General features: G+C 37.7%; 3 protein-coding genes across 11 annotated transcripts; 2 read left to right on the top strand and 1 right to left on the bottom strand.

The window, feature by feature from the left end:
• Positions 1-27,884: 27,884 nt before the first annotated feature.
• Positions 27,885-29,733, bottom strand: LOC149948282 (pleckstrin homology domain-containing family A member 3-like). Its single transcript, XM_090171666.1, has 6 exons — positions 29,473-29,733; positions 29,279-29,395; positions 29,047-29,202; positions 28,853-28,980; positions 28,585-28,788; positions 27,885-28,511 (listed from the first exon to the last, which is right to left on the bottom strand). Exons 1-6 carry the CDS (start codon positions 29,510-29,512, stop codon positions 28,461-28,463), a joined length of 696 nt encoding a protein of 231 aa, XP_090027792.1. The 5' UTR covers positions 29,513-29,733; the 3' UTR covers positions 27,885-28,460.
• A 4,205-nt stretch (positions 29,734-33,938) lies between these two features.
• LOC149948281 (pleckstrin homology domain-containing family A member 8) lies at positions 33,939-37,206 on the top strand. 4 transcript variants are annotated; one of them, XM_090171660.1, is made up of 8 exons: positions 33,939-34,076; positions 34,588-34,688; positions 34,990-35,116; positions 35,318-35,403; positions 35,511-35,569; positions 35,634-35,764; positions 35,824-35,956; positions 36,009-37,206. In XM_090171660.1, exons 3-8 carry the CDS (start codon positions 34,992-34,994, stop codon positions 36,201-36,203), a joined length of 729 nt encoding a protein of 242 aa, XP_090027786.1. In that variant the 5' UTR covers positions 33,939-34,076; positions 34,588-34,688; positions 34,990-34,991; the 3' UTR covers positions 36,204-37,206. The 4 variants fall into 4 exon arrangements, with proteins under 4 accessions (XP_090027786.1, XP_090027788.1, XP_090027787.1 ...); XM_090171661.1 differs by lacking the exon at positions 33,939-34,076 and adding an exon at positions 34,488-34,505; XM_090171662.1 differs by lacking the exon at positions 34,588-34,688 and having other exon boundaries at positions 33,950-34,076.
• A 6,027-nt stretch (positions 37,207-43,233) lies between these two features.
• On the top strand, positions 43,234-48,636 carry LOC149948280 (2',3'-cyclic-nucleotide 3'-phosphodiesterase-like). 6 transcript variants are annotated; one of them, XM_090173269.1, is made up of 7 exons: positions 43,234-43,354; positions 45,964-46,113; positions 46,179-46,307; positions 46,674-46,898; positions 46,980-47,346; positions 47,417-47,673; positions 47,731-48,636. In XM_090173269.1, the coding sequence occupies exons 1-7, from the start codon at positions 43,247-43,249 to the stop codon at positions 48,133-48,135; spliced, it is 1,641 nt and encodes a 546-aa protein (XP_090029395.1). In that variant the 5' UTR covers positions 43,234-43,246; the 3' UTR covers positions 48,136-48,636. The 6 variants fall into 6 exon arrangements, with proteins under 6 accessions (XP_090029395.1, XP_090029394.1, XP_090029398.1 ...); XM_090173268.1 differs by having other exon boundaries at positions 43,250-43,354; positions 45,961-46,113; XM_090173272.1 differs by lacking the exon at positions 43,234-43,354 and adding an exon at positions 43,583-43,687 and having other exon boundaries at positions 45,961-46,113; positions 47,731-48,635.
• The last annotated feature ends 23,453 nt before the right edge of the window (positions 48,637-72,089 follow it).

The raw sequence follows: 72,089 nt of genomic DNA, 5'->3' as shown, positions 1-72,089 counted from the left end.
ATTCAAGGGTTCACTTAAAGCCCTAATTCATAAAGCAGTAGTTTATTTAGTCAAATTGTAACTACAAAAGTAAGTTTTGAGGTGGTCTCCTTGAAAAGTAGCGGAACAATCACTGTTTTCAAAGTAAATTTTGGCCATAACTTTTTATTATTTTGCTTTTAGGTTATATTATTGTTCAATCTCATTCAAGGGTTTACATTAAGTCCTAATTCATAAAGCAGTAGTTTATTTAGTCAAATTGTAACTCCAAAAGTAAGTTTTGGGGTGGTTCACTTTGGCCCATTACATTTTATTATTTTTCACTCTCAGTCAAGGGTTCACTTAAAGCTCAAATTTATAAAGCTCAAATTTATAAAGCTCAAATTTATTGAAATGTATTAATGAATATATAGCTTTCAAAGTTAAAATAGCAGAAAATATGTATGGTTTGCAATATTTTTTGTAATTCACAATTGTATGTATTTCCTATTTTAAATTATTAAATAAAGTTTCACTGAAAATTTTAAATTTACTGTGAATAAAATATTTTTAACATTAAATAGTAATTAACGTCCCTAAGACGTCGTTGCTGGCGCAAAATTAATCCAAAATAAAACCCCAGATGAACTATTAAAAATCCAGCTGACATCCCTAGGATCGTCCATAGGCTCTAGACAAACCATGGACAAACCGGACATTTGGCGTCTGTACCATAGATATAGGAAACGTATATAAAGGTCTAGATAAAATATTTCAAAGGGAGTGAATACGGAGCAGCCTTGGAAATAACGGTGGTCAGGTGGTCAAAGACCAGTTAATTAATTGCTCAGACCAGTTTATTTTTCAAAATTTGGGGGGTCACTGGTCACCGTGTCCAGTTTATTAATTTGAAATAATAACAAAAAAACAGAAGGTGACCAGTTTAATAATAGGCGCTTAAATAAAACATCTTCCCAGAAATTGCCAAGAAGTAATATTTCCGACAGGCAGGACTCATAAGTTATTATTAATATAGTGCTTGTTGAAATATTAGAAAGCTGGAAACTTTCTCGAACGTAACATCGGTTTTTTGCTAAGCCTTAACATGCCAAAAACGTTACCTGGTTAAAAGGAAACACTTTTTGCATACCGTACTGCAAAAGTAATATGTTTAGTTCTAAATGAATGAGTTTTCATCTTTTTCCAAAAGATAATTTTAAACGAAATGAATTAACTCTGCCTACACGAGAAGCTTTAAAATTGCCCTGTATTATAAAAATATGACATATAGTTTTAATTATTTATACCATAAGAGGATGATAATAATAACAATATTATCTTCTTATACTTAGTTTTAGTAACATTATATATTTTACCTTAAAATATATTATTGAAAATTAACATTAGTATGTTCCTTATACACGTGAGCCGACGCGTTTCTTATCTGACGCAAAATTCTCATGAGGGCAAAAACGCGGCTCCCATTGGCTTAAATATGACTTTTTGGCTAGCCATTCTAACCGTTTAACCGACCGACCGGAAATAGCTTCTTCCCAGATAAATTTGGAGAGGGGAGTAGAAACCAAGTATCTTTTATTGAAGCGTCCATTCCAAATAATGGGAGATGACCTATTAATCCAAGGTTTATATCAATTTTGATTTCCCTATTGACTGGATTTCTATGTATAGCGACTCCGCTTACTACCGCCGCGGCCGCACGTCGAGGTTTTATGTAGATTCAAGGATCCTATATGTTAGAGTCCCTTCGCTCGCATCCCTCGAACGAGTCGAACTGTCTAACCCCCCTCTGGCCTCAAACCCTCAATCATGGACTCTAAATTTAATGCCTCAATCCTCTAGTCTCGCTTTCCCCCGAGTACGGTAGGCTACCTGGCTACGCGGTAACGGACCGGGGACTCTGGAGTTACGGGGCCTAGAGAAAGAGAGATAATACGATAAATTACGAGGGTCTTCTAGGCTATGGTAGTAGTCTTAGGTGAGATAGTACTATATTGTACTATTCTTGTGGTACTCATAAAATAAAGTTAACTATTTTGAATACGTGTAAAGTTAATGTTACCAACATAATCTAACTTCTAAACATGTAGTATAGGTTTTTTTACGCTTATAAATGACATTGGAACATTTTATATAAGACCAGTTTAATAATTCATAAGCTAGGGGGTCACTGGTCATAAGGACTAGTTTAATAATTCATATGCTAGGGGGTCACTGGTCATAAGGACCAGTTTAAAAAAAATCCTTATTTCCAAGGCTGATACGGAGATGACAGCTAGCAGAAACGCGTAATTTCTGCAGGCTATCCTTATAAGACGCTATCTATCGGTAAGAAAGCTCGTGCTATCGTCGCGAGAGCCATTGTCTCCTGCTTAAAAATGATACTAAAAGTCACCAACAGATGGTGTCTAAAGACTACCGCCTGCGGAAAGGTCAAGCACTTAGTACTAAAATGCTAAGAGAGCTCGCGCTCTTGGTCACGTGCCTTCCTCGGTGTCTGCTAGGTGTCAATTCCGTATTTTATGTTAGGCTTAGACGCCCCGAAATTTATCTAGACCTTTATATACATTTCTTATATCTATGGTCTGTACGGTCTGTTAACGTCCGACCATAGACATAATAAAGAAATAGACACCTTACGCGGAGTTTGATTTGCCAAAAATATACGGGAGCGATAACTAGCAGACAACCGGTATTTGTTCCGTATTCCTGTGGTACCACGTTTAAGCGACGCCTGTCGATTAGGCGAGAAAATACAAAATCATCACGTGACACGTCACACATGTTCGTGTTTGTAATCTTTTAGGTACTCTGACGTGATTCGCGAATATTTTGGCCGTGAGAATTTAAAATAAGGTAAATTTTTATTATAATTTTTAAATAAGTCAATTAATTCTTTCAAAACCCAAATAAAAAGCAGCAGATGATCTTATAATTAAAAACAAAAACATTCTAATTGCGAAATGATATTTTGTCAAAGGCTTAAGTATCTATCCGGTTTGTTGTGGTTATGGCTTGTTATGGGAATATTCTGAGATTCTAAATTGTAAACAAAAGTAAATGGAATTTTGATGAAAAGGATGATTCTACCTTGGATTAATAATGATTCTACTAAAGGTATGTAGCTATTGTCCTTGAAATAAAATTAGCTTTGACAATTTAAGTTTGATGGCTTGACCCTTCATTTCTAGATTTTTGTCCTTCGCTAATTTGTGGAGTCTGAGCTTGCAATATAAATTAATAACTTTCTTAATGATGATGTTCGATGGAAACCAAACCAGAGTTGGAATGGCTTTTGGTGTGACCCACCTTTTGCCATTTACAATTTGTATATCCCGTTCTAAAAAGTGATCATTACAAATTAAATCATGATTTGAATGTGTCGCGATTTACAGCAATTGTCCATTGAGAAAGTATTGTAGGTTTCGTTATAAAAAGATTTTAAATAAGAATGAATATTCATAAAAATAATATGATAATTTAATCCTACTTATGGAATGAAACCTTTTCCGGTATTGTTTTACTTGTTATTGCAATGCATAAAAACACTAAATTAACCTTTTTTACCAAATAAAAACAAGATTTTTAGTAGAAAACACTTTTTCTATAACTTTTTAATAAAAAAATCACCAAAACGAATTATGAAACATGTTAGCTAACATAAAAGTACTACCCGTTTATCAAATTCACCCCTAAAGTTTTTGCGTCTGATTTTAAACCGGATAAATATTCCTAAGCGTTAGGTACTACATGGCCTAGGCCAAGCGCTCACTACTCCTCGTAACGTCTCTGTCCTGGCTTCCACAAGCCTTTGCTTCGTAACGGAGACAATGCCTTTTGGAAGGCAGGACGGATACGAAACAGAGAGCCAGTGGGCGCCTAGTCCAAAGCGCCACTTAAGTTTAGTGGCGCTTTATAAGTAGGATTAAACTATCATATTATTTCAATGAATATTCATTCTTATTTAAAATCTTTTTATAACTATAGGTTTCCCTTATCTAAACCTACAATACTTTCTCAATGGACAATTGCTGTAAATCGCGACACATTCAAATCATGATTTAATTTGTAATGATCACTTTTTAGAACGGGATATACAAATTGTAAATGGCAAAAGGTGGGTCACACCAAAAGCCTTTCCAACTCTGGTTTGGTTTCCATAGAATTAAAACAAGTAAAAATAGTCAAAATAATTTTTTTATTTAATTTAAAGAAATTACATCCAGTTGAAAGTGAAATAGAAAAAACCGGTGATGCTAACTTCTCACCTTTAAATTTTGACCAAGGATCATTTCGTGTAGGTTTAATTATGTTATCAAAATTTGAGTAAGATCTCCTTGGTTTTTAGCCAATTTTGTTTAGTTGTTATGAAGAGATATTCCTCTCTCTATAAAAGAAATGTAGTCTAAGAACTAGAACTTGCTGTATTACGAAATATTGTTGGCATGGACATCTTACCAGATCACCACGAACATGTTTGATGCTGAAGATGGAATCGAACATCATCATTAAGACAGTTATTAATTTATATTGCAAGCTCAGACTCCACAAATTAGCGAAGGACAAAAATCTAGAAATGAAGGGTCAAGCCATCAGACTTAAATTGTCAAAGCTAATTTTATTTCAAGGACAATAGCTACATACCTTTAGTAGAATCATTATTAATCCAAGGTAGAATCATCCTTTTCATCAAAATTCCATTTACTTTTGTTTACAATTTAGAATCTCAGAATATTCCCATAACAAGACAACCACAACAAACCGGATAGATACTTAAGCCTTTGATCATCTGCTGCTTTTTATTTGGGTTTTGAAAGAATTAATTGACTTATTTAAAAATTATAATAAAAATTTACCTTATTTTAAATTCTCACAGCCAAAATATTCGCGAATCACGTCAGAGTACCTAAAAGATTACAAACACGAACATGTGTGACGTGTCACGTGATGATTTTGTATTTTCTCGCCTAATCGACAGGCGTCGCTTAAACGTGGTACCACAGGAATACGGAACAAATACCGGTTGTCTGCTAGTTATCGCTCCCGTATTTACCCCCCGTAGAATCTTGGGTCTATTTCTTTATTATGTCTATGCGTCCGACCGACAGTGATGTCAAGTCGCCAAATCGAAATTTCCCTCACAGGGACTTAAAACTTCCCTTTTTGACAAAAATTTTCCCTAGTTTCTTTGTTAGCCTTCATAAAGTGATATTTAATACATAGCGCCTTCTAGGTAACCAATATTAAACTTTAATTTATATATTTATAATTTTCTATTTATCTTAATACATTTCATGGCTTTATATGTAATAGAATAATTAGCCGAAAAACAGTACGAAAAAAGTAAAAAAATCGTTATTTCGTGTAATAAATTACACGAAATAACGATTTTTTTACTTTTTCCATTAGTTTAATCAACAGAGTTAGATGACTAGAAACTAGAAATTATTAGATTAATTATAATTGGTTATATCATTTATCACACTGCACGCGACCACAGTCACCATTCCGAGGAGCAGACGAGTCCTCGATAATAAAACGAAAAAGTGGAAAGCAAAATTGCAGGGGTGCCAGGTTAATAGAAAACATTAAGCTTTCTTGCTAAATTATTACTCTTTTAATATTTTCATAAAAGGACATCGCACTTCTTCTATGGGATTTGGCTTTCGACCGAATTTTTTCAAACTGTAACATGTTAAGCTTGCTCAAAGGAGCAAAATTGTCCATTGTCATTTTTCCCTAGCTTCTATAGTTTGTCCAGTATCAGCGGTCAAAAGTGGACGAAACGTAGTGTAGTCTATTTGTTAAAAGAATTCACGGCCCATCGGTTAGCGTTCTACGTTCGCGCGTCGCTAGTCCGGTCTCACTATGAAATGAGTTTTCTTGCCAAGATTCGGGATGCTTCCCAAAACAGAGCGTCGGATTTGGTTTCGTTCTGATCGCACGATGAACGAACTCAGTAAAAAAATAGTGAAATATTGAGTTTTAACAGTTGTGTGACCGTGACTTTAACCGACTGTGTGTTAGTGTCTAAGGCTCTAGCCGACACCGTACCGTGTAACTCTAATATCCGTCCAGTTCTCGTAACGAATTAAGAAAGCTTTGCAATGGAGAAACAATATTTCAAGTGCAGATGAGTACGCAAAATGCTTTATATTTTCGACTAGACTAACATAACTGTATACCAAATTATATCTAAAATCAACAATTTAATAAAAACAATCGTGAGTCCTACTCTACAACAGAAGCGATTAACTGACCATAAAGAAAAAAAAACACATTTAATAATATTTCTTATAATAATATAGAGTCACAATATTGTAAAAATAATTTTGGATAATGCCCCCCCCTAAGAAAATGGTCTGTGGGCGCCCATGGTTAATCATATATATTCTGATTTCTTAAGTATATCTTTTATGGTATGTTTTATTTTATTATTGCTCATAAAATATTGTGTAATCAATAATTCCACGTACGAAAATTCATCGAATAATTATTTGCGAGAAAAGAAATAATGAAGTAGAGGTGTAAAAATCTTGGCCAGAAAACTTTATTGATAGTGAGCCCGGCCTAGCGACGCGCGAACGTAGAACGCTAACCGATGGGCCGTGAATCCTTTTAACAAATAGACAACACTAAGTTTTGTCCACTTTTGACCAGTGATACTGGACAAGCTATAAGAGCTAGAGAAATATGGCAATGGACAATTTCGCTCCTTTGATCAAGCTTAACCACATGTTTCAATTTGAAAAACATCTGTCGAAAGCCAAATCCCATAGAAGAAGTGCGATGTCCTTAAATCAATTATTTTAAATATTGTGATTATTTAGATTAGTAACTTCACATTAAAATAAACCTACGTGGAATTTCCCTAGATTTCGCAAATTTTTAGCCTGATTTCCCTTTTCCCTTTTTGGATTTTTAGGGGTAAAAATTTCCCTAGATCTGGGAAATTTCCCTCGACTAACCATCAACTGCGGTTTTGGGGCGTCCTACGGACGAAGTAAAGATCCGAGTGTGATGTCAATCGGATGTCCAAAGGACGATTTTGTGTTTGTTGGGTAGGCAATGTGGGTTTTGAGAAACAGCGTTGCCAGATCTGAAATTATCGTATCTAAGCCAAAAATTATCGATTTTCCTGGAAAATTGTCGTACATTTCTTTTTAGAAGTCAATTTGACATAAAACAATTATACATTGTTTAGTATAACATATTTAAAACTATTTTAAGTACCGTTAATTACATCCAATAATATAGTAAAATATCCTACAGCAAAGTATTGATCTGTTCTATTTAAAATATTTTTATAAATAAAAATTTTTATTTTCCAACTTATAGCTTTCTTTTACAATCATTAATTTTAAGCAAAATATTCCCTGTGAGGCAGAACAAAGGGACAGCTATTAAATACAAAATGCTTTTATCAAAGCAGCTGAAAGGTTGAATTAAGGGGGAGTAGTTGAGATCAATGAAGGCGCAGATATTGAAAATGTTTTAGGTTTAAAGAGTTTTGTTTTTGGAATTTTCAAAAGCGAAATATATTTCTAAAATAATTTCCATCGATTTTCCTTACCTTTTATATATTTTAAAACCCTTCCCTTAAATTTGAGCCTTGAAACTGTAACAGTAAACTGAGAAAATTTTTAATTTTAAACGTCCGATTACCACCAGACCAATTCCATTAAAGGTTTTCGAGTATGCTCTACAACTTGATTATTGAAAATTTTCGTCTACCACGTATAGCGTTCAAAAACTAACATTTCTAACACCGTGAAAAATTTCAGGATTTTTCTGAAATTTACAAATAATAACGATTTCCCCCCAGAGAGTACTGACAATTTCTATGTCCGTTTCATTGCATTATTTTTATGATTTTTTTTGTATTTTCAACATATTTTTTTAATTATTATAGTAACAAAATATGTACTTTTCAACAAATATGAGAATCGGTAGGAATAAGCTAACCATTGCTAAAATTTTTGAAACCAAATGAGAGTTGAAAAGTTTCTATATGGATTTCAACCCAAATTCTTAACCTAATTTTGGCTTAATAAAACAACCCATAAAAAATTACCCAATTTTTAAAAATTAACTAAGGTTGGGTTGTTATTAACCCAAATTGGGGTTGCAGTGAGACAACCCAATTTTTTTAACTCTTCATTTTTAAGAGTGCAGTACTCTCTAAAGGTCTTAGAGGAACGAGGCTGTATAGTATTGACCAGTGCCGCCCCATCATACACCAAAGCATTAGCTTGGCCAGAGAATTCCTCACAGTCAATTAAATTTTCCAATATTTGAGAGAGATCGCACTTTGAACAGAACGTGAGAAGAGTTGGACATCGTTTTTCAGAGCCATCAATGTTTTGGAATGTGAAGTCGGTGACCTTTTGGTATTCTGAAATATATTTACATTATTTTTCTGTAATGGGTTGAAAATGGTCAACATTGACCCTTAACTAGTCTTCCATCTACAAAGGTTCGGAAGATACTTCGTCCCTTTGCAGCGCATGTTCTTAAAACCTCAGATCTTTGGTTTTACACTACAATACGGGAGTCTAACACAATAAGATCCCCTGATCATTCTTCGAAGGGGTTACCAAAGAGTGAAAAGGATTCTTTCAGATCAATGGTTTTTTTCAGAAACCTTTTCTGAAATGACTCGTATTGTTCATGGTGTCGGGGCGGAGATTTTTTTTCGTTTGTCTGAGAGAACTCTTCTAGCAGCCTCATCATCTCCGGTCCGGCAATACACTATCGCCTTAGAGCTTCAGGGTCGTGCAACAAACCAACAGCACCTCCATCGCCTTTTATATCTGCGTTACACTGCTCATGAGCCTGGTCGATAGCTAGAGCCGCAAAAGGATTTCGAGTCTTTCGAATTACGAAATTGCCTTTCGAAAACTCTCGGTAAACATCAGGAGCTTTAATTTTTTCTTCAAGGTCCTTTATGTGGACGGTCAACCAACGGGCATAATGTGTACGGTCTAAAAGAAAAAAAACAAGGTATCATATCCTTGAGGCTTTTCTTAAACATGTCGAAGTCACCACTCCTGATAGATCTAATGAACGTGAGAAGGACTACTCGAGGTTGAGTACTGTGATCCAAAATAAGAACGTAGGTGATAACGTAACCTTTGCTTCAATAAATTCCTGAAGTGTTCCTACGAACGAACTTCCATTATACGCGTCTTTCAGTAGTGAGAAGAAACTGCACTTACTTGATGAATTGACCTGGCTTTAATTATGTGAGTTACTTTAAGTAAAGATGTCGCACCTGTCTCTGTAGCTATTCCTGAGTTTGTGATAGCTCCCACCCATCCAGAACCTTCGAGAAAACATCCTAATACCTTCAAAAATGCCTGCTCTATGTGAAATGCACCAAAGAGAACCACTAACTTAGACTATCCGTAAATGTTTGGGAAATTCCACTGTAAAATATTCGCTAATGCAAAGAGAGGTTGATCCATTACAATCACAAGTACTTGACCTTTGTTAAAAAATTCCGTTATCCCTTTCAAAATATCTATTCCATGACGAATCATAGATATAGAACTACTTTCTGAAAAGAGGGGAAGAAGGGCCTGAAGTGCTGGCTTCAGTCAAATATCCGAGACTCTACTACTGTGAAATGCAGCCCAAGAGACATTAAGTGCAACTCTATTCTTTTCAGTTTCCCGAACGTGCTCTAGCCATTTCTTTTCATTTTCCCATTTATTTAAGGGTAATGAAAGCGTTAACATTTCCATAACGTTTTCTGAAGAATTTTTTGGGATATTGGGCTCTTTGCTCGGGAGAGTTGTAGCCGGAACAATACTGAACGAATCTGGAAGTTCACGAACCTGTCGAGATCCCTTGTCATCGCCAACTGTACTAATTTCAACATTTCTGGGTCAAAGCACTCCTTCCCTCTTTGCTCTTTCAACAACTGCCCCAGACAGCGAAGATGTAATTTCTAATAACCTATTAGAAGATATTGATAAACCTAAGCCATGCATGTCCTCTGACATTGTTCTTCGAATGACCCGGTGAACGTGACTTCTGTCGTGGAAAGGTGAGGAACCTTTCAGTAGCTATAGCGTCGTCATCACAGTTTTCTGGACTAACATCTTGAAAAATGTTAGCCGTTTCCCGCACGAGCGTATATTCACTTCCAGTTTTCTCCGCTCTTAGTTGGGGGAAGCTAGACAAAATTCTTTCTCTAAATCTGGTGCTATGCAGGGCTTGGATATTTGTCTATTCCTTCTAGTTCAATTAGTTTCTTTTTATATTTTTCGGTGAGCATGCTCATATTGAATGCATATTAAATTTCCTTGTCAGTAAGTTTGCTACGAATAAAAGATATCACGTGAGAAAATGCCAAAGATTCACATATACTAGAATTAGATTGAGATTTAAGTGTTGAACGAATACCCCGCGCTCTATTTCTCAGGCGTATCAAACATTTGCTATGATATTTGGCTTCCTGCGCAATCAAATCTGTAGATCCTAGCTTGGCAAGAAGTTCACCGTCGTCCAAATCTTTCGCCATATCACGCACGCTCTGGTCCAGCTCCAAAGTAGCCACTTGCTGGTTTCTTGCCACAAAAAAAACAAAGTAGGCTGGCCTTACTTGGGTGAGAAACAGTTGTTCGAGTTACTCTAAAGGTATATTGTAATGTCGATTGATCGGCATATGACGCCGTTCCAGAAACTGATTGAAGACGATCACGAGCTCGTTGAAGATTTTTGCAGTTAAAGCGCAGGGCACAATATTTATGCCAACAAGCACCGTGATGGAGGGTTGTTTCTTCAAATCCTTTACCTTCATCAAGACCAGTAATATCAATATCCGATGGCAAAGCCCCAAGCTCGGCAAACTGCAATAGATTTGTTGCCAGAGTCTTGTAACCAGCATTTCGAGTGCTAACATTCAAATTAAGTACGGGACACTCCAATCGACCACCATCTTTCTGGCACAGACAGCACTTACTCCAGTCAATTGGTCTAGGGGAAGAATCTTGGGGCGTTGCTAATCGTATTTTCTTTCGACACGACATACTGCCTCTGAAGAAAATTAGCTTGTGTTTTGGAATTTTATATTTTTAAATGTTCCAAGTAGACAGGTATATTACTTACGACTGAGAGCTTGCAAGGTTTCAATTAAAATTATTGCAGTTTTTTCCGTTGCTATGCAACGCGTTTTGAAATTTTTAAAGTTTAGGCCTAGCTTCTCTTTTCGGTGTAATTGACCGATTTCAAAATTACGTTTTAGCACGCGACATTACCTTGACATTATGAGGTATAACAGGCTTATTTACCTGCTTTTATACCCTAAAATGGTGACGTATTTTCACGCGCAAAATGAATTTTAAAAATCCACCTATAGACGCAATCCAGATTTCCCGCATGGTACTGATGAGTCCCAATTACGACGACACCGGTCTATCGTTGGAATTTCTGTCTGTTTTATTTATTTTTTACTTGATCTATTTGGTTCGATTTTCGCGTCTTTAAGTATACTCAAAGACCTATTGGTACGATTTATTTGCAAGTTTTTAAATTTTAAAAGAAATTAGGTTGGGGCCATAGTCTTAAAATATTCTAAATATAATAGAGTTGGTGATAAACAATAATAACGAAGAATGGTTTTGACTTAATTGCAAAATGGAATAGTATTTTAAAATTTCAATATGTTTTGAGTGTAAGACGGTCATCGATCACTATAAATCGTACTCATAGAAAAGGAGGGGGCATGTGCGTTTAAACATAATTGCTTGTGTAATTAAGGTATATTGATGAGTAATACCTTAAAATAAAGCTATTACGGTACGTAATTAGTAACGGTAAGTAAAAAAATTAAAGTACTATAGCTTTGCGTTAGAGAAACAAAGTGTGGGATCATAAGATGGTTGAAAAACACATTTTGGCCTTTAAAAGCAAAGCTGTACCATTTCTTGGCAACGAATTATAATGCGTGCAAAGACCTTTCGTATGAGGTAAGACATGGCGCGGTATCGTATGTAGCGGCTGAGATACATTCCATTAAAATTATCATAGGCCTCCATTTTGAAATGGCGGCCATTTTTAATCCTAAGGGAAATTTCATTGGGGTCTACTTCTAAATTAACTCGAAATAAGTTGTAGAACATTTGTGCAAAGTCTCGTTTTTGTATCATCAAGTGCTGTGTTTCATCATTTTTGGTAGCTTACCAACCGTACTAAAGTGTAAAATTGAAGCGAAAACGACCGCGCGTATTTATCTTCTATTCCGCATTTTTTCTGGTTTCCTTTATTAGTAATTCGACTGCTTTCAGTTTCATAGGGAATTTATTCTCTATGCTGCTTTTCTCTAGCCTCTCTCTCCGCGGTCAACTCCCCTCCCCGCGGCTTGTTTCTGGTTTCCAGTCAACCAGCGACGTCACTGAAGGTGGGACGGTAGTTGCCAAGGGAACGACTCATAATTTCGAAAATCACAACTCCGAATACAAAATTCCCATAAATTCCCATATCGCCGAATTCCCATTTCTCCGAATTCCCATAACTCCGAATTCCCATTACGTAGAATTCTCATATCTTCGAACCAAAACCCCGAATACAAAATTCCCATAACTTCGCATTCCCATAACTTTGAATTCCCATAACTTCGAATTCCCATAACTTCGAATTCCCATAACTTTGAATTCCCATAACTTCGAATTCCCATAACTTCGAATTCCCATAACTTCGAATTCCCATAACTTTGAATTCCCATAACTTCGAATTCCCATAACATCAAATTCCCATAACTTCGAAATCCCATAACTTCGAATAGTAGTTTTTTGGGTACGGAAATGCTAATTATTATTCTCAACTCAATGGTGAAGTTTGTTTTCGTTGTAAAGCTCTCTTGCGGAAGTGAATAGGAGAAAGCGTGTTGATTTCAAATAAATGATGAAAAAAGGACTATAATTAACGGAAATAATGGAAAGATTCAATAGGCCATATCATAAGTAACATAATAACAGTAAGTATGACAATTAACGAGATTTACAACGGAACTGATCTTCATAGCTATTGCGCAATCCAGATGTTTTATCAGCACAGAGCCCCCTAGTGTCTAAAACACGCGAGACTTCCGCCTAAGCCAAAATATCTGGTTTCCGATAGATCGGCGGAATATTACACTTAATTGATAAAATAAAAAATAAAATTCGGCGGCACGAGCCCAAATGAAATATGTTTTTTGGCACGCGTGATTCGCACGCGGGCTTCAAAACAAAGGCAAAGTTCCTCACGACTCCAGAACGGGCTCTCCGTTTTTTTTATTATATTCTTAAAGAAAATTATTCACCAAGGACGGTAACTTCAAGAGAGTATCTTTGTCGCAAAAAGGTTCTGTAAGGAAATTAGAATTAAAGCAATAGAAAGTGTCCTACTTATTGTAGTTATGGCACCTATGGCTATATCTAGTTATATATTTGAAGCTCAGGTATTATAAATATCATACGTCTATAATATTATTCAATAAGTATATCACTTTGGAAAATATTTTACTAACGTCTCGTAAGAGCTAATCACAGAGTGACGTCATCATGGTACGAAAATCGCCCGGCTAGACACGATAAGGAGCAGACGCAAAACGTCACCGAAGTCCATTATAAAGTCTCTCGTATCTAGCTCTCAGTAAAAGTTTTGCATGTAAAAGGAAGTGACAGACTTATATAAAATATTATAAACTTATGTAAATATGTACTGGTGAAATAACATCACCCGAGTTCAACTGATAAATTACCTATACTTGAAAATTATAATTAATGATTATTTGTAATTTAAGATTAAATCTTGTCACCTCAGGGCCGTGCCGAGCTTTCGTGGGGCTTCGATTTGCACTCCCCCCCCCCCTTGAACTTTTCCCGTGGGCACCTTCAGCTTGCGGGCCCCCTAACAGTCCCTCATGGGCCCTTTTCAACGGGACAATGTGGATTTTGCCCCCCCCCCCACTTTCCCCTTGTCTGCACGGCCCTGTGTCCCATATCAACTCAATCTAATAATCACCCCGATAATCAACCCCGATCATTGCCAATTTATTTGTTGAGAATTTGGAAGACGTTTTATGGACCATATTTTCTTTGTGTGGTCAGGCAATAGACAAAATTTCGACACTTTTCACCAATCTATTAATAATATTAATTAGAAAATTAAATTTACTTTAGAATTAGAAAACTCTGGTTGATTATCGTTTTTAGATATTAATATTGAGAAAAAACAAAATGGCTTATGTTTCACGATGTACCAAAAACCAACTCATCCAAAAACGTTTCTAAATTTCAATTCCAATCATCCTCACCAGGTGAAAACATCAGTGATAAAGGGTCTAAAAAGCCACATTGAGAAAATATCTGATAGTCCCATTTTAGATAAACAAATTATAACTAATCAATGAACAAGCTCGGACTATCCTAAAAGTTTGGTTACTTCTATTCTGAACCAAAATATAGTTCAAAATTTAAAACCAGTTGATTCTGAAAAATTAAAAACATTGGTTCTCCCATACATGAAGAACACTACGGAAAAATTAAAACGTATTTTAAAACCATTTGGTATTAATCTAGTTTCGAAAACCACTATCACATTAGGAAAACAACTTTCAAAATTAAAACCAAAAATTTCCGAAGAAAATTTACGAGGTGTAATTTATGAAATTCCCTGCTCGTGTTCTAATGTATACATTGGAGAAACCAAACGTTCAATTACCGATAGAATTAAAGAACAAAAAATTTGTAGAAAGAACTGTGATTTGACAAATGGTATTGCGAAGCATATTTGGGAAAATTCTCAGAAGGCATATTTATTCGAAAAAAGTGTACTTTAAATTTAGATAGAGGCTGTTCAGAAATAACTAACTGGGGTTTACTTAATAGGTGGTTTTTTTTTCGCCTGTCCCAGGACAAAAAGTGTAAACTTTTTACCCTAAAATGTTTTATTCGCCTGTTCTCGGGGTAAGATTTACCCTGTTCCGAATTTTGTTCGCTTGTTCCAGAGCTCAAACGTTACACTTTTTACTCCTCCTCGAAAGGAGGTCTAGAGGGAGTAATCTTGCTTATATATAAAATTCATCTGCTTAAATTTCATTTCACGAAAACATAACGGGTTTTGAAGCTTTTAATAACGAATATCCAATTGTTAAATGCTATTAAATGACCATAAAAGTTGCTTGATGACCACTAAGGTGGTGTCTTGGGTATTAGCCTAGCTGATTATTATTATTATTATTATTATTATTAAATAAATAAGCCCGGACAGACCCACAGACATACAGACAGACCCACAGACAGACACGGTGATTGTAATACAACTCCAGGGTACAAAGTACCCTCGGAGAGGTAAAAACCATTTAATATGTTTTTGCTTAATTAATTAATAGACCTTCATTCAAAAAAATGCTATTTGCAAATTTGTCACTATCTAGTTTATACCAATTAATGTGTTATTGCACAGTAGTTTTAAAATATCATGACTGATGACGCGTCTATATCTAAAAAATATTCAAGCTAGAAAGGTTTGTTGATTTAATAATAATAATATTTCGCAAAATAAAACTCTGCGGGCAACCACAGAGGCCTATACGTGGTGGTTAGATTCCATTAAAAATTAGATTAAAGATTTGAAAGCTCTACAAGAAAGGTTTAAATAGATAAAACCAAATTAAAAAAAAATTAAATTTAACGTAAGAAATTAAGAATTTTGCGGAAGCCAAATGCCAAAAAAGAATTCCGATACGCAAGAACGAAATAGCGGAATTGAATACTGAGTGACATTCTCCCTGATTCCAGCCCAGCACCGTAACCAGGATTTCATTTCGGAGGGAGCACACAATGGGAATCAAAAAAAGCCATACGTTTCGGGGGAGGTGGACTTGCCCCTTGGCCCACCCATCTGGCTATACCACTGCATGCTCCTCTCTATTTGAACTCTGTTTGAACCCAAAAACGAACCTTTTTCTATTTGACTAGGCAAAAATCTAACTTTTCACCCTACCCCTCTAAGACCGAGGGGTAAGACAGTCTCATATAATCGGTACACCGAGTTCGTGCATTTAGCACTGTTAAAGGTACACATTTTCAAGAGTTCGCGAGTTCCATTTAGCACTGTCAAAGGTACGGCAGTGTACACCGAGTTCGCAGAGTGTCTTACCCCTCGTCTAAGACGAAGCACTTAATTACATACGTTCCTGATTTCCATACGTGACAAGTCACAACGTAACTAAAACCAAAAAAAGAAATGCCATAGCACCCACTTAAAGGAAGAAACAACTGGACAATGAGTATCCAAATTATAGTTCGACTATTCAAATTTGTTTAATGCTGGGAAAAGGGTGGGGCTACTACCACTCTGCTGAGCGCCTGACACGTAGTCACAGAGTGGATAAGAGATTGGTTATGTAAGGTTACAAGGTAGTCGTTTTGGTACGGTTTTACCTCAATAGATCACCGTAAAACGAAATAGAGGCTACGCGGTACCGTATTTCGACTTACTCGAATTCGTTTTTTAGTGTTTGTCGAAAGAGTATTTCATATTTCGTTTATACTATAAATATGAAAAATAGAATCAATATAGTTTCAAAATTATTGGTTGTTTTCATTTTGAAAAAGCATGGGGTAAAACTGTTATTCAATTTAAATAAGCTTAATGTTTTTTCGAACTAGCGTATTGACGTGGGATCTTTCGGGGCCCCCTGATCCAGGAACTCTAAGTCCGCCCCTTTGCGTAATACAGCAAACCGGAAGCTGTCAAACATGCATTGAAACCGGGTAAATCGATATTGTTTCCACATATTACAATTAAAGATTTTGTAAAATTGCGATGTTTAAATCGGGCGTTGAATTCGTGAGGCTACCGGCGAGCCGCGATCGGTGGAATTTCTCACGCAAAGAATTGCTATTGCGGTTCAAAGAGGGAACGCAGCATCAGTTCTTAACTCGTTCCCAGTGGCGCCGATCCCATGGGGGCGGCGGGGGTGAAGCCCCCATTGGGAAAAATCAATGGGGGCAGAGCCCCCATTGGTAAAACCGCCTATGTCAAAGGCCATTTACTTTTAAGCATCCGTAGCAAGAAAGTGTTGCCAGCAGCCTCATTCCAAGTTTAATAGTGAGCTTCGGCCCCCATTGGGGAAAAAAGCGATCGGCGAACTGTCTTCCAAGAACTTATTCAGCTTCTCGTAATCAATCGATTCCAGTAATTTTCCAACGACAGACGTGAGTGATATAGGTCGATAATTTGAAAGATCGTTGCGCTTGCCCGACCCTTTGAAGACCGGCATAACATTAGCAAGCTTCCAACCAGAAGGCAGAGAAGACATCGATAGTGATAACTTAAACATTTTCACCATCGGGTCAATTATGGCAGGAGACATCAATTTAAGAAGCTTAGGATGTAATACCATCCGGCCCACAGGCCGATCCATTCTTCAAACGTTTCAAGGCGTTTTTTCTGGTGTCGAAACGGATGGTAGAATTAAGGTAGTGTCTGACGTGCTAAAGCTTCGGTAGAAGAATTCACCAAAGGCCTTAGCTATGGCCAAAGGACATGATATTTGCCCATTCTTTACTTTAAACGAAGACGGTGGAGGGAGTTGGGACTTTGAGCGGACGAAACTCCAAAACCGCGTAGGATAAGTAGCAATGGTATCATGCAAATTTGACACAAATATATCATGTGCACCTCTAGTCTAAGTTCTCAAAGTGTTGTTAAAATCCCGATACTTCTTCCAATCAAAATCTCTTCCCAACCATTTGGCCTTCCTAAAAAGATAATTCTTCACGTGGCTCGCGTGAACAAGACCAGCCGTAATCCAGGGCGGACGCTTCTTTCCATGAATGGTTATACTCGGAACATTGTCCCTAACTCATGCCCAAAAGAGATCAAGCCAAAGTTCCCAAGTCACATCAATATCACTTGAGGAGCGTAGTACAAAGTGCTTGCAAGATCATTTTTAGACCCATCTTTGTAATTGAGAATAGTTCGATGAATTCTCTGAACAAAATACCGAGGTAAGTTCAGGCTTCCAGCAACCGCAAAGTGATCACAACCTGGTAGCCTGTCTCTAGTGTGAATCTCAGTGAGGAAACGTTCGTCATTTATGAAAACCAAGTCAAGGAAGTTATTTCCGCGTGTGGGATTTGTTATACCGTCTGTTGAAGTCCAAGGCCAAACACAGTATCGCAAAAAATTTGCTCCTGGGCTGTACAAAGGGACGGATTCGACCAGTCAACATGTAGGTTAAAATCTCCCATTAAGATGAAAACATCGTGCGGTGGAAGAGTCTCGTGTAAGAAACCGAGAAGGTCACTTACATCCTAAGGACTGACAAATCTCCGCGAGTTAAATCGGAACATATTTTAAACTTTATTTTTGTTTCTGAAGGTAGTTTTGTTCGAATTTGAGACCCAAACCTTGCCCAAACGTGCTTTGGCTCGTATATACAGCCGTAAAAATAATCTTTAGACGAATTTCCGGTTAGGAATCCTCCCACGACAGACCATCATTAATATCATTAACCGACGTCTTTCAGTTTCATAATAATGGTTATTATGTTAGTTATGATATTATATATTAAATGGTATATTTTATTTTTAATAATAAAAATATTTTGGTACGCCCTTAAAGCAAAGAGTGTTTATGTAGTCTCAGGGGATTTTAGCGTATTTTACAATTGTTCTCTTTCTGTAAAATGAATAGCATCGCTCTTCGATTAGGAAAGCCCCAAAATTTGTCATAATTTAGAAAAAAGGCTCCGTTGAAAATTCGTAGTTTTTAGGTTTGGCCCGAGGGGCAGTTCACTACCATGATTAAATCTGCACTCTTGGTTGATTAAATCTGATTAAATTTGATGTCTGTAGCTTTGGCTGTATTGAATTTAATCCGATTAAATTTTATGTCTGTAGCTTTGGCTGTATTAAATTAAATCCAATTAAATTTTTAACCTTGATTACTTCTGCACTCTAAGACGGAGTGAACTGCCCTTCGGTTTGGCCTCGGGTTTGGCCCCGTTGGGCGCATTTCATTTCGCCGTCTAGCTTACCTGCAAAAAGTTCCGATTCCTCGTCTGCTTTTATTTTTTGTTGACGTGCTTCGGTAAAACTAAATTGTATCCAAAATATTCCAAATTCGATTTCAAAGAACAAAATGAGCAGAAATGTTTAAAAAAATTAAGACTCGATGCAATGAAGTGAATAAACGACTACAGGCCAGCTCTTTTTTTCAAGGAGTCAGATTCTACCTAACCTAACGTACATAATCTCAGAATGTTATAGAATTTTAGGAACGTGTGAAAAGTATGGGAGACGTCACACTGATACTACTCTATTTCCCATTTTCTGTATTTCTGCTTGAAATACTTTAACACAGTAATAAATAATCTAAACTACTAACGCCCCCTTTCAAGTGAAAATGGACTGCAATTTCTTGAAAACAATATAATAACTTACGAAAGTTAGTTCCGCCAATTAGATCCCCAGATTTAATTTTCATAAACCATGGTACGGATACTAACAAGGAGAGTACCCGAGGTGTTTTTTCTGATTTTGTTCAAAGTCGGGCTTAATGTAGACCAATATGAATATTGAAATTTACCAAAATGAAACGGTGCACTATCCATTGGTTTTGCCATGGCAACCGAAAATGTTTTTGACCACTTAAAACAGAAATGAGATTTTTTCCTTATTTTACCCAAAAATATTTACAACTTTAACCCAAAAATGTTAAAATTTACCCAAAAATGTTCCAATTTACCTAAACGTGGTCGAAATTATCTATTTCGTGATTTTAATTTTTTTTTAAATTTTCGTAGGTAAAACCGAAAACATTCCATGCTTTTGAAAATGGAGATTTTTTGTTGAAAGTGGTCAAAACATTTTCAGCTTCCATGGCAAATCGAAATGGAAGTGCAACGTCTCCTTTTGGGAAATTTCATATCTCAGATAGGTCTACATTATATCAAAGATAATTTAAACTCGTTGTTAAGAAACTGTTAAAACTATGTAGAATGTTAAAAATAAGAATTAAAAGTTTCAAAACTAAATGTCAAAAAGATAAAAATTAAAGGTTTTCTTAAAAAGTATTTTGTATTTTTAAACTTGTCTTTCTGTCGTTAATGATGTATTCGTACACGTTTTCAAGTTCGACAAGCCCTTGTAATGGCTGCCAGATGAGACCCGGGACCCCCGCATTGTTCGCGGATGCTCCTTTTCTAGAAGGCCCAAGACACGTGTTAAGTGTTATCTCTTGGGGGGAGCGGAAAGCAGACGAGCGGGGTTTAAACGGTATCTTTGGCTTTTCGGACGCCAAAGCGTTCACCTTGTAAAAAATAAAAGTCCTCAAAAATAAAGCTATTTTTCTCGGTTTTAAATATACTTTGTTTCACTAGTTATTTCACCAATTCGATCAAACGATAGTTTAGTGGATTGTTTCAGTCCGATTGCTAAAATCAAACGCTCTCCTAAAATTAAAATTGTTACGAGAAGAAATAAACCGAAATTCTTCACTCGTACCCTAGATTCGAATACTAAGAGCTTTCCCATTGACGGTTTTGTTACGAAGCGTTTACCCTTTCCCGGCACGTGACTTCAGAAAAATCGGGCTCCATCGGTTGCGGTAAGGCGCAAACCATGGAGCGAATTTTTTCTGAGTTCCAGCGGGAAGTGGGTAAACGCTATCGTACACGCGCGAGAGAGTGATTTCGAATCTAGGGTACGAGTTTAAATTATCTTTGATTATATACGCCCGACTTTGAACAAAATCGGCAATTAACACATCGGGGATTCTCCTTGTAAGTGCGCAGTTTGTACCCTTATTAGAGACTCTTATATTGGGATAATTACTTAGGTGGGGAATGAACTAGTGGCGACATGGAACCTAATCATCGCCGATTAAGTTCTATTTCGTCGCTAGTTCAATTCGCCACGTAATTATTCTAATTGTACTGCTCTAGCTTGTACCAAAATATTTTTATTGTTAAAAACTTGTTATTAAAATAAGCTGATTACCACTCAACTGAAAAAATATATGATTTAATATAATATCATAATTAACATAATAATCATAAGTATCACTGAACGACGTCGGTTAATGATATTAATGATGATCTTTCGCGGGGTGATTGCGTAATCGGTGGATTAGAAACTGCAAATTCGTCGAAAAAATGATACCTACGTATTATGTACCAGCCAAAGCACTTCCTTCAAACACCAGGGTAATGTTTAAAATTTGTCCCGATTTAATTTGCAAAAATCTGTTCGTCCATAGGATGAATGGTAATTGCCGAGACAGACTATCATTAACTAACGTAGCATTGGGAGAATAGGACGTGTCATACTTATAGTTATTATGTATTAATATAAAATTGCAATTATAATTATAAACTAAAATTATGTTACGTTTTTTTAAGGCTAATATAATTCTCAATAATAATATGGTAGATAACTATACTATACGTTCTAAAGTATTACTCGTTATGTTAAAATGTAGCTTTTTTCGCTCGACTTTTTCATAATTTAGGTTGCCATTTAAAAAAATGGCGATTTTTTTCTTTTCTTTAAACGTGTGATAGGCAATAATTCGTAGAAGAGCACTTCATACTATTTAAACAGTGAAATTTTAACAAATTATTTAATTATAGTATGTGGAATTTTGGATTTCAAGAAATTTATCTATTGACCCTTTTTCAATGCATGTTTCCCACCTTCCGGTTTGCCTGTACTATAAAGGTACGATTGTCAGGAGCCACGGCAGTCTGCCCGCGCGATTTTAAAAAGTCTTGATATTGGTGTTTTTTATTTAAAATTATTTATCTACCGCAATTTATATTGTCTTAAGTAACATATTCTACTTACAAAACGTTGACATTTTTTGTAAGAATTTTTTTTTTTAAAGCTGTTTTATTCAGTAACCGCGGAAGTACTCCATGACTAGCTCCTCCTAGGCTCCTACGACTAAAGCATAAATAACCCTACATTACCATGCAAAATGGGGGTGCATTTGGCCCTACCGGCCCCAATTCCGCGGCTCCTGCTTTTATTTAATTGTGTACTGTAGCTGACATGGATATTGAAAGCTTAATATGTGTTTTTATATTAAAAATTCATTCTTCTGTCCCCTTCTGACAGAGGACGGAAAACACAATGCCATCTACCAAAAATAAATAGACATAAACAGAAAGTCTCGCATTTGCGGTATTCTGTACCTTTCCCTTTGGTTTCCATGAAATCTAAGGTGCAAACCCCCAATGCTTCCCACCCTTTGAGTGCCACCCAATCAGATCGCCTGTAAAGCATTGGAAAATTTTAGTCGGAAATTTGTAAAAGTAGTGTTTCGCGATGCTTAACACCCTGGCGGGATTTCCTATAAGCTCTTTCGATCGTCCGCTTAATTTTCAGTTCTAAATGGCTCGGAAAAAAACCCCAGCATTAAACGCACTCTCGCCAGCTGAATTTTCTCACATAGGTAGCTTATAGTTCTTTTATTAAAAATAGATGGCGATGGAGTCTATCGCGACTCATGCTACGAGCTATTCCAATCTCACTTCAATCTTTATTGTGAAAGTCGAACCTTAGAGTAAAAGTATATGTGACAAGGAATGAACTATATGCCCCAAAGAGTTAGAAATCAGTCACTCCAGGGGGCTGAAAATCCTCTCTCCGCTACCTTTGGCTGTACAGCGTAGTTAGAGAAACCTCCGCTACTCTCATTGCCGCTACTATCTAATGGAAAAAATTGAAAGGAAATAAGTAGTCCCGAACTCGACGATAACACAAATTTTGAGCTTGCGAGAGTGCGTTTAATGCCAGAAAATTCTAAAAACCAGGCAAGTCAATATAATTTATACATAAAAGAGTTGCATACGACTGGAGTTCAAACTGAACTCGTTGAAATTGAAAACAATGAAGATATTTAAAAAAAAAGCAAAGCGTTAGAAGACGTAGATAGGGTAGACCTAGGCTTAGTAACTGAATATCCAAAATCTGTGGAAGAGAAAGAAACGAACACTGAAATATTCGGATTTATAATTCCTTTAAGTAAATGGGATGAAATAAATACGTTTACGTCTTCAGCATAATTCTTAATAATAACATCCATAACTCTCCGAGAATTTTCCATCATTATAACACAAAACTAAAACATTAAGCAGGAACGTCATTTCAGGATTTTACAGGAGGGGGCAGAACTATAGAGCTCCGGAAAACCAGTTTTTTAAAAGGACAAAAACCCATCAAATTTCATATTTTTGGGATTTTTAATCGAAATAGTTATTGCATATTTGCTATTGATTTTCAGGATAATAGCGAGAACCAAAAATTTCCCAAGATATGCATGAACATTTTAAGATCATAGAAATCCAGGGGGGGGGGGGGCAATGCCCCCCCCCCCTGCCCTACCCAAATGACGTCCCTGACATTAAGTTTTGATTTTGGTACACACGTGCGCCCGGAGACTACGAACTTAGCTGCTAGCTATTTCGCGGAGAGCGACGTTTTTAAAACCAGTTTTCGCATGTACCTCGTGCAATGCCCTAAATTTGTAACGGTCCGCGAAGGGGGTCGGCACCGCCGAAAGGGGTTAAAGTAGTTTCTCAGATTACATGGCGCGAACTTTGCCTCCAATGCGAGACTTTCTGTTTATGTCTATTTATTTTTGCATCTACATTATAGAATTTGTATTGTAACAATAAAATATGCTACCAAACAATTTTCTTATACTGTAATAAAACATCATATTTAATTACGACCAAAAATTAAAATAAAGGGAAAACTTTAGTCAAGATTATTTAATTTCAATAATCTTGCTTTAGCCACAAGCGGACGTGACACGTAGGAGGTTTAACTCTGCATAGTGTAACTAAATACATTTCGGAGAAATGGGACTTCGGTGATATGAGCTTTCGGAGTAAAAGCAAGAATATGTCAATTCGGTGAAAAGGGAATTCGGTGATATGGGAATTCGGAGAAAGGGGAATTCGGTGATATGGGAATTCGGATAAATGGGAATTCGGTGATATGGGAATTCGGAGAAATGGGAATTCGGAGAAATGGGAATTCGGAGAAACGAGAATTCGGAGATGTGAGGTCACTAAATACATTTCGGAGAAATGGGACTTCGGAGATATGAACTTTCGGAGTAAAAGCAATTCGGAATTATATCAATTCGGAGAAAAGAGAATTCGATGATATGGGAATTCGGAGAAAGGAGAATTCGACGTTGTGAGGTCGACCCGTTGCCAAGACCCCCAACGTACCCGCTGAAGCGCTTCTCTACAGACCCCTTCGAAAGAGCTAACCTTATTATATGCAGTATTTTACCAACCTTGCCGCCGCTCAAGGCATTCGCGACCAAGTACAGTGACTTATTCAGTAAAGTGCTCTCTTTGCTTGTTGGAAATTGGTCTAAATCTGGTGTATCCATAGAAATCGGATAACAAACTAGAACGATTTTTGAAATTTCCGATTAGAACTTTTAAAAACCCTGCCTTTGGCCCATGCTTTTCGTTTGGCTGGCAACGAAAGTTACGCCATCGGTGCCAAACTGGTGAACTAACACTCTATTTCCCCTAAAATTAAATGGCCGACTTTAGCTCGACGCTAACGCGGTTTTTTTACATCTTTAAAGTAACTTATGTTTAATTAAAGTAATCAAATCGTGTAAGAGTACATACTCAAAAGAAAACATATCTTTTCACAGGTTAGTGTTAGAAATAGTTTTCTTTTTACCATAATTTCCAATCGCTAAGAACGCACTAGAAAACGCGTTTCTTTCAAATCATAGAAAGATAGTTTTTAAATAAAAAATGAAGAATGGTTCAAAATTCCGTAATTAAATATTTAAGGAGAAATTACTCAAACAGTGACGGCGATCCCGTGGGGGCTCTGGGGCTCGAGCCCCCACAGGGAAATCCAAACGAGGGCAGAGCCCCCACAGAAATTAAATAGAGGAAAAATAGCAACCAGGGTAAAATAATATTATCACTGCCTTTATTTGGGTCCGAATTCAGTCTTTTGACAGAAGTTATTTTGGGATTGCAGATGCGAGTAGCATTAGGATGATATAACCGTAAAATTGATTTCAATAGATTCGTCCAAACAGAAAATCGCCCCGTCGTGTACCCTATTTTACCTAAAATATATTTTTCTAAAGAAATCGACTTAACTTTTATTAACAATGTAATCCATGCCGGATGAGATATTATAAAGAACACTTTTAAAAATATATAGAAATTTAGAGCTGTACATTTTCTTGCTTCAGTTTTAAGTATATGCATTTTTGGATGAAAAAATAATGGCCCGGGCCCCCACGGAAATATTTTCCGATCGCCGCCGCTGCAAACAAAAACATATCTTTTCACAGGTTACTGTTAGAAATAGTTGTTTTACGAGCAATGGTTATGGGGAAAACCAGTGCACAGTAATGGTTTATCGCGAATATCTACGTTGGTATTGTATGTACGGCTATAAACCCAATTATGAACATTAGGGTCCGGCTATTTCCTACAAAAAAGGTTCTATGAACATTTTACATACGAGCAATCGTTGTGTCGTAATCGCGGTTTTAACGTTGTACCTGAAACGCGTCTTACAATTTTGCGCCTTCGTTGACTTAAAACGCATCCGCCGCTCTTCATGTAACCGCGTTTAAAATTTACCACCCAGCTAACTCTTGTTATTTTTGCAACAAATCGCTTGAAAATGAAGCTATTGTGAAGGATGTGTGAGACAAAATGATGGGAAAGTCGGAATAATGGGTCACTTCAATTTAAGTTCATATTGACTGCCGTAAGGAATAAATCCAAAAGACCAGTATCAATGCTTTGAAAAGAAAACAGGACACCGATGACACTGTTCGACATGTAGAACGCGAGCGAATCAACCTACCAAATGATATAAGAAATATTCAACATACAAATTTTCCCGTTTATATGAACTTAAATGTAATATAAAATCGTCTTGAAAACCCGTTTATTGCTTTATAACATTCAAAAATAATATTAAAATTATTAACATTAATAATATAATAAGTTTGCGTTGTCAACGCGCGTATTTTGAAACGGAAAAACCCGATTACTATTGTTAAATCTTGGATTAATAATATGATATTTTTAATACGAAACAAATAACGAAATAAGCTTAGAACGTATTTCGTTATTTGTTTCTTATTACAAGGAGCGTTCGCCATCATTTAACCAAGATTTAACGATAGTAATCGGGTTTTTCCGTTTCAAAATACGCAGTAGATTAAACCGAGGCTTAAGACTGGGCAAGATTCCGCGCCTTAAAATTTTCGTCTACTTTAAAGATAAATTCTGAACGAACCAATGGATGAAAAGTTATGAAACTAGCTTTTAAATAAACCTTGAAACTTATTTCAAGACATATTTATAATTCACCGATGACAAAATTCGTGAAAAGTTTTAATATCGTTCCGAATTACAACCTACTTTCTAAAATCTCATTTTTCTTTCTAATACGCGCGTTGACAATACAAACTTTACCTAGACGAGCAGATGCTCGGTTATCTACATCATGGGCCAATAAAAGATTTCATCATGAAATCTTTTATTGGCCCATGTCTACATGGTGCGGGAAAAATATTATTTTTGAATGTTATAAAGCGATAAACGATTTTTCAAGACGATTTTATATTACATTTAAGTTCATATAAACGGGAAAAATTGTCAGTGGAATATTTCTTATATCATTTGGTAGGTTAATTAACGTTTAATTATCGCCAACTTTACATTAATTTCAATGGGGTGGGGGAAAACTTTTAACCAAGTTACGCGCGAGCGCGCCTCTTTAGGCAGCGTAGGTGGCGTTACTGTCGTTTTAGCCAAGAATCTAATCGGTACCATGTCAGCCATTCGATTAAGCGTTCTAGTTTGTTATCCGATTTCTATGGGTGTATCACACTTGGAAAAAAATCAGAGGTGGTGTCGGCATCTGTGGCGAGAAAGAGCTACAAAAATGAAAATCGATACATAAAGGTCATTTGGACATCATTACCGATACTCCCTAAAATGCATAGGTGGCATAGTTCCGGCATAGGTCAATTTCCTACCGTAAACATTGCTACTATAGCAAGTAAACCAAGGAGCGGAATCACTATTTATAGGGCATTGTTGTTTGTATCAGGCATAGCTCTTTTTGCAGATCGGCATCGCTCTGACATAACTTTTCGTATTATATATCTTTATATAAATGTATTCTCTGGCATAGCTCCCTAAAATCGACCGACGCGACATCGGCCCATGAGAAACGTGGTGGTTTGGATTCGCCGGACTTAGCGTGCGATTCCGAGGGGGGATCGAAGTCTTCGCCGAAGAATCTCGCCTGACGGCAACGCGCACTCACTTCGCTCGAGTGCCGAGGGCGCGCGGCGCCCCCCAACCCCATACTAAAAAATGCTATGGGCCATCTATAACGCAGCCTAGAGGACAGCACCAAGCCTTACGCACCAGGTAAAGTCGGGCGTGGAATGTATTCTATCCCTATGAATCTCGACATTAAGAGCTATGATTGATACAAAATAACAATGCCTTATAAATAGTTATTCCGCTCCTTGATTTACTTGCTATAGTAGCAACGTTTACGGTCGGAAATCGACCTAAACGGAACTATGCCACCTATGCATTTTAGGGAGTAGGATCATTACTGTGACGTGCGGTACATTAAAATTCTGATCAGTTTATTTTTTGTTTTATTTGGTGTAATTCTACCATTTGTAGTCTTTTTCGTTTTTTTTTGTTCTTTTTCAAGCTGAGCGCCTGGTGTGAAGGCCCCCACCCGCTATATACACCAAAAACTTGTAACCTTTATTTCGACCCCAGGAGGGAAAATTCGAAAATATTTTTTACAAAAACAGAATAGATACTAGACCAACTTTGTTGCAGCTTGACTTTATTAGTATCACAAAACCAACTACATAAAAATATCCCAATAAAGAAAGACATTGGCCTGAATTACATTCAAAACAAGTCTAAAACTGAATTTCTTGATCAAAATGGATATGTTTTGATCAAATTATTCTATTAAATTTCTTATCAAATCACACAACGGCCTTAAAACCTAGATCACCAGTGTTCTAACACTAAAGAGCACCCTACCTCGGAGTATCAATTTGGACATGGCTGTATACGATAAAACCCTGTTTATATTTGGCATAAAGTTTGGACGACTTTGAACCTGAAGATTTAAACATTTATAAATTTTAGATTTCTCCATATTTTGCATCAAAATAGCTTTGCCAAGCCCATTTTTTAATTATAATTAAAAGAATTGTGCCAAAACGAAACATAGAAATTTTCTTTCCAGGATCTATATTAAGCAAATATTAAAAATAAACAAATTATTAACATAGTGAAAAACATTTTGGTACTTGTATACAATCAAAAAATCTTTGGACACAATTGATTTTAGAGTTACTTGGTATTACAGACTAGAACTCTGGATAATATTAATGTTTGTTCATTGAAACAGAAATTCTTATCTATCAGTTGACATGGACCTTGTAACTGCATTTAATGTCTTAGAAGACTGAATGATATAAAATTATTATTTTTAGATATCATTGACAATGTCATTTTGGTTAAGCAAATTAATTTTCTACCTTTCTGGAAGATTGTAATGAAGAAGGAACTACAGGAGCACCAGCAACAATGCCAGAGCCATCAGCGGGTAAGGCTGAGTCCCACACATGCTGATGCGGGAGCTCGTACGTAAAATTAGCATTTGCCATTGCCATGCATTCGTCTAAAGTCTTTATAAAGGTATCACAAGTCGCCGATAGCAGACCCGCTGCTTCATTCATTTTCTATGAATTTTAAAAGGAAATTATTTAAAAGTAATTCTCCCACCCCAAAACTTTTGAAAAAAACCTCAAATTCTGGATGGGAACTTTCTGATGAGACGGAAGATTTTATAGTATGAACTTGCTGCATTAAAACATCGCAGTATAGTCTTAACTCTGACTTTTTGAGCTTTAAACTATCAGGACCTTTCTCACCTATATAGAACCAACAATGAATCAACATACTACTACTTTATCAGCCAAAAATAAATTGATAATAACCTCCAGTACTGTTTTTATGATTTGAGCTTAATGCCGCTTTAGCACTTCCCAGAGCAACCAGCCACTGTTGACGCTCGGATGGAGACGCTGCCCTTAAGTAAAAATGTTGTTCGGAGGGAATAACCAAATCTAGCCTTCTATTATCTGAACCATGAACTGGAATATCGTTATATGAATGTTAATAAAGAATTTTAAATAAAACAACACGCTTTGGCAATAAAATGAACCTCACCTACTATTTCACAAGCAGAAAGTTTTACAGAGCCTTTACAACCCTGATTCACTTCCTCTTGCGACTTGTAATAAGTCATAATACCACCGTCCAAAATAAACCATCGTGGTTGCCATCCTGTATTTAGTATTCATATATTTTGGAGTTTGGTTTGATTATACTGAGAGTGTTAGCGAAATTTAAATTCAATTCACCATTCCAATAGTTAGTCCATTTCCAAAGAACGCCTTCCATAACTTCAGTATCGTGGCAAAGACATTAAATAAAAATACTTACGTAAATTACGTTACCGGACAATTATTGAAACAGGAGAATTAGTCTTAAGTTATTTAAAGTCTTTCTACTTCTAAACGACATGTCAATATGTCAAAAAACACTACGCCTTGGTTGACTCACTTTCTGTCACTTACTGAGCTACTTGGACACTGCCAACTTTGTTTACGGATTGGCGCGATATGCAATAATGCAAGGAACACTTAGCACTGACTGAGTTGCTTGTTTCTTTAACCGGTGTTGCCAGTTGTTGACAAGTACAAAGCTAAGGGGGTGTTTGAGGTTAGTCATAGGTTTTAGCAAAAGCGACATAAGACCCAAAAGTGTGTCAGTACGGTATAATGTTGAATGAGAGTTTGTCGCGAAGTAAAAAGAGGGAGTGGGAGCGGGGGTTGAAAATATGTCATCAAAATTTGAAATTTCCTCCACTACAGCGCCGCCAAGTGAGGCGTTTTAGAACGTATGTCTACGGGAAAATAAATCGAAGAGATAAAATCGCGGCAGGCCATAGACTAAATATAAAGTTGCTAGTACTATTCCAACTACTAGGTTATGTAGTCTATTGTGAGACTAGCTCTCAGTAAATATTTTAACGGGCGTGAAGGTAGAGTTGACACACTTTTGGGTCTTATGTCACTTTTGGTTTTAGTGCTCAAATTATGCGATAGAATTATCTTGTTTAGCGTCTGCTAAATACCATTTAGAAAGGTGGAGGGATTGGCGTTATGGCCCCTGTTTCTGTGCCCCTTATGCTACACAAAACTTGCACAGACCACATGTGGTTCTACTTTGAAAATTTGCCAAATATTCTTTTTGCTCTAGTGTATTTTGCTGTGGGAATTTCTACAGCAGCCGAAACGTTGAACAGTCTCATCTATGAATGCCTCAGTAGGGACGTCACAGAAGCAGTCATGAACGGTTACAAAGTCTGTATAATGGGCGATTTCAATGCCCATATTGCGGAGTGTGGGAAGGAAGATCCAAAGGGCCGGCAGGTGAAGCTGTTTGCTGAAAGTTTCGGCCTAATAATGGATAACTTGGCTCCAATTTGTAGTGGAATGTATACATGGCACAATGAGGAAAATCGTACAACAGTAGACTACATTCTCTACAGCGAAGAATTAGTAAATTTCTTTACGAAAATGGAAATCGATGAGCTTGGAGTAAAGAGTCTTGGTAGCGACCATAACAGTCTATTTTTGGAGGCAATTTGTGAGTCACCACAAGTTGAAGTTACAAAACCCAATTGCCTCGCCCTGGAACCCAACCCAAGGACTTTTTGGGAATTGGATAATGAAGAAAATATGAAACTATTCCAGTTGGCCATGGAAGAGGCTATGGGAACGAGTGATCAGTCGTATGAGAATTAAAAAAGAGACAGCCAGCCCCGCTCGTTAAGAATAAGATACTGCCAAAGAAGTGGTGGAACAAGTCAGTTGGGGAAGCAATCAAACTTAGAAAAAGGGCAGCAAAGACCCACAGACTAGCTGTTGCTAGAGGAGCAGATACCTCTGTACGAGACCTCTGGTTTGCCTATAAAGCCGCAAAAGCCAACGCGAAATACGTAGTATCACGTGAAATTAGACTGGTGAACTTAAAAATGGAACGGGATATCGAAAAGGTGGCCAAAGACAAAGGAAAGAAGTTCTGGCGTTACGTGAAAAAATTGAGGAAGAAGGCGGTGGCTCTGAGAATCACAGAGTATATCAAAGATCTTGAGAATGAACTACTCAGCCCCACAGTCGGTCCCACCACTCCGGCCCTCTCAACTAGCTGCTCAGGCAATGAAGCGAAAGATCCCCTTTGTGACGATGAATTCTCAGTTATGGAATTAAATAAGGTGCTTGGTACTTTAGAAACGGGGAAGGCAGCAGGCCCGGATGGAGTCTACTCTGAAAGTCTGAAAGCTCTGGGTCCTAACGCTCGCCTGTCTCTGTGTAGTATATTGAATTCTATTAAGAGAAGTAAAGTGGTGCCACTATCCTGGCTTTGTGCACGAGTGACTCTAATCTATAAAGGGAAAGGCAAAAATGCTCTTGAGCTCGACTCCTACCGCCCCATTGCTGTCACCTTAGTAATGTATAAGGTATATACAATGTTACTGAAGAATCGCCTTACTAACTTTCTGGAGGAAAATAATATAATTTGTGAGCCCCAAGGAGGTTTTCGAAAGGACCGACGAATAGGCGATTATTTGTTTGTCATCATGCAATTAATTGAATTGACCATGAAAATGGCTCTACGCCTGGAAATTGCTTTCCTGGATCTGAGGAAAGCTTATGACAGCGTGGATAGGTCTAAACTGTGGGAATGTCTTTCCTCCAAGGCTATTCCTATTACCCGTGGATCAGAAATTGAGAGTCTGTACAAATAATGTAACTACACATACTATCTGGAAGGGATTGCGACGACTGAATTATCGAGTAGGGTTGGTTTACGCCAAGGCTGCCCGTTATCTCCCACCCTGTTCACAGTATACCTTGATGACCTAGCCCAGGCACTACAAGTTTCTGGGTATGGAGCTATACTTCCTGGGTATCCTCCAAAAAATAAGGACCTCTGTGTGTCTTGCCTTTTTTATGCGGACGACATTGTACTCTTCGCAAATCACCCTGACGACCTACAGAAGCTACTTGACATTTGTTCGGGCTTTGCCAAGTGTAAGAATTTACTATTCAGCATGGATAAGTCAAATACAATGTCCTTTTCTACACAGCCTGTTGATGAGTCGTCGTACCTTCTCGACGGGAAGCCAATGGAGAAGGTGAACAAGTACAAATACCTGGGCATTACCATTGATAGTACCGGTCCTTTTTTGAGTACCATGGAAAAGATAGTGGCTGGAAAGGGAAACGCGATTCGGTGGGTAGTTCGTAACATAGCCGAGCAGTCCTTCAACTAATACTCGGTCAGCCGTACACTTTGGAAGAGTGTAGCCGTACCAACAATGACGTATGCAAACGAGGTCATTTGTTATTCTGCCATGATTAGGGAGAGGCTGGAGAGCTGCCAGAGAGCGGTAGGCAGAACGGCTCTAAATGCAGAACCATTTGCGGCTAATGCCGCTATAGTTGGTGAGATGGGATGGAGTACAATGGCAACCAGAGAAGCTCGCAGCAAATTGAAATTTCTGGGACGCCTCAAATTTATGGATGCTAGAAGGATAGCTCAGAAAGTATACACATACATTCGGGATAATGGCTCTAAAACCAAAAGCGACATAAGACCCAAAAGTGTGTCAGTACGGTATAATGTTTAATGAGAGCTTGTCGCGAAGTAAAAAGAGGGAGTGGAAGAGGGGGTTGAAAATACGTCATCAAAATTTGAAATTTCCTCCACTTCAGCGCCGCCGAGTGAGGCGTTGTAGAACGTATGTCTACGGGAGAATAAATCGAAGAGATGAAATCGCGCCAGACCATAGACTAAATATACCGTTGCTAGTACTATTCCAACTAACAGGTTATATAGTCTATTGTGAGACTATCTCTCAGTAAATATTTTAACGGGCGCAAAGGTAGAGTTGACACACTTTTGGGTCTTATGTCACTTTTGCTAAAACGGACTGGTCTCGAGCAATAGAAAGAGTGGACCGGCAATTATGTCTGAGCTCAAAGAGAGACAAGGCTACCTCTTAAAAGGAATGGGTAACATGTGTGGAGAAAGAGGTACAGGAAGCCGCACTGATATCATGGAAGTCCCAAGTACGTCAGAAAACAAGCCTCGGCTATTACAAAGCTAAAGAAAAACCGATGAAAGAGGCATGTTATACTGGGTCGTGGGGCAGCGGTTTACTCTTTCAAGCTTGAATGGGTGCCCTACTAACAAGGGAACGTCAAGTGGAATTATTGGGTTCCGAAGCCTTATCCCCGCTTTGTAAGCTATGTGGCCAAGTGAATGAGGATGTTTACCATGTTCTCCTAGAATGCCCAGAAATGGAAACTGACCAAGCGTGTAACAGCTGGCGAGCAGATCATTTTGGGTGCCCCTTGGAAAATATTCTTGGTCTTGCAGGGGATGTTTGGGAGTTTGAGGTGATCCAAAAGGTGTTAGAGACTTGGCAGAAGAAGAAAAATTAACTTATTTGACTCCCCTAACTTCTCTGTTTCCCGGTCTACATAGTACTTCCCCCTAAAATTTATTGCATAACGTTGTATATTACTTTTTCCTGGTTATTTTTTCCATTACCATTCCCTTTTATTTTGATTAATACTGTATAATTAATGGTGAGCTCCCATTGGAGCTGCCCTGTTACAAAAGGGTGTACTTTGTACGGTACGAGCGAATAAAACCTTTGAACCGGTGTTGCCAGTTGTTGACAAGTACAAAGCTACGGGGGTGTTTGAGGTTAGTCAAAGGTTTTAGTGCTCAAATTACGCCATAGAATTATCTTGTTTAGCGTCTGCTAAATACCATTTGACAGTAGGACGGGTATAGGGCCTAAAAGTTTACAAAATATTAACTTTTAACTATTTATTTAAATTAATTTAGCTAGGACTATTCTGTTGGTGTTAAAGTTAATACTTAGGTAAATATTACCTTAATTATGTAGCCTTAATTTGGTCGTTTTTGCTAAAACAAATAAGCCATATGCAAGTCTAGGGTATAAATTGGAGCCCATATTCTTCAATAAATTAAATTAGCTTACAAACAAACACACAAATAAGGGGCGATAATTCTATGGTAACCTTTAAAGTAAATTATAACTTGGAAAGGGGACCAATCCTTTTTATTTGAAAGGTACTTGAAGTACTAAATCCTTGCAGGGAGTTAATTGAAAGTTTTAAAAGTACCTGTTTATTACTTTGCTGGGAGTAATATATTTTATCTATTTAAGCCCTTTTTTACTTTAAGAGTAGCAGAATAATTATAAGGTTGTACCAGGTGGGCTGCACCATGGATTAAACATGGCTGCACCTTAGAAATATTTGGTTATTTCGTTTACAAATTCTAAAGGGTAATTACATCAGTTGACATTAATGGAATAATTATTCAAAATGGTACTTAATGTATATGTAAAAAGTGTTAAATACTTCCAGAGTCCAGTTAAAACCACTCTGTAAGGAGTTAATAGTTGCCAAATACTTTGAGGTTGTGCAAGGCTTGAAAACAATATTAGCATCTTTCACTGCAAGTTAAGGTATGCAGAAAAAGAACTAGACAATAGTTATCTGTACAAAAATTAATTGCAAAGAATTTGATAAAGAGGAAGACAAGGACTAAGTTTTTTTCAAGGGTATATATCATACATGATCAAATAAACCAAAATGATGCATAGGTGGGGAATGAAATGGTCTAAACTTTTTTTCTGCTATCTTAAGCTATAAAGTGGTATTCTTTACAGTTAATTCCCATTTAATTTAATTTCTACCTGAAATACTAATGATTCTATGCAATAACAAACATGGTGTTTAGTTATAATGTATTAAATATCAACAAAGGTATGTCTACGGAGCAAGCCACTTTACCCGATGTGGTTCAAAAACCAGAAGAGAATGCTGAAACTACCACAGAAAACCGTCAAGAAGCGGTGGTCATATCCACATTTTTTTCTCAAATGACTCATAAGTATGAAAAAAATGCATGCTTATTATAATTTTTCTTTTGAAATAAATTAGCCTTTGCTTCATAAAATTTACTGTTATCTACTTTTTAATAAATAATTTTTCATATTTATTTTTGTATTTTTAAAATTTTACCCAAACATTTTTAACTAAAAATATTATTTTTTAAACCCACCGTAACTTTGAAAACATCTAACTATTTTAGATTTTTGGATATAGAACTAGTGGATGGTGAAAAAATACCAGTGGAACCATTTCTCAATGCATGCCGTAGCATTGTACCCATTTTTGGTTAGTTTATCCTATTAAAAGATATCACAAGCATCGGAACTTATGACGCAACGAGTTAAAGGAGATACTTAAATGTTTGCTATTTTTGTTCAATGTTTTATTCGTAGATTTGTTGGGCCCCACTCTTTTTTCACCTGTGAATAAGGATATTCAAGGCAATATTAATGTAAATTTTTTCTTAAATTATATTTCTCACATTTGAAAGGGATAAAACCTATTTCTCTTCATAGAAAATTAATAAGAAATACACGAGCGACGTCTCAAAGTTTCAAACATTACAAGATATAGTTCTATACGAAATAGAACATAAGGATGAGCCTAAAGAGGTTGATGCGACTGATGCCCTTCTATGGCTTAAAAGGTGTGGGTATTTAACCACAAACTTTGCACCAATAATCTCATAAATTTTTAAACTTTTAGGGCTCTGAATTTCATAAGTGTATTTCTGAAAGAATTTATCAAAAGTAGCCATGACCTATGCAGTTGCGCCAATACAGCATACACTGAAACACTTAAACCATATCATGGATGGATAGTTAGAGGGATATTTACAGTACGTTTAAATTGTTCAAATAATTTTTAGGTATTCATTTTTATTTCTTTAGGTTATAGTTAGAGCAATGCCTAGTCGCGCCTCCTTTATAGAAGCTTTAGCTCCAGTGAAAAATGGCACTGAGGAAGAAATAATTAACAAGATAGCGACCGATGGCAAGAACGAGATGGATAAATTGGATAATATGCTTGGAATTCTGGACGAATTTTACAAGAAAAATGGTGTTGACAGTGACGCAACAGTGTAACTATTGAGTACTTTTAGACAGTATTTTACAGAATTGATAGACTACACTGTAAGAGTGGTTACGAGAATTTAAACACTGGGCATCTATATTTCAAGCCATGCTAAAAGAATCTGTACGCCTTTTGCCAATTAGAATGCGTTCTAGTGCTGGCTTAAAAGTGTAAGTCTACAGTAAAATTCCCAGTACTTATTAAGTACGATACGAATGCCAAATATTCAATCAAAACTTTATCATCAATAAACAAATTTAGATTCGGCCTATTTATATGAATTTAACGGTTATTTTGCTTCCAGTTTGACAGTAGTAATAGGGGAAAAATTGTACTAAAACTTTTTGGTGATTCTGTTTATTAGTATATATTGCAATATTGTTAACTAAACTATCGTTTTTTCAGAGAACTAAGTAGGATGTTAATAAAATCCAAAGTAATTTTAACATAATAGTAAGTGTGGCATATAGGGTTTTCCGCATAAATTAGTCTAGATTGCGATTGATAGCAAAATTTACAACTCTTAAGACTATGGCACAGTTGTTAAACCTCCAAAATCGACTCTTAGCACGATAACTCAACTTTTTGGACTTTGCTTGACATTGCTGATACAGCGTTTAAAAAAAATTTCAAAACTATATCATTTGTAAACTCAATGGTGTTGGTCATAATAATTTTACAATCTATATATATGTGATATATTGGATTTAAGTAATAGTTATATTTTTCTTTAAAATATTTTTTGGTCTAACTGGATTCTCACATAATCGTATCCCAGCTACGTTTTACTCGAGAAAGAGACCCCTTTTAAAATGCTCAAAACTATGAATTTTGAATTTAATGTTTTTGATCTTCTTAATTTTATGCACGACCATTTCTTTTACAATGGAAGACAAGTGCCAAGTGGCGTACATTTCATTAGTGGTTAATGCTAATCAGTATTTATCATAATAAATTATATCCTGGTACGGTAATAATTCATTTCTAAATGGCAATAAATGTGATATAGTTTATTGTTGCAGATTTGATTGGTTTATTCTTAGACTCGATTTGTACCTTCTGTACTGTTACGGTTCGCATGGCTTTAACTTATACTGGATCCATAAGCCCGAATTTTCGAAGATTTTTGGGAGGGGAGAACATTTTTACACTCATTTAATCCCGTGGATCTAGAACAAAAACTACTCATCATAGACAAATTCTGAAACCACCATCGGATTCCTGACACTTCAATCCTCCGCCTTTCCTATATTTCAAGTCAATTAATGTTAGTTTTAATTAGAAAATCATTAAATACAAATTAAGTTAATACTTTTTCGGATCTGAAAGCTAACGCCCGGAGAGTTATGGGACGCGGGTAGACCGCCGGCGGTGGGGGAACGACGCTTGAGGGAATTTCATGAGAGAGACCGAGAGCTGCAAGCAGTGCGATGAGGACAGGTCGTTACGGAAACGGAAAATGAAAGTCTATTAAACTAATTTTGACCATACCAAAATGTGTTTTCTCAAGACACTGAAATTTCACGTCACGTTAAAAAAAAAAATTTCGATAGATTTCATTCAAATGACACGTAAACGTATTGTAGCCCCAATTTTTCCAAGGGATTATTTATTTCTGTGGAATTTTCTTATTTATTAGCCATAAATCAAAATTCCACAGAAATACTCAGATAAATAATCAAAAAATCTTATTAATTAATTGAGCTTGTTGCTTTGTAATGAATTTCTCTCGTAATAATTTTAATATCTATCCCTTGATAGCAGTACCATAATAATTTTAATATCTGTCCCTTGATAGTAGTACTATTTAAATGAATAAACAGTTCGCAGAACTGGTTTTTGTATAATTTAAAAAAATGTCCACAGTTTTCCCTCAACAGACGAGTTTTCGTGGCTATTTGCATTTTCCCGCCCGAAAGAATTTAAGTCACTCCATCTTCAAGGAAATCAGCAAAAATTAATATTTATGTGAGCCAGGACATGCAAGTTACTATTTATAAAGTGCTTGTTCAAGTAATGGAAACTTTTCACCTGTAAACAGAACGTCGTGTTTTTGCTAAGCCTTGATATGTCAAAAAAAGCTACTTGGTTAAAAGATAACACTTGTTGTATACCATAAATATGCAGGTCCTGACTCTAGGAAATATTACTTCTTGGCATTTTCCATGAAGATGTTTTATTGAAGCACAATGCCATATTTTTCGTATATTAACGCGTGCTTTTTTAGGCAGATCCTTGACTTACGTCGTTAGTCCGTGTCCATCTATACAGTTGCGTGTTTTTTTTAACTCGTGCTACCAAAGATAATTTAAACTCGTACCCTAGATTCGAAATCACTCTCTCACGCGTTGCCGATAGCGTTTACCCACTTCCCGCCGGAACTCAGAAAAAATTCGCTCCATGGTTTGCGCCTTACCGCAACCACGGCCAACTTCGATCAGGCACTGCCGCGCTATAAAGCGCGTGATCGAAGTTGGCCGTGCCGCAACCGACGGAGCCCGATTTTTCTGAGGTCACGTGCCGGAAAAGGGTAAACGCTTCGTAACAAAACCGTCAATGGGAAAGCTCTCAGTATTCGTATCTAGGGTACGAGTTTCAATTATCTTTGGTGCTACATAATTTTCAGAACTTCTTCCGTGAAATCCAGGTGCCACCCATAGATATAAGAAATGTATATAAAGGTCTAGATAAATTTCGGGGCGTCTAAGCCTAACATAAAATACGGAATTGACACCTAGCAGACACCGAGGAAGGCACGTGACCAAGAGCGCGAGCTCTCTTAGCATTTTAGTACTAAGTGCTTGACCTTTCCGCAGGCCGTAGTCTTTAGACACCATCTGTTGCTGACTTTTAGTATCATTTTTAAGCAGTAGACAATGGCTCTCGCGACGATAGCACGAGCTTTCTTACCGATAGATAGCGTCTTATAAGGATAGCCTGCAGAAATTACGCGTTTCTGCTAGCTGTCACCTCCGTATTCACTCCCTTTGAAATATTTTATCTAGACCTTTATATACGTTTCCTATATCTATGGTGCCACCGGACATAAATGCACCAATTTCAAAGTAGTAAGGCTTCAAGCGCGTTTCCAATTCCGACACTCCATCGATTTAATTTATTATAAAACTGTATAAAATCATTAACTTCCTCTGGTTCTTGACAGCACCGACATTCTCCAGCTCGAGGCAGTGCCAACTTCAAAGATTTATAAAAAGTAGTTACGTACCAGTCAATTATCTAGTTCATTTAGAACTGGATTGGTGGTTTTCATCAGTTATAGCTAATGGCTCAAAGTTGTAAGTCAATTAATATTCTATGAATATGGCCAACCTTGTCAGGAACTAATCATATTTCAACTTTAAAATCTAAAATTTTCAACAAAATGAACCCGAATCCGAACAATTCGCAACCGAAAACCATCGCTACGCCCATAGCTACGCCCCTTCGGGTCGCCATTGAAACCTAGATAGGCTTCGATAATGCTGGTTCAGATGTACATCAGGTCAAATGGATTCTTGGGTTGTGGAAGAAGGCCAAGTACGCTTGGCTTCATTTGAATAATAATTAATCGGTTTCCTTCGCTCTAATCGTATTATATATATGTATTTTTTATTTTTATGCTTATTTCGAATTGGGTTTTTGTCGGGTTTTATTTCGGCTGTAAAATTCTGGATTGTGTTTTTGGTATTTCCTGGATTGTATTCGATGCTGGTTTTGTGTATGTATTTTTATTTTTTCGACTGTGCTCCTCGTTTGTGAGTGAGCCGCCCTGTTCCAAAAGGGTTGACAGTAAATAAATCTTAAATCTAGGTAGCGGCTAATGCAGCAGACGCTATTAATTTTTCCTCGTCGTTATTTGTAAATTTGACTTTATAATTAATGATACTTGCATTGTAATATAATTTTTGCATACTTTTCTTGTATTTTGATAAGTTTTTTTTTATTCGGGATTAATTAATCAGGTGGAGATATGTGTAACGGCCACGCCAACGGGGGGATACGTGGGGACAGGGGTGGGGACACCCGTGGCGGAAGTATTCTGACCACTCGTTGGGGGATTGGTGGTCGTCCTCACACGGCCATCCACAAACTCTCAGACGCTTGGGATTACAGGAGTACGCCACTACTCCCGGCATTTTGATAAGTTTATTTAAGAAAAACGTTCTTATGGCTTTTTAATTTGTCTGTAGCAGACGCTAGATCATTGGCTACCGAGAGTCATTTCGGTCGCGAATAAATCGATTTTTTTATGAGAAATAATATAATTAATTAATTTATTTATTTATTACTAGCTGTGGGGGGGTTCAACAATTTACAACTAAGTTTGGTATTTTCAGCGTTTTTAGAGATATTTTTGAACGACTTCGATTTTCCAACTCTAACATCGCGGCTATATTTCACTGTAATGCGGAGAAGTGGTAAAACGTTCATGAGGGCTACAAAGCGACGCCACCGACATCTATATTCGTCACTGAATACAAGGAACCGAAGGGGGTCGATTTAGGGGGGCTAAGCTTTCAATTTGGCAACTCTATCCTAATTTTTCCAAGTTGAAGATTAAAAACGATAATGACTTTTTAACACAACGTGCTGAAGTCGAGGGGTCGGACACTTGCCATTATTTTGTACGGGATTTCGGGATTTCGTAGAGATTTTGGCGATTTTATCATTACTTTTTGAAGTGATTTTCAGATTTCAATGTTAATTTACCATAGAAAGAGTTAAAAGATTTTGCGATTTTAGACAAAGTGTACGGGATTTTGGTAAATGTCCGACCCCTCGGCTGAAGTCTAATGTTTGTACATAGTCTTATACCCCGCTCTGTATAATCTGTAATCCAAACGCTCAATTTAGCCCGCTTTGTTCTATACAGCGTTCTGTTTCTTAATATGGCGTTATAATAAATTAATCTGTTTCTTTAATTTATGGATAGCTTGGTTAATTTCATCATACTCTGCTGGTGTTGAATTTCAAATGAACGGTTCTTAAATAAAATTCGCGATAAATTTCAATATATTAATTGTACCACATTTTACTAAAATTATTGTTTATAGGAAGGCTCCGCAAACCCCCCAAAAAGGGACAGTGCGTCATCGGTTAAAGTTCTGTTAATTCGGTTGTGAAAGACTAATTACACTTGAGGACACGTTATGGAAAATTAAAAAAATAATATATATTAATTAATAATAGTTAACATTGCCGATAAATTGCTGGTGGGAATTTTGAATTTCTAGAGGCAAAAGTCGTCCACATTAGACTTTAAAACCCAGTCGGTAAGACCTAAGACCATTTACACCTGGACTGCAATGAAGGTAGGCGTTGTTGTCTGGCTGTCACCGCTACCCCAACGCCCAAGGTTAGTAGAACTGCTGCTCAGCCGCACTATTGCCCAACGCCACCACAAGAGAATTCGGGCTGAAAACACGCGTTCACTTCGCGCTCCTCTCCCGACATTTTACTCTGTCACCCCGCGAGTCCTGACCAATTTTCGCCCGTTATTTACGGCGTCAAGAGAGAGAGCGCGAACCGTTCGCCTCCTAAAGATGGGAGATAAACAAGAGGGCCCGGCAGTCCCAAATAATAGTTTCACACGAGCCAAGCTTTACGAACACAACGAATAGTAGTATAACCGTTAACGGAAACAAGAACAAATAAAATAAACTGTCAAAAAAAACCGCTCGAAATATTTTTGTGGAAAATATGGGAACCGCTCGAAATATGTTTGTGGGAAATATAGGGGTGACAATTTCAAAAACTACCCAGAGTGTTTGGGCTAAAGGGTTAAAAGACAAACAGAAGCGATTTCACCACGTTTAGAGATGCACTTACGAAAACCCATGCCACCCCCTCCCCTCCCTTCACACCTTGGGGCTCTGGGAAGGTGATAGTTCTTAAATTCCACAGAATGGCTGGGCTCCGAAGAGTCGCCAACAATATAGAAAGGAGCGCTCGGTGGGAGAGCCGCCATATCTTATCCTCCCCCACCCGAATGGAAGCGAGAGGCAAGCGCTGTTGCGGAAACCGTGTGCGAACGAAAACGCCAAAACGCCAGAGACGGAAACGGCAGAAGATCGCCGAATCTTGGTCTAAGGCCGAATCCCGAAATTCCCGATCCCGATTGCCCGACTTGCAAGGTTGTTGGTTGTCTAAACCACGTGAATTTTAGGGATGAAAAGCTGGTATAACTATAGGAGCATATGGCTAGCTTTCTACGGCCTTTCCCTCTCTGGTTTAAAGCGCGAGCGTAGGAGGATTCTACCGTGGCGTAAGAGAACGACGTTATTGCGGACGGTGAGAATCCTACCGTGGCGTTCGAAAACGGCGTGTTTGCGAACGGCGGCGGCGGCGGGGACCGTAGCGGCTACGGGAGTTTTACTCTAGCCTATACTAGGCTCGTGTAAAACTGAAAAGGGGGGTTGCTGCATATTTGTGGATTACTATAGCGGGTTTTCTCCACTTTGGTGGTGTTTTGTAGCGGACACTCTGAAATCGGAGTTATAACGTTGGCATTGTAGTCCAGGTAAGACTGTTGACCAATAAAAGTTAGACAAACTCTCCATGCAAACTGGTTTGAAGCGATAGTGTGACCAGGACATTATTATGTACCTGCGCGCCTTATCTAAATAAGTCTACTACGTAGGTTAGAAATACCCGATGACGTTTTTGAAACACATTTTACGAGTGAAAATAGCTTTACAATATTTGGTCAAAGAATGTAGGTAAATGGGCCTTTGATATCCAACAATGCGTTGATGTTATTGATATGAATTTAGTGCTCTATTAGTTACGCGCTCAAGTATTATTATTAGAATAACCACAGGAAATACGCATTTTTATATTGTCTCTATATATACTTAAATGTATACCCTTTTGAAGTTGCAACTGATTATAGATTGCCCTTACTTGTAGCACCCCGAAAAATATTACATACGAAATCGGGATTCTACAGATAAAACCATACGTAACTATCTCCTGATAATTAATCTACGATGACAAATGTTATTTTCCCATCAAAAATGTACAACTATTAAATTCTAGGAAATACTAAACTGCAATGAGCCACTTGAACGTTTTCAGTACAATGGGACACACCCTGGTACTTTTGGCCATTTTGTTGGTGGTTATTACGACAGCAAATAGAGGTTCATCCCAAGAATTGAAGGTGAGAAATCATCAATTGTTATTCGCTGTTAACTCGAAAACAATTTTGAAAGCGTACAGTAAATGAAGGTAGATATCGCGTTCTACCGGTACCCCATTTTTGAGACGCGGGGAATTGAATTGTTTCGTCGCGATGAATTTTTATTGCTCCAATTTCCTTTGCATCGAATTTATAATCTTATCTTTAGACTTCGAGAAATCTGTTGCCATTTTTTATAAGCTTTTACGTCAGAAACGGCCACGATTCATCATCAACAAAACGAATCGTTGGCCCAGTTCTTCATTTGTCATTTGAAGGGACTTAAAACAAAGATTGTAATCCGTAGAACAAAAGGTAGGTTTGTGGGTTAAACGTCCAAATTACTGAGAAATGACCAAGGGTTTAGGTATTGATTTAATAATAATAGAAATAATAATAATAATCAGCTAGGCTAATACCCAAGGCACCACCTTAGGCCCATGTCATCTATCGACTTATAATGCCTTTAAACAGGTGGCCGGGTTACAAGCGTAGTAGGGTGGTGGCCAGCCCTTCAGGGCCGGTGCTAGGATTTTAGTTTGGCACCCGTTCCGGCGGGCCCCTTTCGGAAGCCCGGGCCCGGGGTACTTTTGCCCCACTTACCCCCCTAACGCCGGCCCTGCAGCCCTTCATGCCACGCGAGCCAACAGCTCCCTAACTATTACCGTTAACCTCTACAACTTTTGATTTAGCCGTCTTCGCGAGTACACAGAGTCCAAATAATTTGGGAGCTTATAAAACGCGGTATAACCACGATATCATTTTTAACGAAATAATAAAGCTGTTAATTTTCATTAATTTATGATTTAGTTCAAGTCATCAAAGGTTGTTTAAATATCGTAAATCGATTACGATCTTAAGCTAGTCTACAAATTGTGATAACGTTTATAATCCCGTTTTATAGTTTTCAAAGATACGAAAAATTGCGACAGTATTTTATCGTCGGTAATACGAACACGACTCGAGTTTTATTTGATCGTAGATAGAGCGTTTCGGGTCTCAAGGTCTGCGCCGTTGTTGAGTCTCTCCCATTCCGCGCATTCGCTGAACGGAGACTCGTCCCGTTGTTGCCTTCGTCGCGGTTTAAAACTTATTCGAAGTTTAACTTTAAGCCGCCCTTTTTTTTAATTGCGACGCGTCATGTGGACTTGGGGATCTCAACAAAACACTCAAAGTGGAACGGCACCAAAAACTCGAGGCAACCATGTAGGATTATTTTAATTAACATTTAGTTCTCGTATCATTTCCGTATAAATGTAAAACGTAAACAAAATGGGAACGAGGAGTTCGGTCGGCTGCGAGGAGGCGGGACGCAAATGCCGTAATGGTATTGTGACCAGCTGACTCAGTTCGAAGTACTCCAAAGTCGCTTCGAAGATTCGAAGTACTTCTATTTTGTTTTTTATTTTAAGAATTGGAAGAGTTTTGCTATTAGTAGTTAGACAATGTTTTTTTTTATATAATAATGAATGCACGTGGAAGATTTATCTTACGAGAAAAGTATATCCATCTAGATCATTGAATTGAGAATAATACTCATAAATGCAAAATTTAACCATGGTTAGTTTAAACTAGTAAATAGTAAGTAATATACTATAGAGACAGATACTTCATGGTTTAAAATAAACTTTTATTAAAAAGAATATTGGGGAAGCTTTTCGAGCCCACTCGCTCCTTTTCAACCCAGATAGAAATGGCGAAAAATCCAAATACAATATCTGTTTGTATTTGGATTTTTCGCCATTTCTACAATTACGATTTAGGTTGCCATGGTTACGCGGGACCTGTTCTGAGAAGACTGTACGAAATTCATCTTTATAATTAGGCGGTAGCGCCATCTATATTTTGTAAAGTTATATGGCTAAAAATAAATAATTATTAGCTAACTCACCGTAACTTGTGTTAAAAAGGATCGTGTTAACAGAATAAAATTATTTTTAAACAACCCCAAAGGTTTGTTTGTTACGAGAAATACATTTTAATTTCGCGTCAGATTCGCGCAAAAATTCAATTGTCATATAGTGGCCACCACCAGAGACAGACGCCGCCACGGTAGAACGATAAAGATGATAAAGTTTCCTTATTGAAAGAAATTGGTCCCGCGCCAGCCAGATTTAGTTGTAACTCTATTTATTCCAATCCCAACTCAATGATCTAGATCATTAAAATGAAACGTGTACCATCGCAGGATCGATCGGGTACTACAAAATGGGAGCGAAATTACCGCGTGTAATTTGCTCCGTCTTATGACATAAAATGACAAAATATACAATCCTATATACTTATTTCTATTAAAACCATATTTTCCGTACGCATTAGTTTTACCGATTGTATTACTCCATCTATAACGACATAAAATGTAAAGATTACACTACGTTTGGCTAAAAACCTATTTCCCATATGTAATATAGCTTTAGAAAGTGATTCGACCTCGTATTTTGTATCTTACTTTTCTTCCGAAAAGTATTTTGAAAAATCCGCGTGAGACTGCGTTGGTACATGATTAATACTTCTAAATCGTAAGAGACATATTTATCGCGGTAGATACTTCTTGTAGACTTTTGGTTTTAGATTCATTTTTGATTTAGCAGCGTAGAAGCCTTCCTCAAGGCAGAATCAGTCGAGATGAGGGAGCTGGAGTCTTCGAGACCCAGAAGCTACGAGCCGCTAGCTTGTCCGTCGAAGTGAACAGCCATCCCACCGCCGCCGATGAGAGGAAATCTCGAATGAGATACGTCAAAGTAAAACCAAAGAATACATCATTTCGAAAAATGCGTTTCTTTCAAAAACATTCTCCAAATTTTAGGGCAAAAGTGCCAATAGCGGAACGCGGAGAATTTCTTCGCAAGGGCCAGCCATGGGCAACATCCAAGTCCAAGCCCAACAGGGACGCAAAGCCAGTATTGACCCGACATTAGACTTCCCTATTTTAAACGTACGTACTTTAATTAGCGAGTTTCATCTATTGATTATTAAAGTAACTATTGGCATAAGTAAAGTAAAAACTTTAAGTACGACACTTGCTATTGATTTACTGCTAATTTTCTTTTTTCGACACTGACGCTCTTGCCCAACTCCGACTTGGACTCGCAATCAAATTGAGTAGTATTTATCGTCCTTATTCGCCTTTGGCGTATTTATACAATAGGGGCTCTGCGTTGAATTAAACTCGTGACAATTTTTGTTAATTTGCCATACTTATGGTTATTTTGCTACTTACGCTATTAAGTTAGACATTGAAACTCGCAAATTCGCTTGTACGCGAGAGTAACCAGACTTGACAGTACAGCGTGTATTGCAGGATAATAAAACCAAAAATTTTATTCGCTGTTCCAAAGTAATGGTAGTTCTCAGAGGACTTCCAGGTAGTGGAAAGAGCTACTTGACGCAAATACTTCTCGATACATATAACCGCGGTTGCGTAGTTTGCTCCGCCGACCATTACTTTAACCAAGGAGGCATCTACCGTTTCAACCGTGACAAGTTAAGAGACGCGCACAATCAATGCCAGCAAAGATCTAACCAGGTAATTCACCGAAAAACCTCCTGGGGAAAGATCGATTCTGTTTTTTCGTTGTAAGCCGCTATGATTTTGATTCACATACAGGCGGCGACCAACGGGAAGCACCTAATCGTGGTGGACAATACCAACGTTCAGCAATGGGAGCTGGACTACTATTTAGAATGCGCCAAGAATCACGACTACATCGTGCTGTTCATCGAACCCAAAACGTCTTGGAAAACAGACGTCTCGATTCTCAGTCAAGTATCGCAGCATCGCGTCGAAGAGGACAAGCTGCTCCAACGAAAGCGTCAATGGGAATACGTCATCCCGCTTTACTACGGCTGGTTCCTGAACTACGGAGATTCTCTTACACTGATCAAGACGGCCTTGGCGTACCTCGAGGAATGCAAGGCGATCCCTGGTTTCACCAAACAAATCCACGAGCAGTTCAGTTTCAGCGGCGATCGAGGTCAGTGAGCCAACGTTATTATTAATCCGTTAATAGACTGATCTAATTTTTATATTACTTATTGGACTAGATTTGGAAGGTTATTACAACTTGGATACCGCTAAATCTTTACACATCACGGCGGCTTACTTCGGAAATAACTCCAAGAATGATATCAAACAGTACCAATCATTGGAGGCCGTGAAAAAAGCTTACGGAGAGGCTACCTTGATTAAGGTCATTGGTTTCTTTTTAACGCCTTATACCATCGGAGCCAGAGTAATGCTAACCCCTAAACAGCTTCAAGTATGGGCTAGCGATGATGAAGAACGTCCTCCACCTGTACAGGTAAAAATTCTTCTTTCCTTCCGGCGCGAACAGTTTTAACAAATCATATTCCTATAGGTTGGATTGGACGTCATGAGAAATAGCGGCAAACCAAAGCCGAGACGCAACCCGATCAACCAAACGACGTGCATACCCACGTTGAAATCTCAACCCAACCCGACCGCGAAGTCCAAGAACCGTTTGAACCCGACGGACGGCGTTGGTCGGAGGGCGCACGTCACGATCGGGCACGCGGCTGGCGTAGAAGCTGTACAAACTGGTTTCGACCTGCTGCAAGCGATTGATTTCGAGCGGGAAGCTAAAAGGACCAATAAGAGGGAACTTCCAACCTTCAATTTGAGTGGCGCCGTGGTTCGAAAGTACGGCGAGGACATTTGGGTCGTTTACCCGGACCAGATGTTGACTATGGACGCCTTGTTCGCCTATTACGCCATTCGTAATGAGATAGGCTCGAGTCACTAATGCCTCCAGTCATATTATACGTGTTTGTAGTGGTGTTGGAATCAAAATGCCTTCTTCAGACGATCGTAAAATTAGCCGGGTCCGTTTATTATTATTATTAAACAGCAGGGGTTCCCAAATGCTGATTTGGAGTAAACGAAGATTTCGAGCTTGAAAATGCTGATCTCGACCTTGAAAATGCTGATCTCGACCTTGAAAATGGCAATCTTTTAAATTGGAAATTTATTAAACAGTTTTAGTTACAAGCCCCGATTTGAAAATGGACATTATTGGGCTTTCTAAACTTCGTTTAAGGCGGTTTAATACGCTTCGTATGTGGATGGTATTAGTCGGGGCTCTGCACTATATCTACTCTTCCAATTTTGTATTATAAACCGTCACCATACCATTTACCTTTAATATACCCAATCGTGTAAAAATATTTTTAATGTTTACAAAAAATCATTCGAATTTTTTTATATTTTACAATGAAATAATTAAATAAGAAGAAATAATGTATGACGTCTATTTTTCGTTAAACCATATTTTATTAAACTGAAACTTATCTAGTGTGCTAGGTAAACCGATAAGTACCATAATAACAATAAGTAACGCTATTGTTTAAATGTTAATTTTTATCACCGAGCCTTTTTCGTCACTATCACTCTCGCTCCGCTCCGACTTGGAGAAGTGCCTTAAGCATATTTTAAGACTAGGGCGCTCAGTACGGTGATAATTTTTTGCTAATCGTCGTCCTTATTGGTATTCTGTTTCTATAGATTCTACCACCTCTGCTACTACGTTAAAACTATTACAACTACGTCTTTTACAATGACGGATCTATCGATTAAGGATTATACTACTACTACTACTACTACTATTGCTACGTCTTATACAATGACGTATCTATAGCGAAGTGGAATTTACTGTCGGGAGGGTCTCCACTAGTCTGATTATTCAACGCTGACGGTGCAATGGCAGAAGCGGTCCGCTTCACTCTCGCTCTTAGACGATTTGCCGTATTTGAGCTGACAGGTGCGCTGGCAAGGTTCGACGTCTTCGGGGGCGAAATCGTAGGCTCTCCTGCTGGTCGTGATGTTGACGTTGACGTTGCACGCAGGGCTGTCTTAAGGCATTGCCTAAATGGGCTACAGCCCAGGGCCCCCAGCCAGTTTTGGGGCCCCGGAAAGGCCAGCCATACAGCCTCTACTCTATGGATAAGGTTTTAGTTGTTGAAATATTATTTATGCTCATTTAATATTATTTATCTTTTATTTACGTCGCGTATCATACGGTACCTACAATTTCTAAAACCTAACAGCGATTCACTCAGTCAGTAAAAATCTTATTTTCAGTACGCCTATGTTATACTTTTGAAATTAATAGTTTTGATTTGATTATTGTATAGCTGAATTTAGACAAAGTACACACAGGCTGACCGTAGGGGATCGCAAAGGTCTTAAGAAATAGTTTAGCCCAGGTCCCCAAAAGGTCTTAAGACGGGCCTGGTTGCACGGCCTGGTCACTCCCTCGGGGCATTTGGACAGGACCTTCTTACGACGTAGCACGCAGAAGAAATGACCCAATTTCGTGCAAAAGCTCTGTAGGATTTGTTTTTTAGGCTTTCCTCGAACTTTTGTTTGCAATCGCAATGTCTCTTCTCGCCGCTGATGGAGTAGAACATATGCTCGACGAAAGGGTCGCCTGCGAAGTAAGAAAAAGGAAGGTAAGGCATCGCAATAGCGCTTATGACCATTTTTGCGTCAAGGATCATTTTGTAGCGCCATAATTCACGTAATAAACCTACGTACGACATTGAACGATTTCGGTTAATGATTGTCTGTCGCAGAGTGATTGCGTAGTCGGAAGAATACACCCTACTATGATCTTAGTCGGCGAAATTATTGTCCGATTTGTGTGATGGCGATAAATACGAATGAAAATGCGTGAAGGTCTAAAATTCGAAAATAAATACCTTCAGAAACGAAGGGGATGATTACAATGGACAATTTTATAGTCCGATTCGGTAATGTATCATATACGTTATTTTTGCCGTTCAATAGGCCTTGGCTGATACTTCAACAAGTCTATCTACTTGACATTTCCAAGGACTAGTAACAGCTCTCGGAGAGTTCCCTGTCGTTAGCTACGTAATGATTTATATGGTCATTGGCGAAACAGACTATCATTAAACTATTATCGTCGAAACGATAGTAAGTATCGTATTAATATGTTAGTTATGGTAGTGCAAATGAGGAAAATGCCAAAATGATTCTCGTGAGTGTATAGTACCGAATTGAATTTTTTATCCGCGGTTAATTGTGCCAAACCCTTATTGAAATGCGTCAACGAAATGAAACATTATTCCAAATGAATCACGAACGGAGGGGCTCCCAAAAGTAAGATACTAGAAAGTGATAAATTATTATCAGCCTTTTGAGCTGATTTGTGTAGCGGGTAAACAAATATTAAGGGGTATGGTCGGCTTTCATTCCCCCCAAAAATGTTTAAGCAGAGCATGTTATTTATAATCAAGAGAGGTTCGATTTTAATGCTTTTATTTATACTAAAGGGCGCCAATTTTAACCTTTTGGTGGGGTGCAAAAAATTACTGGCTTATAAAAACAACTATCGGCATCAGTAAATAATGTTCAACTCAAAAAATATCCACGACAAGAAAAAAAATTAGAGGTTTTCAGTTAATTTAAAATTTTAGTGCCATCTAGTTACACACCCTAGCACATTATCTTGACGTCACTTCTTAGAGGAGCTCCGACCACTAACTCCTAATTTAATATTGGATATACCCTTAAAACTAGTAATTTTAAGTTTTAGTCGTCTGTCCACGACCTTGATGGAATTGAGACTTTGGAATCTAACTAACCTTTTCATCTGAGCTAGAAATTCTAAGGTCGTTTGCAGCAGCTAAGCAGGCAATTTGTTTATTATAAATCACAAAGCTTTTTAGCGTGGGCTACAGCGTGGCTCTATGTTCTTTCATACCGAATTCACGAGCACTCGTACGAATAGAACATTATTACCAGTTTTTTTTCTTGACGTCTTTGTAGTTGCACTCGCCGGCGCCTTTGTCGTGGGAACAGCTACCTCTGGCTCAGTAGTATAGGTTGTTATTTTCATGGTTCGAACTAACCAAAATAAAATCTTTCAGAACACGCTATAAGTGGAAACATTCGTAAAAAGTGACAAATGTTTTGTCTTTTTCTTTTTCGACGTTAAACGGAGTAAAGCTCACTTGTGGTTCGACAGTCTAGACGTTGTAGATAATTCCAAATACCCAACCTGCGGGCAATGTATTTAGAAGTTTCTATGAGAGATATGTAATACATTCCGCACCGAATTAATCCATGGCAGGAGCCCCTAGACTTCGAGCTTCTTTGGGAAACTCAACCCCTCAACTTCCCCCTCCCTCTTGTGTTTCCTGGGCCCCTGCTTTTGGTGGGCTCATACACTCTTAAAAATAAAGGCGTTAAAAATGTGTTTAAGGGTGTTATAATGATTTGAAAGGGGTGTGAAAATGGTGTTTATCCTCTTGTTAAGGGGTGAAAAAAGTGTGCAAAGGGTGTTATAAAGGAGTGAGAGAGGTTTAAACACCGTCATTACACCTTTTGTGGGAGTTACACTACACCCTTTAGGGCAAAAGTAAGGTGTTAAAGGAGCATATAATAAAGATGATTTATCTTATAAAAAAGGTGTTTAGGGACACCTTTAAAAGCGCCCTTGTAAAGGATTACCTCTACACCCTATACTACGAATATTGAAACATAAATGGTATTAAAAGCACCTTTTAGGAAGGGGTAGTTACTCTTTTTATACTATTAAAAACACCCTGTTGAAGATCGAAGTGACACCCATAAATGATTAAATTACACCGTTTATGTTCTAATTAACACCTTTAAAGATCTGAATTAGCATCTCGGGATCCAAATTAACACCGATTTGCCAAAGTGTTACGCCTTTTTAAGAGTTAAATCATACCTTTAAAAGTGTAAATAAGCCCTTTTGTTAGAGTAGAGGGAAAGTAAGGTCGAGGCATCAAACCTGGGTACGGGATCGGGTTTCGGTATTTTAGGGGTGAAATGGGGGTAAAATCGTCGAAAAGTCAATGTATTTAGGGTATTTCTTGCGAAGATTTGTTTTTTCTCATATCAACATATTGTGTTCAGGACCGGCTTGTTTTTGCGTTATCTTTATCTCTGCTTATCTTTATCTCGAGTGTTTAACTCCTTAAATAGCGATATCAAGGAATATTCGTCATATGTCAGGTGTTTTGTAGAATGGAATTATTTTTAAACTTCATTTTAGTATCATTAAGTGCCTATATACTAAAGTGACTGTTAAAGCAACGTAGAATGGAAATATTTTTAAATTATTTGTACGGAATAAGTTGAAAATGTATTGAAATAGTGTAAGTTGTAAAGAGTGATATGTTCTTGATAACCTGGGTGGGAGATAGTGTTCGCGATACCCTCACGCGGATTTAAATGAAAACATCATGGATTGATCTCGAGTGTTTTAAAAGTGGATAAATCAACATACACGTACCCAAAATTGGACCACAAGTTTTGTTTTCTTTTAGGTGAATCTCTATGAGAGTTTAACATTACAATAACGCTAATAGGTCCAGTTTAGGGCACTTATGGTTCGAAATAGGATACATAGGGCCATTAATGAAGACTTTGGTCGCTTTTAGGGTACTTTTGGTCCATTTTGGTCTATTTTTGGTTACATATCAGAAAAGCAGCTGGAATTTTACCACTCCTAAGCCTAATAATGAGATTATCAATTATACAATTATCTATTCATCTTCTCAAGGTGTTAAAGAAAAATTGGTTCACACCAGAGCAAACCTTTTTTCAATTGAAAAAGCATTTCACTCCCTGAAACTGACACTTGTAAAATTGGGCTTACGGGATTTCAAGTAATTTAACATCCACGATTTTCCTATTACAAATATTAATAAAGAATTTTTATTTTTTTTGTAAGATGAGTCGAAAATGATATGCCAATTGAGTAGGGTCTTCAGGCCGATCCCAAAACATACACTGGAAGGCCGCCACCCATCCCTCCCGTCCCTCCCGTCCCACCCGTCCCTCCGAGGCAGGGTGGTGTCGGCAGTGAACAGCCAAAGCTACACGGTTGAGCGGTGAACGTACAAAGGCCAGTGGCGTAGCTATCATAGGGCTGGGCGGTGCGGTGCACCGGGGCCCCTAAGGCTATACTGTCGAAAAATTCGGGAAATGCACGTATTTATGTAACGTAAACACTTCGACGCTTCGTCACGCCGCTAACTGAAACTGCATCAAAATATGATACTGATCCCCAATTTCAAGTAAAACGGCAGAGGAAAGTTAAAAAAACATTTTAACGAATTAACTTCTGACCACCGATTCGAAAAAAGGGAAGATATTTTTAAAGTGACCATTTTCAATAATGTGTTAGATATTTTGATATCTCAAGTAGAGCGGCGTTTTACTGGTATGAGATAAATATGTAACACGTTTGATTTTCTAACACCAAAAGTTTAAGTAGATATCGACGAAACAGTTTTATTACAAAAATGAGATCAATTTCAGTTAAAATATTTTGATATAATAGGAGAAAATCTTTCTCAATGTTTACCATTGGCTTCTACCTGAATTAACCGAACCGTGAACAATTATAAGGAAATTCAGAGTTCTTGAATGTGACGTTACAGAAGTGTTTACTGCAATGTTATTATTTCACACTATATCTGTAACTTCTGCAACAGCTGAAAGATCTTTCAGCAAACTAAAAATAATTAAAAAGTTATTTTCGAAATAGTCTAGGACAAAATCGGCTTTGTCATTTATCATTAAACTGTCAGATGATCATAAGAAGCGATTGAAGCGACATTGTCAAACTTTGCGGAAGATATCTAAACCCAATACCATCGCAAAACGGAAAAAATATATTAATACAGAAGGGAGGATTTTTACCGTTACTCTTAGCACCACTTCTTTCAATTGTGAGCAGGCATCTCGGAAAAACGTCTACCCCCCCCCCCCCCCGGAGCTTCCCATTTTTCTGACGCCACTGCCAGGCGTGCAGGGAGTGCTACGCTCGCCACTGGATACCGGCACCCCCGAAGAAAATATTCTGAAAGAAACACTGGCGGAAGGCGCGGCCGTAAGTAGAGCTATCAAAAATGGCTAGAAAGATGATCCTAGTTCCCGAAGACGTTTATCGACGACTCAATTCGCAACCAAAACTTGACGAAAACTTTTATACGAAAACGGTTTTAAATAATCAAAATCTTAATCAGTCACAAAAAGTAGAGTTGTACAACTATTTATTACAACACAACAAAAGAACTAAGAAAGCGAAACTCGTTGAAGAACCGAAAAGAAAGAAAGACTGGTATTCGGAAATAGCTATCGCGATACCAGATTCACATCTTAAGCCCGCCATTGCTTTGTACAAGTGGATTGAAAGAAACAGTAAAATTGAATGGTCCACCAGTGGTGAACTTATTTATAAAGAACGCCCTATAGTAAGATCTAATATCATGGACATTTTACACGAATCAGTTAAAGGATACAAAACCAAACCGAAACACGAAATTGTTGGATTGGATAAATTTTATGAATTGCTGTCAAAGGAAAATGTACCAAAATCACTTGTAAAAAATAAATTCCCCTTTGAATCACCCATTGATAATGTACCTATTATTTCTAAGGATTCACCAGAGAAGGTATACGATAATTTAGATTATTTTCCCCTAAGTCCCGAATCAATGTATGGCAATGGATTATTGAGTTGGATAAATTTGAAATAAAGAATATAACCATTTATCAAGTTTCAATTCTTTCACTTACGTTTTCGACTACAACATGGAAGGACGCAACGATCCTACTCCGTTTGGGTTGATAACCTCTTTATCTGTTTCTTATTTAAAATCACCTAATATTATAACGGCGTTTTTGTTATTATTTATTATTATCGTTTTTGAGCTATTTGAGTTCACGTACTGGTATCACGAACGGAAACTGAACTGTACGATGAATGGATAGGCTTGAAGAAATATACTTTAGTGTAAAGGACCCCGGAAGTTATGGTGGAATACACGATCTTTATCGGGCTGCCCGAGAGAGGGGTCTTAAAGTTTCCATAAATGACGTTCAGGAATTCCTAAAACGTCAGGATACGTATACTTTACACAAGCCGATAAAACATAAATTCAGAAAAAACAAGACTATCGTATATGGAATAGACAAACAATGGCAACTCGACCTGGCAGACCTGCAAAATATCAAAAACCACAATAGTGGATATCGATACCTATTATGTTGTATAGACGTATTTAGCAAATACGCTTTCGCTGTAGCTACCAAGGATAAGAAAGGAACGACCATACTTAAGGCTTTTAAATCAATCTTGGAATCAGGTCGAAAACCAAAGATTGTACAATCAGACCACGGGAACGAATTCCTTTGCAAGGAGGTACAACGGGAATTAAAACGTAGGGGAATCAAGTTTTTCGCAACGCACTCTGAAGTAAAATCTAGTATTATAGAACGATTCAATCGAACATTAAAGTCTCGAATGTACCGATATTTTACGGAGAAAGATACGCACAAATATATCGACGTATTACCGGATTTATTGGAAGCTTATAATAACAACTACCACAAATCAAATAAGTGCAAACCCGTTTAAGTGAAGAATGAAAATTCGAAACAAGTGTGGCAAAATTTATACGGGAAAGTTAATTTTTATAAGCAAGAATAAAACCACGTTCGAAAAGGGTTACAAAGCCAATTATACCGAGGAAATATTCAAAGTAGCGCAGTGCATACCAAGAGACCCTCCGGTATATAAACTGGAGGATTTGAAAACTGAGCTCATTTCGGGTGTGTTCTACAAGGAGGAAATACAGAAAATCGGGAAAGACCCCGAAAGCTGCTTATTTAAAATCGAAAAAGTTCTAAGGAAAAGAACAAAACCAGACGAAACTAAAGAACTACTAGTACGTTGGCGTGGTTACGGTCCAGATTTTGACTCTTGGGTGCAAGAAATCGTCAAATTATGAGTTTCTATATCACGTTACCGTCCGACTCTTCTATGCGCTATTTCAAAAACAATACTATAAGCAAGTTTAGAACGTATTTACTAGAATGTATACGGCTCGAGGGAGCTTACGAAGTTGGACTTGCTGAAATCAGTTACCCAAGAACTTGGAATAACGTTCATGAAGAGTATATAGTTCGAATTTGGAAAACTATGTCTCTACCGGATTCTTTAGAAGAATCAAAGATTAAAACACCTAAGACACTGAGAAAACACACTGACGTAGAAAATTTCAACGACGTAATGGATTTCGTTAATATAGTAATACCACCAGGATATTACGGAGTTGAAGATTTACTGGAAATCATGACTACTGATGACGACGGGCTCTAGAGTCAAGTTATATTACAACAAACCAAACCGTCGTATAATTGTTGAACTTTATGAATTGAACCAAGTTTACACACCACATGAAATCGCCATCACATTAGGATTCACGAGAACTCCAGGCAAAGATGTAACTGTAGTGACTTCCATGACGACGCCTTTTAGCTGTGATATGGACGCTGGGTTACATTCTCTGTTCATATACTCGGACATTATACAAAGTCGATCGGTTGGAGATTCAGATGTTCCATTATTACGTATTATAAGTATTCAAGGAAAAGACGGAGACACAGTTGAGAGAGAGTTTTCCCGACCACATTATATGCCTATTGCGCATAACAATTTTCAAACTATGGAAATTAAAATTATGAGTGAAATGGGTCAGCCTGTACATTTCGAACGAGGAAAAGTTCACGTCACTCGTCAATTTAGACCCCGAAGAACATGGGCTTATCTATAAAATCAGGTGTAAAATCTTTCTTCCGTTCATTTGTGGTTAGCTAGTCAAAGGAGAAACATGTCTCCACGTAATATAGATCACGTTTCTGTAAACGATTATAATAACAATTACTTAAAGCAAATGGGACACGGATCAATTCCGGTATACCGTGGAGTGGCCGTGCAAAGAGGATATGGTCTTGGAAATATATTAGCCTCGGCATTTCGGTCTGCCATGCCTTTACTCAAAAAGGGCGCCACATTCCTTGGTCGAAAATTTTTAAATACCGGAGCAAAAATTGCTTCCGACGTCTCGAGTGGTGTGTCTATTAAAGACGCGTTAAAATCTCGGGGGAAAGAGGCGGGGAAAGAAACCTTAAGAAGAGCCGCCGAAGCAGTGAGTAAACTTAGTGGAAATGGACGTAAAAGGAAACGTAAAACGTCTCCCATCATCAGTTCAGTTCGAACCTGGAAGAAGAAAAGACGTTCTCTGCTTCATTCTGATATATTCTCGTAATCATCATCATTAAACAATATCTCTAGCTCACCCCAGTTCGCAGAACAGCATTAGCTCGGAACTTGATTTATTTCACGTACCTTATACTCAAACTGGTATAATAGGAAGTCAATGGGTTGAATATAATCCAACATCGAACATAAATGAAAACCAAGCAATTATCTTTAGTATTGCTGGAAACTCGGAGACGTACATTGATTTGAAAAATACTTTACGCTGTATCTAAAACCACAACTCCTGCGGACAAAGTTGGTCCAGAAAATTTGTTTTTACACAGTCTCTTTGGCGAAGTTCACGTATCATTGGGTGACAGATCAGTTACGTCATGCCCTCAACAGTATCCTTACAAGAGCATGATTCAAACGCTCTTGACATATGGTGGACCAGCCAAGGAAAGTTTCTTAACTGCTTCTCTATTCTATAAAGACAAAGCTTTGAAGTTTGACGAATTTTCCAATAACGACGGATTTACGAAACGCGCAAAATTTGCCGAAGAAGGTGTTATTGACATGATAGGAGTTGTACGAGCCGATATTTGTCAACAAAATCGACTTATTCCTAACCTGATAGACTTAAATTTCAAGTTTACCAATAGCTCAAACGAGTTTTGTTTACAGACAGACGGTGAAAAATGCAAAGTCATTTTCACACACGCATCAATGTTTGTCAGAAATGTTAGATTGACGCCAGAGATTATGTTATCCCAAGCTAAAACTTTGGAATTGGCAATAATGAAATATCCCATCACCCGTACGGAGTGTAATTCATTTTCAATTTCCCAAGGGAACAAAATATGCGTCAAAGACAATTTATATAATGGTCAAATACCGAGTAAGGTGGTGATCGGATTTGTGGACCAGAATGCGTATTTGGGAGACTACAGAATGTCACCTTTTAACTTTAAAAATTTTTCGTTAACTCAAATCGCTCTATACCTTGATGGAAGTAGTGTCCCGGCAAAACCATTAAACCCAAATTTCAAAGATAAGTTGTTTATGCGATCATACGCTAATCTCTTTCTTCAAACTGGTCAATTTAATATTGACGAAGGAAATTTCATCGACCGTGATGAATTCGCCAATGGAAACGCACTATTCGTATTCGACTTAACTCCCGATCTCAACGGAAGTTCAACTGACTGTTTCAACCTGGTAAAGAACGGTAGCGTTCGTCTCGAATTAATATTCGGAGAATCGTTTCCGTCAACAGTTAGCGTGATTTACTATTCCGAATATCAATCTTTGGTCGAGATCGACAAGAACAGAGCAGTTTTATACGACCAAAGTTCATAATGGACTCGCAACAACTTGAAATCATACTCAAGAATGACCCGTATATACCAAATATTTGTTCAGAGGAGTCTTCCCTGCCGATAAACTTCCCAAGAATGTGAAAACGTATCCGTCACTTTACATCGTGAACACTGATACGTCCAATGGGGTAGGAGAACATTGGTGTTTGATATATCTCTCAAGGTCACTCAATTGTACATTATTCGAGAGTTTCGGGAACAGCCCTGATTTGTTTAAATTTAACTATTTTATAGAGCGAAACAGCATAACTGTAACGTATAATTCTGTTCAATTACAAGGAAATTCTATTAAGACCTGCGGTGGTTATTGCGTTTACTTTGCTATTAACTTGTGTCGGGGAATAAAATTGTTTAGTATATTGGAAAGATTTTCTGAAAACAAAAATGTAAACGATCGTATGATATCTGAATTCATGTATAAGAAATACTCAATAAATTTGTCATAAAAATATTTTATTTGGTTTTATAATGTCCGTGCGCGAGTGTCGTTATTCCATCATCTAGGATAAAACGTTTATCGTCACAGGGGTTCAAACACAATTTGTTTTGTCGCACAGTTGTTACGATGTGTTTGTTGCTAACAATCCTTTTCATCTCGGCAACTGTAAGTTTACTGTTTAGGAGACAGTCGCGATACTCCGCGTGACGGACGCGCTTCTGCACAACGCTTTTACACACACCCTTGCACGTCTTTTTCTCGCCTTTAGATGATAGAATTGAATACATTTTGGGTCTAAGCCCGCAAAATTCCTCAATTGGGGTACCGTCCATCTCATCCTTAAATTTGCCTAGCCTCTTTTTATTGGTTTCGTCAAACAGAGGGTGATTTTTGGGGTATCCAGAAAAATCGTACATTTCCTTCTGTTTTGGCGAAATCTTCGTACAAATCAGTGGTTTCGATTTGATAGGTGAGACTGTCTGTAAACATAGAATACATTATTAGTTATGTTACGAAATAACCTTAGAAGATTTATGTACTTACCGGTGTCGGTAAAAAGTAGTTTAGCCTTTTCACCGTACTGATTTTTAATGACGTCATAATGAAATCGGTACATCAGGAGTTTCGATAGGTCTAAAATTGCAAACCCCGTGTATATAGGTCAGTTTAGAATAAGCTTTTTCTTGGTAGAATGAATTCCCACGAGATCATTTTGAAAAATAGTAAATTTCTCAAACGCCGGGGAACTAGCTTTATTTACCGTCTTTTGCGGTGTGGTGACTAACTTGAAATCCTTACGTAAACGTAAGTTTTCCATCGTTTTACCTGGGGGAAAAAATTAATTTAAAATGTTAATGTTAATTTAATTTAATTACTTACCGAAAACAGCGTTGTTCATTAATTTAAATAGGTCCTTTTCAAATTCATTAGCCGCCATCTTTCTTTTCTCTGTGTTGAAGTCGATATAAGTCTTCAACCAGGTTCCTTGCTCAAATTTCAAAATTCGATGAATTTTAGATATTTTGAGCCCCTTTTCCACGTAGTATTTTAGGTTTCGATAATGAACTACGTATCTTTCTTTATTGAAAAGATTAGGAACCAGTTTCGGTAGGCTTTCTTTGATTGGAATTTGTAGCGATGTCATTTGTTCCTTAGAGTACGTGGACAAATTTTCTGGTTTAATTTTCATCGATTCTGGTGCCAGTGGGTAGCAATTATGGACATCGTGTAATGCGCTGGGATATTCTAGGTCTACTTCGACAATAAAACCTTCTGGAGCATCGTCGGGACATCTTAGAATTTCCCGTTCACTGTCTGAGGACGGATCAATCCATTTGAAATTTTGCATGGGTAAGGCGTCGCACATGACTGTTCTACAAAAGTTGTTTGCGTCTGTTGATTAAAATTATTATTATAATTAAATTTTTTATAATTTAATTAAAAAAAATAAATAAAAATAAAAATTTAAATTAATTTTTTTTATTTTTCTTTATAAAATATATTTATCGGGTTTGGAGGGGTCATGTGATTCGAGGTATTTGTTGTTCGCATGAGCGAAACGGTGACTTATCATTGATACACCACCTCGAATACCCTTTTCCATGAACAAATGCATGTCCTCATCTAGAAATAAGTCCAAGCGCACTTTCGTCATAAAAAGGGCCGCTTGCCACTCAAAAAACGGGCCTGTATACGAATGTGCGGGGTCTAGACTATACGAACTCACGCACAACTGACGGAAATTTTGAAAGACGTCTACCAGAAGTAATGTGTCATACAAAACATAAATGTCGTGATACCTTCCTTTAAAAATAAAAGTTTCAATTAAAGATTATACATATTTATTATTTTAATAGTGTTCATACCCAAATTTCCGATGTTGAAAGTTTTCCAGACGTTTTTCGCATGCTCGTAGTCGGCTTCACAGAGAAGCTCATCGGTTAAATCGTTGAAGAAACACTCGATAGGTGGAAGTTGTGTTTCTTTAAAACGATCTTCCGAATCCATGTAGGAATACGGATAAACTCCTTTTCGCAGAAGTAAATTAACCTCTTCCGACGTGAAAACCGAGTTTAAGAGCGGAAACTTGTCAGCCCCACCTTTCGATAAATTTCCGACGAGGGTCTCGAGAGAAGCTGGCAAGAATCGGATGCTGTCAACAAACCATAGTTTACCCAAGGTGAAAGAAATGTATGTTTCGCTGTTGGTAGCGATACAGTCTATATTCTTATTTTTGATCTTTGCGATTTGTTGCATAATGAGGTGGGCGTCATATCTACAAATGTTTTATGTCATAAGTAAAAATACCTTAAAAATATAGACAATTAATTTACCTGCTCAGATTATGAAGGAAAACCGGGATGAATTTTGGCGCCTTCATTTTCAAATTGCAGTTCTGACACGCGCAGCCCGTATACGCTCCTGTATAATGGTCATGGTCACGTGTTTTAATTGAAGTTTTCGTGAATGCTTCTTCGCAGACGTAACAATGAGTTGCGGTTTGGTAGGATGTTTCTTCAGCTTCTGAAAGTTGCATAGGGATGTTTTCCTTCAACGCTTCCGATATAGCCGTAGACTCGTCCAAAAGCATATTCAAAAACTTCAACGCTCCGTCTTGTCCCCTATAGGTCTCGTGCTTTACGAGATTTCCTACATAGTAAATAAATATTAGATAAAGAATTAAAAGAATTTAAAGTGATCATACGTACCAGTGGGACTGACAATTGGGTATGAAAATCCGCACGCGACATGTACGGCTAGGGTCGTGGTCGATGACAATGTTGCGTCTATCAAACATGTCGCTATTTTTGACATAATCGACTCGAAATCGGCGAAAATGGTGTAAGGAACCTATATGAAACAAATAAATAAATATTTCTAATTTAAAAGAAGTATTAAATTATTTACCATTTGACTCCAACCAAAATTTTTGAATTTTAAAATTGGTTCTTTGGTTGGCATCTCCACGCGTTGTGGTTGGTGAACATTACAGTCACGCATGTGGTCTTTGATAATGTTTTCGGAATTTCTCCTTTTTAGACACCGTCGACAATAGAAGGTTTTGTGACCGTGTTTGGAGAATCCGCTTAAATGACGTATTAGCAAAAATACATGAACCGAAATTATCAGCGAACAAATGTTCTCGGGCGGCAATTTCCCCGTGCGACAGGGGAGGGTTAAATTAGAATTAGAAAATATACAAATTACTTAATGGAGCTACTTAAGATATATGAAACCCAGATAAAAATATTTAGGCCTGCAGTAGTAAAGAATATGGGAAGATCAAAGAAACAGAAGGCTACGGAAGAAGAAGAAACTGAAATAAACCACGAGAAAAGAGCTAGTAGAAATAAGAAATAAAAATGATGATTTCGTTTACGAGTAAGGCTACATTTACGTTGCTATTCAGTTTTATATTTCAAATAAAACAAGTACAATTATTTTAACAAAATAATACAAATATTTATTGTTTATAATTCTTTTTACGTAGTCAAGTTAGTCTAGTTTTTATTAGTCGTTAACTGGGCTTCATTAATTAATAACAACTGATTACGATGATATTTGTTTGAGCTATTCTTTCCTTGGACAGACACATGATGCACTTGTAATTTTTCCCCAGCAGCATATTTTATTTATTTATTTATTTGTTTTTCGTGAAAGTTTCGCTCGGCCGTCGCCAGGTAGCGTATTCAAACCTTCACTGCGGAGGTGGGGAAGTTCTCTTTTCGAGGAGAGGAAGGTAGCACGCGGCCACTAAGGCGGGGGAAAACGGGGAACTTGCCTCCCGTGTTAGAGGAATAGGACGCTGATAATTTCGGTTCATGTATTTCTGGTATTAGCACATAATGTTTTTTCCGTCCATTTGTCACCAAAAGTAAATTAATTTCCCTTGACTCGGGTACACGTTTTTCACTTACGTACCGAGGAAAATAACCCTTTTCGTAAGCAAAAATATTTATAGACAAATTGTTCGCGTCTTCGAACTTTTTAAGTTTATAAGCATCCAGTTCGAAAGGGAATGTAATACCGCACAAATCAAGTTCGTTCTCGTATCGTTTATAATGTAAAATACGACTAGGATTATTAGTGGTTGAGTGTAGATGTGCTAAAATTGACCACAAGAAACATTTATTGTCACTTGGGTCTTCAGGGTTCACATTTACCGTATCCCGTTTATTTTCAATCACGGGCGGTATTTGAAAATATGTACCACCTACGAGAGGCAAATATTGAATAATGTTTATTTGTAAATACAAAATTCTATCCAAAACCCAACCACTTCCTAGTCCCTCATAATTATTCATACTGTCGGCAATTTTGTCTCGACTAGAGTTTATTTGCTCGGGGATTACTTCGGGTGATAAAGTCGCGTGTGTAAATCCCCTGAAATACGGCATTGCCTCAACGTCCGTACCAGTGTTGCCGAGCTCACTGGTATAACGCGCACGCACCACCATATACCATTTTATCCCTTTATTGGTATTCAGTTTGTTTTGGAGATACGATTCTACCTTAGCACGGTGTTCATTTATAAATAGCACAGGATCAGTAACTCCATCTGGTGCTGTTATGCGGGCTGAAAAAATTGCATTACCAAGTGCATTAACCTCTTCTATTTGAATTGGTTGATTGGCTGGTTGAATGGCTAGCGGGTTGGGTGGAGGTGCAACGGGTGGGGTAACTAGTTCGACGACTATAGGTGAGTTAGCGGGTTGATTAGTGGGTTGGTTAGTGGGTAGGTTAGTTGGTAGGTTAGTTGGTAGGTTAGTGGGTGGGTTAGGAGCGTCGACGGCTTGCTGGTCAACAACGGCTGAACCAACTATGATTGGTTGTTGATGTTGGGCTTGAATATTATCCCAATGGTCTGCAAGCCACTCGTCATCCGCTTGAGACTCTAATAGATGGTTCAAGGGATCGTATATTTCCGATTGTTGAATCGCTTTGTCTTCTTGACAATCTAAAGAAAAAAAATACTTTATGTGACAAATAATAAAATTTTCTTTAAGAAACTTACCATTTTTAACTCTTTTACGATAAAAAGAATCTGGAGATGAGACCCTTTTTACAGGCGAGTTTGGTGGTGGTAATTCATGTGGTGCGTCTGAACGAGTGAATGAAGGGCTGGCAACGATATGAGGTGTCAGATCGGACCGTAAAAACGTCTCTAGCCTCGGGGGCGGCTCGAGCCGGGAAAACGTTTCGGATCTCGGGAATGGCTGGGTCCTCGAAGACGGTTTGGGATGGCAATACGGCGGTCGTCCCGTTAGCGGGAGACTCGGTCGAGGTACCGTAACGGGGACCATTTCGTGGGTAAAATTACGTTGATGACGATTTAAAAGGTCACGTCTCGAAAATGACTTATCACACACGGGACATTTTAACCTGGTATTACCATGAACTGATATCATATGACGGTTGATTTTACCCTTTTGGGAGAAAACGGTTGAACAGATACTACACGAATACATCTTGAATATACCTTTTTCACCTCGTACAAGGCCTTTTTATACCCTTTTTAGACATAATGTGATTTGCAAACTTTACCCTCACCCCGCCTTTGCGCGTTCACCACCAGTTCGCCACCAAGATTATCATTGGTTAAAAATGACGTATGCTTAAACGGTGTCCGAGAGAGCGGTGAATTCTATGTTTACCCCAAACACAATATTGAACAATTTTTTTCGTTGCATCTCTCTCTTTAACCTTATTGGCTGAAAGTGACGTATTCAAAATTAAGGGGTCCAGTTAGGATAATGGGTTTCTTCGGGACACTTTGGGACTCTCTATAGCTTTACACGTTCACCACCACTTATGTCTTATCTTTACTAGTTCTCCACCCAACGAAAAGCGGGGACTGTCAATCAGGATTAAAACCCTTCTTTTCGGTAGGAAATTAATAATACAGAGAAAGGCTGCTACCTTCTATAAACCTTTCATTTTATCGGGGTACAGTTGTACCTTTTCTTATACTCCACTCTCTATAGCGTTACACGTTCACCGCCCAACGAAAGCGGGGAATGTCAATCATGATTATAACCCTTCTTTCGACGAGGGGGTAAAGAGATGAGCGTCAACCATTAATACACAAAAAGGCTGCTGCCTTTACACGTTCACCGCTCAACCGTGTAGCTTTGGCTGTTCACTGCCGACACCGCCCTGCCTTTGATAGTTCACCACCGACGCCACCCTGCCTTTGTACGTTCACCACCAGCACCACCTCGGAGGGACGGGAGGGATGTGTGGCGGCCTTCCACTGTATGTTTTGGGATCGGCCTGAAGACCCTACTCAATTGTAATAAGCTTATATTTGAATTTCAGAAATCTATTTTAACATATTGAACGCTAAGAAAAGAGGTTTTCGTAGTATTTTTCCTCCTATATTTACATATTGGAATGTCATTTAACGTATTGAAGGTAAAATATAGAGATTTTGTAGTAATTTTCTACCTATATTGGCATTTCGGAAATATATTTTAACGTATTGAATGTAGAGTATAGAGATTGTTGTAGTATTTTTCTTCCTACGTGACTGCACCGGAAACGTCAATATTATTATCTTTATTAATCAAGCCGACTCTGAACATATGTTTTACACTTTATACTACGACGTTTTAACATACACCATTTCAATACTTTCTTAACTTATTCCATACGCTATTTAAAACACATGAGATAAAGGTAACCAGGAAACAAGCCAACTCTGAACTTATATGTTTTACTCTACGGGAAGGATGTTGTAAGCTTAAATTCATAATTGTTAATGTGTAGTATTTTTCTACCTTTTTACATTTTGTAGTATTTCGTTATCTATATTTGTGTATCGGAAATGTATTTTAACGTATCGAACGTAGAGTATAGAGTTTTTTTTAGTATTTTCTGTCTATATTTGCGTATCGGAGTTGTGTTTTGCCGTATTAAAAGTAGAAAAAGGAATTTTTATAGTATTATTCTACCTATTAACATGTCGGATATGTATTTTATCAAATTTAAAAAGGGATTTTAGTAGTATTTTTCTATCTATATTTGCATATTGGAAATGTATTTTAACGTATTAAAAGCAGAATAAAGATACATAAGAATTCATCTTTCTGACAAGAGTCTTACCAATCATTCATACACCATCTAATATGGAATTTATGTTTAACAATTGGATGAATTCGTGTTTACAAAAGGTTCTTTTAAACGTAACTCAGTACATTAATTAAGTATTTTTAAATATTTGAATATCGGAATTGTATTTTGTTGCATCAAAGTAGAGTTTAGATGTTTTTGTAGTATTTTTCTATGTATTTGCATATCTAAAATATATTCCATCCGATTTAAAGTAGGGTTAAGATGTTTAAATAGTATCTTTCTACCTATATTTGCGTATCGGAAAAGTATTTTAACGTATTAAACGCCAAGTTAAGGGGTTTTTGTAGTATTTTTCCACCTATATTTGCGTATTGAAATATATTTTAACGTATTGAACGTAGTGTAGAAGGTTTTTGTAGTATTTTACTACCTATATTTCATTTAAACGTATTGAACGTTATATCGGAATGTAATTTAACGTATTCGTATACCCATTTGAAATGAGCTAATCGAGAGCTTTTTTATTTTCATTAACCCCTCACACGTCTTATATAACAGTTTATATCTTTAAAGTGTTGAAACACTTGAGAAAAAGATACGCAGAGGTAAAGATAACGCAAAACAAGCCGGTCCTGAGTAACCAAAAATGGACCAAAAGTTTCTTTCCGGCTTTTTTTTTCTTGGCCCGTTTATTCTTTCGGCATTTCCTGCGTCTCGGGGTAGGCTTGTTCCTTTTCGCTGTGTATTGAAGCTGGGTTTTGTTGCTTGTACCCGGATATTGAGACTCGGGCTTGCTAGTGGTAGCTGCCTATTGAGGCTTGGGCTTGTTAGTGTTGTGTTTCATTTGTGCGATGGGAATGTAGATGGGGGGCTGGTAGTGTTCCTTGTTGGAAGTGGACATGGTGGGTTGACAGGTACTGTAGAAGATGCAGGTCGTGGAAAGTTGCCCGGCACAATCGCATCTGGTTGGAGTTTTCTGTGAAGAGTGGTAGGATAAGGGTGGGTTGCTGGCAGAAGAACTGCTGGCATAAATTGAGTCGTGTTTGCATGCGGGATTTGAGATTGGGAGGGTGTTGCATGAGCGCTCCGTGTTGCAGGATGACAGTGGCGTAACTGAGAACTCAGAGGCCACCCCGCAATAATCTCGATGGGGCCCCCTCTTTTTAATTTTTATATGGTGAGCGGGGCCCACCGAAGCTCGCCCCCCCCCCGCCGCGGGCCTTGCGGACCATCAGCTACGCCACTGAGGATGACTAGAGTGTGATAACATCCTTGTTTGTGGGGAAGCCGAGTATTGAACAGTGGTTATGACGTTATGCGGATTCCTAGAGTGAATGCGATGAGGGCCTGGAAATGGTTGGGTGATTTCTGGCGATCTGTGTTGTTGGTACGGTTCAGTGGGTAGTGGTTGAGTTAGTGAAGTGTCGTGATTGGGCGATGATGATGGGCGGAGTTGAAGATGGTAGCGCGCGCGGTGGAAGATTTTACCAGTGGAGGTTGTTCTGCGAGGGCGGTGATTGTTGCCGGTAGCCACGTTCGCTGAGCCGCATAATAAAAAACTTCTTGACCCACCTGGATAGTTTACGGGGTTAGATGTCGGTGGGCTAGATCGTTCTAGACCATTTCGGCAGTTCGGCTTGGCGATTTTTTAACGCTTGGTCGATGTGTGTGGTCGGGTAGTGTGGTCGGAGGGACGCGTAAGTCGTTGTTAACGGAGTCCGAATGTACGACATCCGATGAGCATTTCTGGAACCGATGGTAGTTGTCGGGTAGGCGTGGCACGATACTCGATAAGAATGCACTGTAGGTCGCGGCCTTCTTGTAACAATTTTTGAGACCTGACGTCTACTATGTCCGGTAGGCCTACTATCTACGCCCATTGTTAGCATTAGCTACTACTACTATAACTGTGCAACTAGGAGCTTATTTCTATTTCAGTTTAGGTGGAGTGAAAAGGCTTAGTTTTCCATACTTGAGTTTAACATTTATTATAACACAATACTAACCCCCCAAATAACCCCGACAGTTGTGAACATTAAACATATTACCCCGTCAATTATAAACATAAATACATAACCCCGACAATTATAATCGTAAATACGACAAAGCCGAAATAAAAGCTTGCAACACGCTACCACAAAAAAACCTTATAATACAATGAAACTAAATGTAATATTTGCCAGATGGATGCCATATTAAAATTAAAGTTAAGCGATACCATTTGTCAACCCTTATTATTAAGTACTTATCATTTCTACGTGCACATGATACAAGTCCAAGTCTCGATGAAAATGGAAGGATGGTAGAGTTGCTGAAAAGTTGTTGGTTGGCGCCAAAGAGGAAAACTGGAGATGAGACGAGTTGTTGACCATGGTGAAGAAGATAAACACGACCATATTTGTTCCGCGGCGAACTACGATATATTTTTATATTTATTTTATTTTTTATTTACTATTATTTATTTTTAGTTTTGGCGGTTTGAATTAACATCGCGTTATATTCTGGAGATCTCCTACATGAAACCTCTTTTCCAAAAGAAAACAAACTAAGTTCTTCTTGTTATTTTTCTCCATGTTTCTTGGTTTTGTTCAGGACTAACATCCTGGAACTCTGCTTCACCCCAATCAGTGACCAGGGGTGGAGTTTCGCTGACCAATGGGAAAAGTAAGTTTAACGATGTTTTTCCCAAAATTGGGAATGTACAACTTATTTATCAATGTCACTTTCGAGCCAAAATATTGAAGACATAGTTCAATTGTTAACTGGATAAAATATTCCCAGGCATCAATATAATATGTACGTAGTGAAATCAAACCATGGGCAAGGTCTTAAATTAGAAATATGGACTAGTTCAATATGGGCCTGTTCATAACTCTTGGTAAAGAAAAGCCCGCATATCACGTTACTTGACATCAAATACACTAGACCTTGCGCGGCCTTTTTTTTCTCGATTTGCAAGATCTATTTTAATCAAAAATTTATTTGGTTCGAGATTGTCAAAACTGTTTGTAAGGGCGGAAAAACTGGAAATATAGAGAACACAAAAGAAAATAGTTTATTCTTCTTTAGACCAGGTTTTCATATTGACTTAAATTCTATCCAAATACTTATTTAAACGATTATTAATTATCACAGTGATAATGTAAAGATTAATTAGAAATTAAACCATTCTAAATTTATAAAAAAAATTGAAATTTGGTAAATAAAAACCGTTAATTCTAACAATCTAATAGTTAAACTATATTAATTTTATCTCAGCGATCTTCCTTAAAAACTCTATTTAGCTCATAGATTACAAATTTCAAAACCGTGAAAAATGATTTTTTTAAAAAAATTACGAATATAAAATATACAATAACCCAATCGATCAGGCTTCATAGCGAAAAATAACGAATAGAAAAATATAATAACGCTTGCTTTGTTTCACTTAAAAATTAAATTAGGGTTAATTTTCAAGTTTTCCGTCATTACTATTTCTTCAATAACTTTTCAACCACAAATCCGATTTGAAAAATATTATAACGCTTCGAACAAGTGTAGGCACGACATATTTTATTTATTTTTTCAAGACGTCATTTTGGATAGGTTTGTCTATTTCCGGCTTTGCTCGCGCCCTAATTGGGGTAGGGCATTAATTTTAACCTATATTATTTTTGTGAGAGTTTTCTTTCATACCCTCTACCTAAAATTGAAACAAAATAGCTGCCAAGAGAAAACGGCCAGAAACGTTTGATCAGGACTGTACAATCGCAATTCGCAAAAGAAAATTGTACTATACTAATTCCAAGAGTCTGCGCACGTGGTGATTTCAAGAAACTTTGTACGCAGTGATTACACTGCCCCGAAGATGCGTACGCGTTCGCAGCCCAGACAGACAGATCCACAGACAGACCGACCGACACGGTGATTGTAAAACCCCTCCTACGGGACTATGTCCCATCGGAGAGCTAATAATAGCCCTAGATTTATAGTTTTATTGTATGTTTGTCGTATGCGCCTGGTCTTTCCAATGGTATATTGCTTGTCTCGCTACTCTGAGTGGTTGAGGAGATACAAGGGGCTGAAATCGGCCCTTAGCTGCTTCGGGATAATACTAGCTCGGTCTCGAAAAGCTAGTCACTTTCCCGGACCTTGCTGTGGGGACCCTCTGATCCAAAGTTGGCTGAAAATCCCTTCAATCTGAATTTGTCAGTAATTAAATTAACGCTTTATCAATTAATTAACAAATGCTGATTGTTAAAAGGAAATGATGGGAGTTAATTATTCGAGACATTCCTAAAAAGTGTTAAATTATATAGGAAAGTCATCTGCCCAATCAAAATTATCTTTGTACAACGGATGTGAGTTTCCGCCTGAAAGATGAAAATCGTCTTATTTATGGGAATAATAGCTTTTAAATATTTATTAAGTTAAAACACGTACTTCTTTAAAAAATATGTGGTTTAATAATTGGCCGAGGTATTTTTGGTTGAAAGGCATGCTTTCGAAGTTTATAGTTTTGATTGGCGTTTAATGGGAAAGGCTACCCCAAAATAGAAAAATGTAGGAGCGTAGTCTAATTATACTAACATGGATTAATGGATTTATATATAGAGGTCGGTAACGGTTAATCATTATCCATGATTAAATTGATTTTTTTTGGGGAAAAAATGTAAACAAAGAAATTTACCGGTTAATATTTCGGAAAATGATTAAAAAACATGTATTATTCGTAAAATTTGAGCTTTTTATCGAAAAAAACGTTGTTTTTCCGATTAATTTTACAAATTTATCAAAAAATTAATCGGATAATACAGATATATAAATTACTTGATCAAAACATTTTACGAATAATTTTGATAGCTTTATCTATTGAATAAAAGTTAACCATCCCCGACCTCTATTTATATACCCCCGTACCGTAAAAATACATACCGGGGGTGTGTAATTATACTAACAATTGTAAGAGCACATTAATTAAAAAAAGCTATAAATTTTAGTAGGCGTGATTAGAGCCTAGCGCCGTCGATCCAACGCGGTCGACGCCGATATTTTCTCTGGCGCCGAGCCGCCGCCGCCGCCGCCGCCAATAAATTTTGTTCCCGCTGCCGAAACTTTTTGAGTTTTCCTACGTAATTTTTTTTTTAAAAACATTCTGGAATTTTTTTTTATTTTCAAAAGGGGGGAAGTATTTTTTTCTTATTCACGCCCGTAGCAGTGACAGCGGCCGTTCGCGTCGCACTCGAACTTGCGGCTCTGGTACCACTTCTTGCAGACGAACTTGCAGGCTCGCTGGTTTTCTTCTTGGCAGAGATGGTTACCGATGCTGTACACGAAGTAGCATTTATTCGGCTCGCTCAGGCACATGCCGGTTGTGAAATTATGGTTCAGAGTGCTCTTCAAACAGAAACAGTCGGCACTCTCAAAGCAATGTCCGTGGATCATGTCGTGCAGCTCGTAGCAGGCCTTCTCGCACTTGGACACCCGCTCCTTGTAGCTGGTGGGGCCACCGTACGCGCCACAAGCGCCCCGAATGATTTGGGTAGGGTCTTCCACACCACCTACATCCTCTATTGCGAAAAAACTCGGGGTTAAGCGCGTGGTCAGAGCTACACTTTCTTTTTCTTAATTCAACAAGGTGTCGAGGTCATTTGAGTGCGCAACAGCACTATGTATTAAGTATATCTTGCATATTGAAATTAAATTTCGAATCGCCCTGCCCATTAATTAAGAATAATATTTAAATAAAACTTACATTAACAAAAAATAGGGCTTTTGAA

Source organism: Leiobunum rupestre, chromosome 4, assembly GCF_980474605.1.
Source record: "Leiobunum rupestre chromosome 4, qqLeiRupe1.1.hap1, whole genome shotgun sequence".
Lineage (NCBI taxonomy): Eukaryota > Metazoa > Arthropoda > Arachnida > Opiliones > Sclerosomatidae > Leiobunum > Leiobunum rupestre.
The sequence above is the reverse complement of the archived record's forward strand: the minus strand, read 5'-3'. Positions and strand labels throughout refer to the sequence as shown.

Excerpts from the sequence above, each read along its gene's own strand:
- LOC149948281 (XM_090171660.1), top strand. The coding sequence starts at position 34,992 with ATGTCTACGGAGCAAGCCACTTTACCCGATGTGGTTCAAAAACCAGAA. Across the intron at positions 35,117-35,317 it reads TTTTCTCAAATGACTCATAA|ATTTTTGGATATAGAACTAG; the intron begins GTATGAAAAAAA and ends TAACTATTTTAG. Across the intron at positions 35,404-35,510 it reads TAGCATTGTACCCATTTTTG|ATTTGTTGGGCCCCACTCTT; the intron begins GTTAGTTTATCC and ends TTTTATTCGTAG.
- LOC149948280 (XM_090173269.1), top strand. The coding sequence starts at position 43,247 with ATGAGCCACTTGAACGTTTTCAGTACAATGGGACACACCCTGGTACTT. Across the intron at positions 47,347-47,416 it reads CAGTTTCAGCGGCGATCGAG|ATTTGGAAGGTTATTACAAC; the intron begins GTCAGTGAGCCA and ends TTATTGGACTAG. Across the intron at positions 47,674-47,730 it reads AACGTCCTCCACCTGTACAG|GTTGGATTGGACGTCATGAG; the intron begins GTAAAAATTCTT and ends ATATTCCTATAG.
- LOC149948282 (XM_090171666.1), bottom strand. The coding sequence starts at position 29,512 with ATGGAAGGCGTTCTTTGGAAATGGACTAACTATTGGAATG. Across the intron at positions 29,203-29,278 it reads TTCTGCTTGTGAAATAGTAG|TTCATGGTTCAGATAATAGA; the intron begins GTGAGGTTCATT and ends ACGATATTCCAG. Across the intron at positions 28,789-28,852 it reads GTTCCCATCCAGAATTTGAG|AAAATGAATGAAGCAGCGGG; the intron begins GTTTTTTTCAAA and ends TAAAATTCATAG.